This window comes from Coenobita brevimanus, chromosome 111, assembly GCF_032717465.1.
Source record: "Coenobita brevimanus isolate Jiangsu-jjx chromosome 111, ASM3271746v2, whole genome shotgun sequence".
Taxonomy (NCBI): Eukaryota; Metazoa; Arthropoda; class Malacostraca; order Decapoda; family Coenobitidae; genus Coenobita; species Coenobita brevimanus.
The window spans coordinates 11,395,429-11,462,794 of NC_137064.1; the positions used below are offsets into that span (position 1 = coordinate 11,395,429).

Sequence of the window (67,366 nt, forward strand, 5' to 3'; positions counted from 1 at the left end):
TCATGTGCGCTCTCAGCTAGTATATTGCTCACCCTTGTGGAATGGATGTGGGGAGGTTGCACTAAAGCAACTAGACAAAATTCAGAACAAAACTGTTGGAATTATTAATAACCCTGCCATTTCAAATAAACTATCTCCCCTGCTGGTAAGAAGGAATGCTCCCTCCCTTGCATTATTTTACAGATACTTTTATGGCACATGTTCAGATGAAGTTGCAGCCATTGTGCCACCTCACCATGCCTTCCCCTGTGCTACACGGGCATCTGGTAGCGCTCATGAATGGAATGTCACACTGCCATATTGCAGAACTTCCGCCTATCAGAAATCCTTTATTTCCCAAACTGCATCTCTTGGGAACTCGCTTCCCCAGGATTGTTTCCCCCAAAACTTCAACCTACAGCTGTTCAAATCCAACAGTTACAGATTTTTTTCGAATGTAAGACACCAGTAAACTGGTGTATGGATTTTTTTTTTCATTTGTTTTTTCTCCCTCTTCTGTTGTTTAACCCTTTAACCACGGGTGTCATTCCAGAATGACATTGACAAAACTGGACCAAACCGCGGGTGTCATTCTGGAATGATCGTGAATATTTTGAACACCGCGCGTTTTTCCTGTGCGCAAATTGTCTCACGCAAGAGTAGCTGTCAAGTTCTTTTATGCCAGCCATCCCACACCTCCCTCCTCCCACCCCGAGGGGGCCCCCCCCACCCCTGCCGTGACCCGCATCAGTCAGTATCTGTCCAGCTCTGTGCGTGATAATGGCGCTCCGTCCCGACTCATTGTCACTCGCTTCCTCCTCACAAGTGATCAGTGCTAGTGTGCCTTCGACCTCTACACCGGTGAAGGAACTGCCGATGGCAAGGCAGAAGGGGTTGAGCACTCCAGAAATTAGAACAGAGCTGGACAAAACTGTAAATACTACTCTGGATTGTGGCAGTGAGAGTGATACTCCTACAGCAAGTAGTGACAATTTTGCAGTGATTGGTGGTGAACCCTTTACCATTGACAGTGACAGTGATGAAAGTGAGCATGTAGTTTCCCCACCACCACCCCCAACTTACTCTGGAAAAGGGAAGGCGCCTATGGGGAAAATTGGTGTTGCACGTGGGAAGGGAGTGAAGCGCAGACTTACGTCTCCTACACCAGGCCCTAGTAAGCATTTCCCATCACTTTCCCGTTCCCCTAGCCCTGTTGCCCTCACATCATCTTCATCTTCTGCCGTGCCCTCTCCTCAGTCTACATCATCTGAGGAATATGAATTCCCAGAGCCTGCACAGCGAGGGAAGGCAGGCCGTGCAGGCAGGGTAGGCAGGGCAGGCCGGCCTAGAACAAAGGGGATGCGTGGCAGTTGGAGGGCAAAGCTGGGCGATAAGCGAGGTGATAAGCGAGGTGATAAGCGGGGAAGAAAGGGTCAAGTTTCACCACGCACCAGGTCAGTAACCCCCCCGCCTGCCCCCTGCTCAGCTCCCTCACCCTCGCCACCCCCCCACTCACCGCCCCCGCACTCACCCCCCTCCCGCTCGCCTCCTGCCTCACCTCCTGCCTCACCCATTGCCTCACCCATTGCCTCCACCTCAGCTCCTTCTCACGGGGAAACGAGTGCAATGCGACCTGCCACTTCCACTGAACCACGCACAGGGAAAGTTGATGCATTTGTTTGGTCTGACGGTGCAGATTTTCAGCCACACAATCCGCCGTTTGATATGACAAATGCTGGAATACAGCCTGCCTTTCCATGCAACGCAGGAGATGATTTTGTTGACTACTTCCTGGCCTTCATGGATGACGAAATCGTGCAGCATGTCAGCGATGAGACCAATAGGTGTGCAGCTCAGTGTGCAGCAGAAGGGCTGGGACCTATTGGCTCACCAAAGCAAGTGTCGTGGTTGCCTGTCGGGATCAGAGGGATGTATGTGTTCTTTGCACTGATGTTCTTGATGCCCCATATCAAGAGACATGAGTTGGAGGAGTACTGGCTCGTGGATGACATTACTTCTCTCCCAATATTCGGGAAGTATATGTCACGGGATCAGTTCTGACAGCTGCTAGGATACCTGCACTTCGCTGACAATGGAAACCCGTCCCAAACTGACCCTTTGTGGAAAGTGAGGGATTTTCTCAACAGGATTAGGGATCGATTTATGCGATTTTTCTGTCCTATGCAGAAAGTCGTCATAGACGAATCCCTGGTATTGTTCAGAGGACGTCTCAAATTCATGCAGTACATCCCCAGCAAACGCCACCGCTTTGGGATAAAGTTCTTTGTGCTGTGTGACTGTGAGACGGGGTATATCCTTGATTTCATCATCTACTCTGCAAGCACAATGGACGTGAACAGGAAAGACCCCCTTGGCTTCTCTGGCTCCGTTGTAAAAGTGCTGATGGAGAGGTATTTTGGTGGGAATCATGTGCTGTACACAGACATTTATTACACAGCACCGAAACTCTCCAAATACCTGGCTGAACATGGCATTGGCACTGTTGGCACTGTACGGAGCTATAGGAAAGAGTGGCCAAGTTTCCCAGAAGCATCATCCTCATCCAAGGGAGATGTGCACCTGAAGAAGTCAGACAAGCTTCTAGCGATCAGGTGGCATGACAAGAAGGTCGTGAATATGATCAGCACCATCCACAAGGGGGAATTGCAGAGAACTGGGAAGGTCAGCTACAGGACGGGAGAGCCAATCATGAAGCCTGATGCCGTCATTGATTACAATGTGAACATGAGACTTGTTGATAAGTCTGATATGATGATTGGCGAAATAGACTGTCTCAGGAGAAACACCCGATGGTACAGGAAGGCTTGCCTGCACATGCTCGATATGTGCATGCTCAACGCCTTCATCCTCTACAAGACACAAGTCGGGGGCATAAGGCAACCATCCCTGAGACAGTTCTTCAAAACTGTCGTGCAGCAGCTGCTTGCACGATTTGGTCAGGTGACGGCATTGATCCCGAGGCGACACTCTGACACACAACCTGACTGTCTTGAGTGCCGCAATTACATGAGCCGGCACCAGCTTGTGAAATTGCCTCTTACAACAGGCGGCAGGTTGTCACAGGGCCGCTGCAGAGTATGTCATAACACCACACGGAGGCCTCGGACGAGAAAAATGAGCACACATCAGTGCCTGGAATGCCAAGTCGCTCTCTGTGTGACTCCGTGCTTTGCCGAGTACCACTCTCTGTGTAAATACTGAAAGTGACAGTGATATACAGTGATGCGACAGTGACGTGCTTTACCAATAATTGTATAATGGATTATGTAGTAATAAGAGATATTTTGCCTAGAAAAAAATGTAAATATTGGCCAGTATAATAAGTGATATTGTAATAAGAGAATCTGCGGCACTTGTGTAATTCTGCGGCACTTGCGTAATTCTGTGATGCGACAGTGATGCAATATAGTAATAAGTGCAGTGTAAATATAATGTATATTGCCCAGATTATATGTAAAATAATATTAAAAGTTAGAAATAATGAAAAGATCGCCCCAAACGTCAGTGAGCGGGTGAAGCCGCAGTGAAGTGAGGCGCAGCCGCAGTGAAGTGCGGGCGCAGCTGCAGTGAAGAGACTTTTACGTATCTCAGTGAACACAGAGTGGATATTTATCGTATGTGCAGTGTTCATATATGTTTATATTACTATTATCAGAGAGTGGTTGGCATTTGGTACTGGTGTGTGGGGCGTAAAATAGTGATTTTACACCCCTCATTTTTAACGGCTCTGCCCGTCCTGTGAAAGTCAACAAAGTCATGAAACCTACATCAATGGAAAGCTGAAGTTAGTACTTTCTAATAATGGTACCTTATTTTTTTCTCTAGCTTTATTCTGTGCAGAGTTATTAAGGTTTAAAGGTTTGTTTACATTTGGCTGAAACCCCCGCGGGAGAGGACAGTCAGGCCAAAACAATGCCCGCGGTTAAAGGGTTAATATATATATATATATATATATATATATATATATATATATATATATATACTCATAAATATTCGGCAGATTATATCGTCTCAACTGCGTCCTTGCATATCCCAGTCCAAATCCTTTTGTAGAGGAAGTATTGTCCCATCTGTGGAAAGACAAATCGTGCACTGTCAGCTGTATTCATTTCCATACAGAATTACCAATTCCACTACATCGAGTCTGGAGGTTTTCACTTGACGAAGGCACTGATAACGGAGGTGTGTAATATTCCCCAGAACAGCTAATTTTTCAGTCAATCAAGTTTGCATTTATAGAATTTTAGCACTTGACATATAGGTTCTATCTATCTATCTATCTATCTATTGCCAGACGCCTTAATCCCGTCAGGGGTGGCCACAAACAAATCGCCTCCATGTCGCCCTGTCTCCCGCCATTTCGTTGCCCTGCTCCCAGCTCACAACCCCCTCTCTCATATACCTCTCCAATCCATCCCTCCATCTCATCCTTGTCCTCCCCCTCCCTCCCCCCCTCCACCTCACTCACATACACTCTCCTCGTCAGTCTTTCGCTCTCCATCCACTCCACATGGCCAAACCACCTCAGTGTGTTTCTCCTAACGTTTCCTATCACATCCACATCCACACCACAACGCTCCTTCACTTCCTCATTTGTCAGCTTGTCTCTCCATGTGACTCCACATGCTCTTCTCAAATAACTCATTTCCTCTGCTCTCAGTCTTGACTTCTGTCCCTCCATCAAGGTCCAAGCTTCACTTCCATACTGTCACGTAGTAGCTTTTTCACTTCTATGCTCACTTCCCTGTTTCTTATCACTGCTTTCAAGGAACCAGCAATCATCCTTCCCTGTTTCACCCTTTCAAACACGTCACCCTCTAAACTTCCATCCTTACTCATCACACTACCCACGTACTTAAACGCACTCACATTTTCCATTTCCTTCTCATCCAGCCTCACTGTACATTCACTGACTTCACCTCTCTCGAAGACCATAATTTTACTGTTCCCTACATTCACCTTTAGATTCCGTTTCTTACACACTCTCCCAAACTCATTCACCAAGCCTTGCAGCTCCCCTTCGTCTTCACATAACAACACAGTATCATCTGCAAACAACAGTACACGTAGTTTACAAACACTGCCCTCCCTCACTAGGGCCGCTCCAACATCCACTGCCCTACCTTGTATCTCTTTTATAACCCCATCCATATGCAGATAGAACAACCATGGAGACATGACACACCCTTGTTTCAATCTAACCTTCAAATGGAAATATTCACACAGTTCACTATCCACACACACTGCAGCCTTAGCACTCTCACACATACTCTTCACGACCTTCAGCAACGTCCCATCTACTCCATATATTCTTAGTACTTTCCACAGTTCTTGTCTATCCACCCTGTCATATGCTTTCTCCAAAATCATCATGGCCAAATTCAACTTTTTTCCTTTCTCTAGAAACTTTTCCACTAAAGATCTAAGAATGAATATCTGATTTACACAACCTCTTTCCTTCCTAAAATCTCCCTGTTCTTCTCCAACTAATTCCTCTGTTACTTCCCTAACTCTGTCAATAAGTATCCTACCATATACTTTTCCTGTTACACTAAGAAGACAAATGCCCCTATGATTACCACACACTTCTTTTTCCCCTTTTCCTTTGTGCAGGGGAATAATTATGCATGACTTCCAACCCTCCGGGACTCTACTTTCCTCACAGGCCACTCTGCACATCTTCCACATCTCTTCTACTGCCATCTCTCCCGCATGCTTCAGCATTCCACCACACAGTCCAATTCCTGGGGCTTTCCCCATTTTAACTTTCTTCATTGCTTCCACAACTTCCATCCTACTGATTTCTTCCTATCTTCTCACCTCCCTCCTTCTTCCAGCCATTCCCCAGCCACTTATACTTGCAGTACTTTCAGTTCTCTATGTTCAACAATTCCTTAAAGTGTTCTCTCCATCTACTCACTTTTTCTCCCTTCTCCACCAGTAATATACCCATTTTATCTTTCTGTGGTAGATGGTGGCGACCATCATCCACTCACTTGATGTAGTGCTGCCTACTTCTTCCTTAGCCTTTATCATTCTTTTTCTATGTCTGCCCTCCTCTCTTCCTATTTCTCCCATCTTTCCTGTCACTTCTTATTGCTTTTCTTTCCTTTACGGGTGGCTTTACGTTGAGTGACAATCCAAATGGTTTCCTGTAAGCCAAGAAACCATTTACAACGCTGGGTGGTAACCATATAACCAAACCATACGTGCTTCCTACATGTCAACAGATGGGTTGGTGGAGGGTTAGTGCCCCTCCCCGTAAAACAAATAACTCAAAGTCAAATGGCCACCCCTTACAGGATTATGGCATCTGGCAATAGATAGATAGATAGACAGATCTTTCACTCCCCAGCTAATTTCTTTGGCACCCTGTCTAACTTTCTTTACCTCTTTCCAGAACATTTTCTTACATTACCTCCACTTTACATTCAAATTTCTTCCAAATTCCTCATCCACTCTCTTCTTACTCTCTCTCACTAATCTTTTCACCTCTCTCTTCCTCTCTACATATAGCTCTCTCTTCTGTCTCTCAACTTCTTCCACACCTCTGTTTCTCATCCACTCACCATATGCTTTCTTCTTTTGTGCCACAGCGTCTCTCACCTATGTCCACCATGCTGTTTCCTGCACCCCCTTTCGTCTTCTCTTCACCCTACATACCACCTCATGATGCACAGATTTCTTCTGTGAATATTTTGCACACACCTTCCACGTCCCCCATCTGCTCCAGTCTATATTTACCCAATCGCTCCTCCACTTCCCTCTTATATTCTGCCCTTTTTTTTTTTCACTTCCTCCTGTAACTTTTCCACTCTCCTTGTATGTACTACTTCCTCCTGTAACTTTTCCACTCTCCTTGTATGTACTACTTCCTCCTGTCTTTCCCTTCTTCTATTTCTCCATTTTATTTGGACTTTAATTCTGACCTACCTCTTAGTAGTGGTCAGAAAGTCCACTCCCCCAACCTCTTTATACTCTTGCATCCATTACACACCTTCTTATCCTTTCATCCACACACACGTTTTCAGTCATTGCCATCCGTCCATTCAGTTCACCACCCACCCTTCTGATCACTCGCCATGTATACCTGGGGATCATTTTGTGCCTGAAGAGGGTATTAGCTATCACCAACCCCCTCCCGGCACAAATGTCCACTAAAGCACTGTCATTCTCATCCATCTCTGCAGGCACACCCCCCTCACCAACTACTCCTTCCACCTTCACATTCCCTACTTTTCCATTCATATCTCCAGTCAAAAACACTCTCTCATTCCTTTCAAACTTTTCCATGCATGCTTCCACATTTGTCCAGAACTTTTCTTTCACTCTGCTTGTGCACGAACTTGCATTGGCGCATACGCTCACACAATCGCCCACATTTGTAGTCCAACTTTCAATCTTACCCACACAACCCTCGAGGCATCTGATCCATACTCTCTTATACTCTCCTTCCATCTGTTACTCACAACAATACACACTCCTTCTTTTGCTCTCTCATTCTCACCTACTCATGCGCATATACCCCATCCATACTGCCATTCTCTCACACTCTCACCTCTCCAATTAGTTTCCGTTAACCCACATACCTAGGTTCCACAAGCGCTTTTTCGTTTCAGGGCATTACTTTACGGTTTTGTAAGTGTTTTTGGCATTTAGAATTAAAGTTTCCTCACCAGTGAGCATGAAAATGTACAGTGCATCGTCACCAAGTCGGTCAACACAGGCTATAGGAATAACTGACTTATGACTGACTGATCTGAATGAGATGACAGTAGTTTTGTGGGATCTGTATTGTCACCCTGGAATGCTTTAACTTCAGTAACAGTCTCTGAGGTCCTTGCTGTATAGGTCTTAAGAACAATAAGACAGTTCTTCAGCTGGGTCTTAGTAAATTTCGGGAAACAGTTATCCAGTATAGAATTTTTATTGCTTTTCTCGCGGGTTCATTGTATGACCTTAATTTTGAACCAATTCAGATTCGCTTGATTGCTGTTGCAACCGATAACCAATGAATGTCATAGACTTTTGTAATTTGCTTGGTGCTATTCCATCATTCACTGTTTCGTATAGCAACATGGTCATATGGATCACCAAATCTCGAACAGTTTAATGTTTTTTGGAACAGATCTTTGCTGCATGTAGCAGATTGCTGGAGTGACTGGGTAATATAATGAACCATGCCTGTATCAGATAGATCAAGTTCCTTTGCAGTAGTAAACATTCCCCATTATGAGCATCAGTTCTGACAGTAGCATTATCGATCAATATAACCATATGTTTTCGGGAAAATTTTTTCATAATTTAATAATTTCACAATATCACGAAGTGAGACAGGTGTGTGAAAAATATTTAGCGAAAAGTTAAGAATGTGTATTGGGCGTTCATGGATTTAGAGAAAGCGTGTGATAGAATTAATAGGGAGGCTTTGTGGACCGTTTTAAGATTGTATGGACTTGATTGTAGTTTACTAAAAGGAGTGAAAAGTTTTTGTGTAACTAGTACAGCATGCGTAAGAGTGGGAAATATTGTGAGTGATTGGTTTCCTGTGAGAGTGGGGCTCCGGCAGGGATGTGTGATGTCGACATGGTTGTTTAATGTTTATATTGATGGTGTTGTTAGGGAGGTGAATGCAAAAGTGTTAGGTGGAGGTCTGAGTCTGGTGAACGTTGATGGTGAACGTTGATGGTAGAGAGTGGAATCTGAAGCAGTTGCTGTTTGTGGATGATACTGCACTGGTGGCTGATTCAGAGAAGACACTGAGGCAGTTGGTAAAGGAGTTTGGAAGGGTGTGTGAAAGGAGGAAACTGAAAGTAAATGAAAATAAGAGTAAAGTGATGAAGTGTACGAGGTTGGAAGATGGTAGGAGGATGAATAAAGTTTTGAATGGTGAGTTACTTGAGGAGGTAGAGTGTTTTAAGTATTTAGAGTCACATGTTGCTGTGGGTGGAAGAATAAATACAGAAGTGAAGTTTAGAATGAATGAAGTAGGAGAGGTGCTGGGAGAAATGAAAAAAGTGTTTAAATGTCGTTCGCTTAGAGTGGATGTAAAGAGAAGGCTGTATGAGGGTGTTGTGGCACCGACTGCTTTATATGGGGCTGAAACATGGAATATGGGTGCAGCAGAGAGGAAAAGTTTGAATGTAATGGAGATGAGGTGTCTGAGGAGTATGTGTGGAGTGATGCATATGGATCTAACGAGAAACCATGAAGTGCGACGGAGAACTGGAGTTGTTCGGCAGATGACTGATCGAGTTGAGCAGAGGGTGTTGCGATGGTTTGGGCATATGGAGAGAATGGATAATAAGCGATTGGTGAAAAAGATAACTAGATCTGATGTGAAAGGTGTAAGGCTGAGAGGAAGACCACTAATAGCATGGATGGACAGTGTGAAGAGAGCGTTGGATGCGAAAGGGATATTTGTTGTGCAAGGTAGAGTGGCTGTGCGTGGTAGAAATGAATGGAGTGAAATTGTGAGTGAATAAACGATGACGCAGCCGTGAGGGGATACTCTCCCGCATTTTGTCTGGTCAGCTGATCAGGTCAGTTGCAGGTAAGGGGATGGGTCCATTATGATGTGGCAGGGGTAAACCAGCTCTGCTGTCAGGCCCCGCTGCAGATGTCACTGATTACACTGCGCAGTTGACTCTCGTGCAGTGTGGTGCAGTGAGGATCTGTCCCTTCTCCCCTTTGCGGCTAAGATGCGAGTGAATGTGTTTTGAGTGACTGAGTAAATTGGGAGTGTGTCGTCCTGTCTCGGCTGCCTCTCTTTCCTTGGGGGAAGCAGCCTAGGTATTGAGATAGACGAAGTGTGCTGTCAAAACATTATCTTCTTTCCACTTGAATCGATGTAATTCCAGGTTCTGAAACAACTTTACTGTAGGTTAATGAAGTCCTTTATGGTTCCATTGCACTCTCTCTTCACGCTAATGAGCTACGTCCATCAATTTACCGATTAGCTACAGCAGCATTTATGTTGTCATTTTCTTTGGACCTAAAATGTATTTCCTCTTGATGAACCACAACATTTTACACCTTCCTGGTGGAGATGAGAAGTAGCATGCTTGCATACTTGACAAAGCATGGTGTTGGGTTTGCTTCTGCATCAGGTTCAGTAAGCTTTAGTTTCATCATCCTCAGCAGCATTCATCAAGCTTATAACTTCGTCCAGTGAATGCTATGAAAGAATTCACTGTGTTCTGGAGGAATTCACAAAAACACTTAACTTGAACACCGTGTCGCAACAACATTCGCGAAGTACACACTCGTGTCTTATTCACGTGAACCAGTCACTGTCGCCGCCCTCCTACCGCCACACAGCGATCTGTGTATGTCCACTTTCCGCCATTTCCCGTTCAAAATACTCTTGTTGAAAGAAAGCTCTGAGACAATGCGAAAGTTAGATATTGTTCCATTTAGTGATGTTAATACAAAATGCATATTGTCATTTGGTATAAACATAAGCAACACGACACTGTTGCAACTCTCCATCTGACCAAGCACATACCCTCCACCTCCCTGCACATTTAACCAAGCGCATAACAGGCCTCACCCTCCCCTCCCAAACTATTCTTTTGAAAGTGGGCTCAAGGAGAATTTCTTGAGGACACATAACCTGGGCCTTTCAGATTTTTTGCGCAGGTCACATCGAAATCTCTGGATTTTTTTACTTTTCATTATTTAAAAAAAAAAAAACTTAAGACAGCATTCTACCTTTCAAAATGCACCAGTTCACTATAGGAAACATAACTGCAGTATGTGAAATTTCATGACTCTGTAGTGAATATAAGTTCTGGTCCAGAAACAAAACTTCTTTGCCCGGCCAGCAACCCTGCCACCCAACCCTACGGACGGACACCTACTAATCCCAATGATAAAAGCAGCCTCCTCTGACTTTGTCAGGTAGAGGGTAAAAATAATGATCACCACATCTAAATACCCAGATTTATCCATTCTTATACTGAATAAACGAGTGGATGAAAATTCATTCCTCCACAATAATCCTCTAGCAGCGAGGTGGAAAATTTTGTAGTAGTTTGATTGCTATAAATATATACTATGGCTTTTGGCTTTTGTGGTGATTTAAAGACAGTGTGGAAGGCGGAAAAAAGGAAGTGAAAGGGTGATATTTTGGTTGCTCTGTGGCTTCATGAGCTCCAAGTCTAGGATTTGAGCCTACGCCATGGTGAAGAGTGAAAGTAGGTGATGGTAGTATGACCTTTCACTTACCAGTGTATATTTGTAGCTAGTGGATTTACCGATAATACGCACAGAACTTGACACACATAGACACTGACAGTACAACGTTTCGGTTTTAACGTGCATCACGCTTTCAGAGGCACCCTTTCCCCATTCGTACTTCACTATCTTGTAGAAAAGTAAATTCCGACTATTACTTTCCCTCTGAAGAGAAGGTCCAGTCTGCAGTGGACCTTATATGAGCTGATACAGACACAGATACAACCAACGCAGTGCATTTCTTTCCTCGTTGTACAGAGGTGACATGGAGTAAACAAATCGCAGCTTAACCCCTTCGCTACTGAACACCACATAATTTTTAGTGTTAGGCACGCCGCGTTTTCATGGATTTTTCAAAGCCTTTCAACTTTTATTGTAACCATAATCCAGTCATCATTTCTAAAAGGAAATTCTGAAGGAAGGTAGACAAGTAACCAGACAGTGGTAACAATAATACCTCCATCCACCGTTGGCATCAGAAGTAAAAGTGCCAGTCATTAAGACACTGGATACAAAAATATATAATACTTGTATTTGAACACTTTGGGTTTTAATTAGTCAACATCCCTATACCATTATATTATGGTATGGATCAATATTTGTTGCAAACATTGTACTTGTGTAATGTTCTGTGTTGCAGTGAAGCACTTTTCTGCAACTAGAATTCACAAATTATGCTGTGGCTTATGAAAAACTGCATTCCTATAAGTATAGTGGGTAAAACCCGTACTCACACTGAATGCACCCTTGCCTTACCGACTCTGGATCCCAGTAGGAATGAGGGGACGGGGATCTAATGAAACCCTTGTTCAGCTTAGTGTAGAATGTTTATTAACATCAATCTTCTGCCAAAACATATGATCAATTTCTAAAAGCCAGGAAAAGATGGACGTTCCAAAGAGGTTCAGACATAAGAAAACTAAGATGTAGTTCTATTCGAGATGGTTGATCACACTGTGACTGAAGGAGGGGAAGTCATAGGCAGGGGAAAAACTGCAGACTGTTTCAGTGTTGTGTTGTGTACGTAAAGGAATGAGAGTTCCAGTTAACTCGAGCATTAAGGTTAGGGCTGGATTAAAAAAAAAAAAAAAAAAAAAGCTGATGTAAGTGTGTGGATGGACAAGTGATTATTATGTTTGCATTTCAACTCCTGTGAAAACCTGGTGTCAAGAGTCAGTCCGACAGTGTATGACAGATTCGTCTGAAAACACTGGTGCCGAGAGACACAGCGACCACAGGAGTATTTAGGGCAGGACTGCGGGTGAAATGAAGAGAGAAATGCAGACGAGGTGTCCGTGTGGCCAGCTGACCGATTTAGCAACACCGCAAACGACTACAAAGGGTGAGTATGGCAGGACGGTCAGGCGGGGGAGAGAGGGGCAGAAGAAGTGGAGAGGGAGAGGAAAGAGAGAGGGAAGAAGTACAAAGGGAAGAAGAAAATGGAACTAGAAAGGAGACAGGATAGCAGTAAGAGCACGAGGGGAGGGAAGGAAGGTTAAGAGAATAAAAAGTAGAAAAGAAAGAAGAAATAAGGAAAGAGAGAGAAAAGGACAGGTATTAAGGATATAGAGGGGGAGAGAAGAGAAGGAGAAAGAAATTGAAAAGAAAGGAAAGAATGGTAGGAAGTAGAGAGGGTCAGGACAGATACACTGTACGGAAGGAGAGAAGAGTAGGAGGAAGTAATGAGGAAGATGAGAGAGGGAAGAAGAAAATACAGAGGGGCAAGAAAATGGGAGGTACTGTATTTAGGAGCAAGAAGTGAGGGAAGAGAAGTCAAAATGGGGAGGAGAGACGGCAGAAGAAAGTACAAAGTGGGTAGGAGATAGAGAGGAAGGATGTACGGAGGGAAAGAGAGAGGGTGAAGAAGAAAGTAAGAGAAGAGAGTAGTGAAATAAAAAAGGAGAGAGAGAGAGAGAGAAAGAGAGAGAGAGAGAGAGAGAGAGAGAGGTTAAGACTTAAGTAAAGAGCAGCAACACGGCCAGTGATCTGGTTGTCTTTGAAGGGAGAGCCGGATGAGGGAGGGGGGGGGGAGGAGAGGACAGTGTAACGGCGGACAGGGGTTTGCATTGGAATTTTCCCCCGTAAAAATAGGGTTGAATAAAAGGCGTGTGAAGAGTCCGATGGTGTCACTGGTAGAGAAGACTCCAGTCGTGCCACACCGTCCCCCACCTCAACACCCATCGCTATGGTCAGTCTCCTTCACGCTTTATGTCAAACCACACTGTTCGACTTCCGTCAGTTACCTTGGTATCAATGTCACTCTGGTTACAAATCATGTCTCCCATTTCATTATCACTGCCACTCATTTCATCACTTCCCACATCTGCCTCACGCAACATGTTTGACATGACTTAGTACTCGTAACATCAGTCTCATTTCAAGCTGTTGAATGGAAGGCAGCAAGCAGCCTTACACCTTATGTCATCAACGTCTCCAGTGCTATTACCCGCCTTAGTCCTCATAATCATAATCCTCTTGCCATTGTTTTTTCATATTATTCCAGGGGTCTAGTACTGTAAAAAGCGTAGTTCCCACCCTTTCTTTCCTTTTATTACACGTGATTCATGTTTACTAGCGTTACGAGACAGCAGGTATATGTGAGCAACTCAAGATTATCTCCGGTACATTGTTGGTGAAAACAGTTAAATCTACAATGCTCATTTTTACATGCTAATTATATACACTCATGTCTACTCACATCCCGACATAATCCAGCTCATCTCACCCTGGTTTTTGTCCCCCATGCCCATTTCCGTACACCTCCCTCTCTTGACACTTTCCTCCTTAGGGGATATATTGAAATAAACAATTGCTACACTCAAACTACTAATCCCACAACACCGATTTTTATAAGGCATACTTATCTGCTCCAACCAACCCCATTGCTCATCAAAATTCCAGCCCACCCCACTCTTTTTTTTTTTTTTTTTTTTTTTTTTTTTCAGCATGTCCATTCTTTACCTTCCCCTCCCACCGACTGCTTCATTGCACAACACAGGTCACATGGTCAACGAAAGCCCTTGTTGATTTTATCGTGTTGTCACACACGCTGCACTCCTATGTGCTTGCGTATTGACTAGGCAAAGAATACCAACAGTATCGCCCGGAAGACACTCTCCGAAAGCAAGACTTTTATTGAGAGATTGTCTTGCTTTAGCAATCTTTATCAAATTACTTGGAGCTCACAATAGTGAACCTTTTTATTATTTATTTATTTATCTTAATGCCGGATTGTTCTACAGCAAACATTATCGTAAAAGGATATCGGCGAACTTTTGCCCATGACAGTTCAATCCCTGACTAATCTGTCCCACTAGCGTCATTTCGCGGTCATTTAATTTCTTGTTCTTTAAAATTCAGGAGTAACTGGTGGTGCATGGGTTGGCACGTCCAGCTCGCAGGTGAAAGAACTTGAGTACGATTGTAGGGCCGATCAGATTCATGGACATGATTTTTCAACCTCGTTCCTGTTCATCCAGAGGTAAAACCTGGGATGTGGATCGAATATTGCCGGTCGTATTTTGAGGGAAGGTGGGGATTTTCTAGAATTTGATGTCTACTTTAATAACCCTCGTGCAATCGTCTGGCATTTATTCTAATCCTTCTTCTTTAAATTATCCCTTATATGTGTAATATACAGTTTAATATTAGAAACTTTATTGAGGTGGCTTCTGTTTTTTTGTCAATTTAAATTCAGACTTTTACTTAGCTTGAACGAAACATCCATGAGGTAATCTGAATATCAGAATTCATTAATATGTAAAATTATGTCATCTGAACATTCTTTTGTCCGAGTTCATCATCAACATCATCATCATCATCACCATAAACTTGTTTCCTGTTAATACATAAGGTAGGAGGGGTCCGGAATCAGGAACTGGAAACTTTAAAACATGAGAATTATCAACAGAGTGTAAAGTGAAGGTGATCATCATCACTCGTCCTTCAACTTTCCGAAATCCTCAGCTGCACCTCACGGACCTAACGATCCACGCCGACATGTGCTGGAGAACAAACGAAATACAGAGACTGCGAAGTGAAAGAAATGGAGGTGCTTCATTTTTTTTTATGTGCGGCTTCGCAAGTTCTTAATCCATTCATCTCTGTCCTATGTCCCTTCCATTAATTTGGTAACACTAATACTTCGCTGCTTAGCTTTTCTGTTATCTCCTTCCACTTTCTTGTTTTGCTTCCAACACCTCTTCTTAACTTCAAATTCTCTCTTTCTTATATCCTACTGGGGCCTAGGTCCGTAAGAATAAACAAAGCTAACAAAGAGGCCTTTTCAAGTTAATGAAGGGTGAGGTGGGGAGGCTAGTTAGGATCTATGAGTTTTGCGACTTTGAGCAGCCAGACGGAAGGAAGCACGCTAAGAATCCTTCCAGTAACACTCCACACACAGCTTTCTTGAAATATGATGTTATAATTTTATACAGAGATGGGCAAGCGACACTTCAAGTACCGGCGTTAGCGATAGCGGTAATGGTCTAATTCAGTGCCTCCAGTAGCGATAGCGTTACAACTTTTGACAGTGCCGGCGGTAGCGATATCGGTACCTCCCAGTGGTCCTTTTTTTTTTTTTTTTAACCATTTAAATCTTCACTTAACCAAACCTATACAAAAATCTAAGTACGAGAATATTATGGGCTTAAAGGTTTAAATAAAAACTTTGAAAAAATATCACATCTTAATATTATGTACTCGTAACTTGTCACTCACCAGAGTACCACGTTTCACATACTGTTTACAACCTTTGTAATTCTGTATTATTATTTAATTCCCATAAGAAATACAAGCAGTTTCAAGTGATCATCACTCAGTCCTGCTCGTTTTGGTTTAAGATACGTTTTTTCCCATTGAGAACACTCGTTCTACAGTAGCACTGAAGGGGATCGGGGTGTTGATCCTGGTGAATAAATCCAACAATGTTTTGCATGGGAACACAGTAGCTGTTTGTCTTTCTCTGGCCTCTCTTCCAGGAAACTTCTCACCAAATTTCCAGTCTCCTTGCTTTTCATTCCGCTGTCATACAATGCATTGAAATAGTCTTCCACCTTGACCTTGTCCTCATTATAGACTGTTCTGCTTTGAGCTCCGTGCCACTGGCACTCTCCGCGTCTTCTTCTTTGTTACTAACTTTCTCCGACAAACTGACTAATTGATGTTACTTTCCTATTCATTTCTTCCACACTGTGTCGTCGATAAGCCATTTCAGCCAAACTGCCAGTTTGAGCTTAGGGTTGATGGCAGTGGACAACAGTAGTCCATATCATCGAATAGGTGGCCGAACATACTCACGCATTAAATGGAGATAAAATTTAAGCTAATGTGATATTTGCTTACTTATTCATTATTCGGAATTGCATCAGAAACGATGGTCTGAACCTGTTTCAGCTGGTTTGGCCGTACGATGCTGTTCAGCAGTTCGTCGATCATTGGTGGCATCCATCAGAGTTCACTGTCGCTGCCGGACACTTTTTCTATATGTTGCATAATCTCACCAAAAAGTACCGATTATCGCAACCGATGAGGAAATGGCTAAAAAAGTTTCGGCGGTACCAGTAGCGATACTACCCCAAAAAAGTGATGCCGTCACCGATCGAGGTGCTAAAAAAAGCACCGCTGGTAGTACCGCCGTTATTTATATCAGCGGTACTGCCCACGTCTGTATATATATATATACTGTATATATATATATATATATATATATATATATATATAGAGAGAGAGAGAGAGAGAGAGAGAGAGAGAGAGAGAGAGAGGTACATACCTAACGCTAGAAGCCAGCAAAGTTTTCTCCTCCAAGATAAACAAAGAAAACGGGCCAGATTCAAGATCGTTCACTTCGAAATGCCTGGACACGTCGCATTTAAAAGACTGGAAGTCAAAGGCAGAGAGAAATACATCCTGAGGAAAACAGTTCTACAGATGACCTGTTGTACACATGAAGGACTGAGATTATCGGTCAACTCTTCAACACAACATCTCTAAGGGTGACATCTCAGACGGGTGCTTCGCGCCTGCTGTAATGGAGGAGGGATCCAAGCAGATAGTTCAGAAAAACAGTCACCATAGAGACAGTGATGTAAAGCCATAAAGATGCAACAGTGCGATGAAGAGAGAGGAGTTGGGAGTAAGAGGAGGGAGGGTCATGAAAAAAAAAAAAAAATGATTCCAACCCGTTGGAGCTGTGTGTGATGAGCACTCCCACATATGAAAGTTGTACTTCACACAGGGGCGAATAAAATGGAAGCAAATTTGCAGACGTTGAAATATGATCTTTTCATGAGAAGCCATGAAAGACCGAATATACTATATATATATATATATATATATATATATATCATCATCAACCGTTTGAGTATCCACTGCACGACCGGCCTATCCCTACCGAAGTGGGGACGATACAGCTAATGTATCTCTACCAAGTGACTTGGGCTGTGTGGTAGAGATGGTATGTAGGGTAAGAAGTGCTTTTAAGTGTAATTGTAGTGTTGGAGTGGCTTTGGATATGTGTGTAGTCTGTGAACCAAGTGTAATCGGCCTGCGCAAGCCGACTGGATGCAAGCATACTTCATAGTAAGCGACACTGGTTCAACCACAGCACCCCTTGTGTTCGCCAACGTAGTACATGGCCGGGTGAACACTCCCAAAGAGTATTACCCTGGCGTGGCGTGAACCCTGGTTCACCTATGTACGAGACGCACACTGTACCACTGTACCACAGACGCTCCATATATATACAGGGTGTAACGCGACGTATGACAAAGTCTTACACCAATGATCTATCATGCAATTTTGAGTATATTTTGTTCCATAACATATACTCTCTGCGACCCCAGTTCAATACCCAGCATTCGGCTTTTAAGTGTTAAAGTTTGGTGGGTAGCATGCGCCATTGGGTGGGAGCTTCGCAGGGCGACGGGAAACGAGTATTATTAGCTCATACTGTACTGTACACAAAAATACCATTTCCTATCAGTACAAACTTGTTTTAAGAAGAAACATTACGTAGTCTATTGATTCTTTAACATCGTCATGCATTTCTGCAATTCTTTTGCACATATCGACTGTAAATTAAGGATTAAATTCAAATTTTATGGCTTGTGAGGGAGAAAGGCGGGAGGAGAGGGGCTGGTGTGTGTGCCAGTTACGTAATGTGTGGTTTGTAGGATATTGCTAACAGCATTATCATAACACCCACAGCTCATTCAGTGGAAAGACATTGGTTTAGGTAGTGACCAGCATCACACTAAGTCAGGAGTAATATTATTATTCATTACAGTTTTTCTTCTGCAAGTAAACGTGGCACCAATGCTTTCATATGATGTTGACGTGAGAAAAGTGACACAGGATTGCCAATGTAACGACTATGCAGCTAGACCTATTTTTTGCTTCTACCTAGCGTCGCTACTTAACATCTGACAACATGGTATCTAGCTACATTTAGGATATTTTTTGCCATTTTTAGGTGATATTCTAGAGATTTAATCGTATTTTCTAGCGATGTTTTGCAGCGTTTACTATCTAGCGACATTCTACCAAGTTTCCATGACTAAACTAGCGAGACTGATGGTCAGGACTTGGCAGCCCTGCGTCCAGTGTCATTTGAACGAGAAAATTTGCAGGCGAGGCACGCACTTCAAATACTGTTCTCCGCTTTCAGCTGTTCACTGGGCTCATGAAACAGCATGCCACGTACGTACAGCAGTCAGGAACATGCAGATATCGTTTATTTTTACGGATTCTGCGATGGTAATGCCAGTGTTGCAGAAAGGAATACAGGTGGAGATACCCAATGGCGCCACGTTTACTTGCAGCAGAAAAATTTCAATAAATAGTAGTCTTCCTGACTTAAAGTGAGGCTAATCTTCCATTACAATAACGTTTTTCCACTGAATGAGCTGTGGGTGTTACGAAAATGCTGCTAGCAATATCCTAAAATCCACACATTACGTCAACTGGCAACAACACACCAGCCCCTCTTCTCCCTCCCTACTTCCTCACAAGCTATAAAATTTGAATTTAATCCTTAATTTACAGTCGATTTGTGCAAAAGAATTGAAGAAATGCATGACGATGTTAAAGAATCAATAGACTACGTAATGTTTCTTCTTAAAACAAGTTTGTACTGATAGGAAATGGTATTTTTATGTACAGTACAGTACGAGCACATAATACTCGTCTCCCGTCGCCCTGCGAAGCTCCCACCCAATGGCGCATGCTACCCACCAAACTTTAACACTTAAAAGCCGAATGCTGGGTACTGAACTGGGGTCGCAGAGAGTGTATGTTGTAGAACAAAATATACTCAAAATTTCATGATAGATCATTGGTGTAAGTTTTTGTCATACGTCGCGTTACACCATATATATATATATATATATATATATATATATATATATATATATATATATATATATATATCAGCAGCAGCAGCAGCCATTACAAGTCCACTGCTGAACAAAGGCCTCCCCCAACCTTCACCACGAATTCCTTGACTGAGTCAATCTTTGCCACGTTTTCCCTGCAAATTTCTCTATCTCATGTCCCTTCCTCCTGTATGACCTTTTTCTGCTATGCTTACAATCTCTTGGTGTCCAGTCAGTCAGCCTCTTGCTCCATCGGTTATCCCTTATTCTTGTTACATGGCCTGCCTATCTCCATTTTTGTTCTTTTATGACTTCTATAATGTCTTTGACTTTAGTCTGCTCTCTCACCCAAGATGATCTTTTCCTGTCTCTTAAAGATATTCCCAACATTGACCTTTCCATTGCTGTCTGAGAACGGATTTGTTTATTTTCCATCGATTTTGTCAGTTTCCAGGTCTCACAACCATACGTCATAGCTGGAAAAATGTATTTGTTATATACTTTTCGCTTCATACAAATTGGCAATCTGCTTTTCATAATGTCTCTATGTTTACCGAAAGCATTCCATCCAATTGTAATATGTCTTTTTATTTCACTATCATGGTCTTTCTTTAATTTTAATACTTGCCCCAAGTAATTGTACTCATAGACTTCCTCGAGAATTTCTTCGCATATTCTGACGACCCTCTTTGGTGAATGTGGGTTAAACATTAATTTCACTCCAGCCCTACTTTAAGACGTTCTCTGTTCAGGCCATTTAACATTTCTTGCAATGTCTCTACTGTTTCTGAGATTAAGACAATGTCTTCTGTAAACCTTAAATGATTTAGCTTTTCTCCATCTATGTTTAATCCATTGTTTTCCGAGTTTAGTTTTTTTTAAATACTTTCTAGGCATGCTATAAATAATTTTAGTGAAACTGTATCTCCTTTACGTACGCCCTTCTCAATTTTATTTTTTTCTGAGTCCTTATATAATCAAACTATAGCAGTTCCCTCATCATACCTGTTTTCGAGCAGTTATGCAATTGTCTTATTCACTCCTTGTTCTCTCAATGAATTTGTAATTGCTATGTGCTCCATTGAGTCGAAAGACTTTTCGTAAGCAACAAAACCTAAGCACAGTGGCTTATTATTATTATTATTTTTTTAGTTTTCTCAGTTACCTGATTCATTGCATGTAGATGATCAGTAGTCGAACACCCACTTCGGAATCCTGCCTGTTTACGATGTTGGTTTTCCTCCAAATTTCTTGTTATTTTGTTCGTACGGTCTTTGGTGAAGAGTTCGTAAATGACTGATAATAAGCTAATGTGTCGTTAGTTTCTAAGATCTTTTGAGTCACCTGTTTTGTAAAGTAAAATAATACTGTTATTTCACCATGTTTTGGGAATTTTCTTCTCTTTTATACATTGAGTAAATAAGTGGGCAAGCCTGTTTTGTAGTAAAACTGCTGCATCCAAGGGTAAATCTGCTACTATTCCATCTTCACCCGGAGGCTTCCCTCATTTCATATTTTTAAGAGAAATATTTATTTCGTCTGGTGTTATCTCAGGTATTTCACTTGTGTCAACTGAAAAGTTAGCTATTGGTACTACTGTCTTTGATGCATACAGTCCTTTGTAATATTCTTCAACTTTCTTCACCGTCTTATCTCTGCATTTAATGATTTCACCGCTTTTGTCTTCCAGTGATGTAATTTGATACCTTCATAGTGCCATTTTATTTCGGACCTGTTTCAGATTTATTTATTTATTTTTTTTTTTTTATGGTTCCTTTGATCTGATCCATGTTTCTCTTTCTTTTTTCTTCTCTTTGAACCTTGTTGATAAGCTTATTTAATTCAGCTCATTCTGTTTCATCATTCTTTGTTTTTACTTTCATTTTATTTCTTTTTTTCTTAAGCTCGAGTGTTTTTTCTGAATACTTCTTGGCTTTGGTTGTATTAGGTGTTCCTTTCTCCCTCCGCTGATTCTCATAGCACTTTTGTAAGTCTGTCATTCAGCTAGTCAGTTTCACATTCAGCATTACTTAGAACCTGAAATCTGTTCCTTACAGTATTTCCAACTGGAATTCTACTTTGTTTACGTTTACTTTTATTGGGCATATCTTTTGATTTTTAATCATTTTCTTTCTTTCCCTTCTAAAATTGAATCTGGCTGTGCAACCCACCATTCTATGGACACTTCCTGTATTTGCTTTGTTGATAACCGTGACATTTGTGATGGTAGTATTCTTATCTGCTCTCTTTTTCCATGTGGGCTTCTCCAGGTCCATTCTCTCCCTGTTCTTTTGTGAAAGAATGTGTTTATCATTCTCATGTTGTACATTTCAGCAAAATTTGCCATCATTTCTCCTCTTTCATTCTTTTCTCAAACTCCAAAGTTTCCCACACATGCTTCTTCATTTTTTTGATTTGCCAACTTTTGCATTGAAGTCTCCCATATGTATAGTATATGTGATCTTTTCTTTTTCCATAATCTGGGAGATGTCATCATAGAATGTTTCTGTTTCTTCATCTGAGCTTTGAGAAGTTGGTGCATATACGAGTATGTGTATTACTTTCGGGGTATAGTTTTTTTGCACAGTCTGATTACAACCCACACTGCTCTGTCAGATAAGCTGCTGAATTTAACAATATTATGTGCAAGATTTATTATTTTTTTATGTGAGGAAGAAGTAACCAACGGCTAGGAACCCACATAACAGTTCCTTCCAGGAAAAAATAAAAAACAATTCAAAAGAGAGCCAAATTCAAGATCCGTTCATTTCGAGATGCCTGAACACACTGCCTTTGAAAGACTGGAGGACAGTCAAAGGAAGTAGGAAATACAGACAGAGGAAAACAGTTCCAGAGGTGACCTGTTGCATTTATGAAGGACTTGGAGTAATGGTTTACTCTTGCATTAGAGAGTTTTACAGAAAAGGGATGAGAGTTTATTGCTAGACGGGTGCTATGCACCATTGTTGAGGTGGAGGAATGCAATCAGACAGTTCAGAGGAGCAGTGACCATGGAAGTAACAAGAGAAATCCTACACCACTAACTCTTTCATTCTGCATTCCTCTGTAGTAAAATGGGTGGTTGCTGTCTTCGAGCTGAATTACTTCTTTTCTGTGGATGTCAAACCTACTACAGTATCTCAACTAATGTTTCCAATTCAATCATTAAGCTGTTAAGTTTGTAATCTTCTGTCAGGCTTCTTACTTTGTATGCATAGATTTTCATGGATTTCAGTTTGTTTAATGTCCAGTCTCTAACTTACCAACACAGTGCCAACTCAGTTTTTGGTGGCACACTGCTCGTAAGCACAGGAAGCAGTGTGGTTAGACCTTTAGTAGACCATGCTCCAACAGGAACGCCCATCAAATCAGTTGCAATGGAACTCATATTTGTTTGAGAGGATTCTGGTAGATAATCTCATCTCCTTGCCATATACTTTGGTGAGATGTAATTTCTGTGCCACCTTAATGAGTATACTGTATTTGGTGGAGCCCTATATGTCTTTAGGGGGTTCCATGATTTTCGCCGTTTAAGACGGTACTTCGCATATACACAAGGCCTTCCCCTATCTGCCACCTGGAGACATGCCAGGTAGCAGTGGGATCCTGCCTCAGGATATATATATACATATATATATATATATATATATATATATATATATATACTGTATATATATATATAACGTTCTCCCTACGTGTCAGGTGGGGTTGGTGGAGGATTAGTGCCCCTCCCTGTAAAACAATTAACTCTAAGCCCTTGGCCACCCTGTTTGGGATACATGGCGTCTGGCAATGAATGAAAAAATATATATATATATATATATATATATATATATATATATATATATATATATACAGTGGGCTCACACAGTGCGCGAGAGATTGGGCGGTCCACGACCTTGCGCTCTGGGAATTCGCGTACTGAGAATACATAATCTTATGGGAAAAATTACATATGGGCGGTACCCCCTCATACCTGGACATTTTTTGGCCCTTAGAGACATAAAAAAGGTAAAATTTTTCAGACATTGTACTACAGATATAGCTGCAATAACAAAAATATGGGCAGTCACCTTAACAACAGTAGACAACAGGCCTGATGGACTTAAACAACAGGGGTTCTGAGGAGCGGCAACACACTCTTAGTGCCCCCGCCACCACCCCGGCCGCACCATGCTTGTTTAACGGTTGCCAATGTTGTATTATTCCAGGCTTTGACGAAGAAATTTACGGCCTGTTGAATATTACATTTCTTCCAGAATGCAGCAACATTCATTATGGTGGGGGTTGCAGGTATGCCAGGTGAAGCAGGTGAGTCACGTGGGGCTGTGAAGGTGGAGAGGGAGGCGGATAGTGAGTCAGGTTGGGCAGTGGAGGACGGCGGTGGGCGAGTCATGGGAGGTTGTGAGGGGAGGATCCTCCCTCTCGTCCTCGCTACTGCTCACATTTTCGGCAATTTCCTTCATCTCTTCTTGCTTGTTTGTTTCATTCCTCATCTTGTTATGGACGTATTGGCAGTATAACAACTTGGTATTCACGAAATAAACATCATTATTATAGAAACTGGGTATCTATTCTAACTTACTGTTATTGCCGAAAACGTTATTATTGAAGCTGTTATTGGCGATATCTTATTGTAGACTCCTCTTGAGCACCTGCCCCATGAGCCTCTAAGTCACTATTGGCGCATTGTGTGGGGGGGGTTTCGTACTGATGGAAAATGGCGTTTCTAAACCACTTCTTGCCTCTACCTCGTGTTTTGTGGGGTAAACTCGCGCATTCAAGGTTTTTCGTTATGATTTTTGGTCACTCGCACACAATGCGAATCGCGCGCTGTGATGACGCGCACTGGGCGAGCCTACTGTATATATATATATATATCCTGAGGCAGGATCCCACTGCTACATATATGCCGGTATTTATATATATATATATATATATATATATATATATATATATATATATGAGCCTCTGTGGTACAGTGATAGAGTGTGCGTTTCGTACACGGGTGAGCCAGGGTTCGCGCCCCGCCAGGGTAATAAACTTTGGGAGTGTTCACCCGGCCACGTATTGCATTGGTGGACACCAGGGGTGCTGTGGTTGAACCAGTGTCACTTACTATAAAGTATGCTTGCACCCAGTCGGCTTGCGCGGGCCGATTACACTTAGTTGACAGACTACACACACATCCAAAGCCACTACAACACTACAATTACACTAACAAGCACTTCTCACCCTACATACAATCTCTACTAGACAGCCTAAGCCACTTGGTAGAGATACATTGGCTGTATCGTCCCGACTTCATGTCGAGATAGGCCGGTCTTGCAGTGGATACTCAAACGGCTGCTGCTGATGATATATATATATATATATATATATATATATATACTGTATATACATTTTACGCCGTGTCCCCTTTTTTCGATAATGGCTAAGGCGTTGCCCCTGGGTAGAGGACTCTGGTTTTTGGAGTGTGTAGCACTGAATGACTGGATGCCCTTCCTGATGTCTACCAGTGACCCTTGGGTGGAGTCAAACTTCTGACCCTTTGGTCAGAGCGCTCTAACCCACTGAGCCACGGCTACTACAACCGGCTAGGTGACAGGAGAGCTACCTCTCCCGGCAAGGTAGCTTACCCATGCCCAGCACAAACTCTCAACTCTTCGGTCTTAAGTCAGACACTCTACCACTGAGCCACCAAGCCCCCCTCCCTTACTGTGTGTGTGTGTGTGTGTGTGTGTGTGTGTGTATTACATATCCACCACTGTATTACATCCATTCCCTCTGCATCATCATACCATATAAGAACACCGTATTTCACGCCACTTACAAAGAAATAAAATGTAAATAACTTTCCAGTACTACACAGAATGATTTAGGAATATCACTTCACCCAGCACTACACTTCACAGAAATATTCACAAACACTTAGCCATCACAACCACCCAAAGCCTCCAAACAATTAACATCCACTATGAACGAGCACTAGACATTCATTCCTAAAAAACTACTCTTCCAAAGAGAAAAGGGATGCACACCCCCAGACTGTGATGTGAGCATCGCCTTTCCTTGACACAGTACCAACACAGAAAACAACTCACTATGCTTTCACTTCAATGTAGCCCTCTCAACACGACGCATTTACCCCATGAACCTCGCTTTCACAGCACATGCAGCCCCTTCAACATAACATCTCTGAGAAAGCATGGTTGAATTATTTGGTTTCCTACAATCCACTTTTTCACACTGAGATGAGCCTGAAAAAAATAAAATCCACCCTTCAGCCACAGTCCATAGTTTAAATGACTATCTGTATTTCTTACGGTATGCAGCCTACATAGCCAAAACTCTTTAACTTAACAGTCCCATCTCCAATGTTGTTACTCATGATTTTCATCGCTCATGTCATTCTGACACCTCACACCCATTCACATCAGCCATTTTACTTCTTTGAGTTGCTCACTGCTCCCAGGTACTTAAACTCTTCAACCAGTTCCGATTTCTTTCAGCCAGGCTGCTAATTACTCACTATACAATAACAGAGACATAATACAGTCTTGTTTTATCGTAGTGTAGATACCAAATTATTCTCCCAGACGTTCTACATGCTACAACACATCTTTCCAACCAATCGATCGATCAAGAAGGGGCAAAAACCGCGGGGTGCATAGCCTCACTCACCCTCCGACTCCACCCACGCGGGTCCCCTTGTGCAACCCTTCAGGCAGAGACTCTTCCTCCTCTAAGTATCTCCCGACAGGAGTGATCGACCTGCTCCAGCTATGAGTTAAGTGGGCTTCCCCTTGGCATCCTCCACCCTGGGTTAACTCGTTCAGAGATCACCCTGTGAGCAGGATCAGCCTCAGGAATGCAGGCCACGTACCCATATAGCTGGAGGTGGCGCTGACATATTATGTGGGCATTAGGCCTCGATTCAGTCTCACAGACTAGTGCCTCGTTATGCATCCTATTCTACCAGCGATATCCCATGATCCTGCAAAGAAACTTAGTACCAAAGGAGTCAATTCGCTGCTTCAAGTCATTGTTTAGTGTCCATGTCTCACAGCCATAAAGTAAGACAGAGAGCACCAGCGCCTTAAAGATGCGAACTTTTGTCCTACATAAATAATGACAGCTCCAAATACCCGAATTGAGTTAATCCATAACCTCGTAGGCCAGACCATTGTGAAGAGAGATCTCACTGTCTGATCTACCGTTGTTGTGGACCACACTACCAAGAAATGTGAATCTTTCCAAGACTTCTATATCCATACCAAATGCATGGATAGACTGAAGTTCTTCCAAGAAGTTACCAAATGCCTGGACCTTAGTCCTGGCCCAAGTCTCCTTTAATCCTAATGGCTTCACATTCTCATGAAATTCGTCGAGGGCACTCTGCAGTACGTTATCTCCAGTGGCTTTGCTGGGATAGCTGCATCATCAGCAAAATCAAGGTTGGTAACCCTGAAATTGCCAATTGATACCCACATTGACTTTGACTCACAGCCCGGTCCAGTACCTAATCTATACTTGTGTTGAAAAGTGTGAGGGCAAAGACACATCCCTGTCTTACAACAGACTTTACTGGGGAGAAATAGGATGTCCCCACCCACATTTGAAAGCACTCTCAGTGTTAGAGTACATGCCAGCAATCAGTCGGATTATCCCTGTGGGGAGCCCACGTAGTTGTAGGAGTTTCCATCATACCTCCCGATTTACTGAGTCAAACACCTTCTTGAGATCCACATAGGCTGCTAGCAGACTTTGTGGAAACTCAAGACAGTGTTCCACAAGAACTCGAAGAGCTAGGATACGGTCAACAGTAGACTTCTTTGGCGTGAATCCGGATTGCTCAGGCCTCTGAATCTTTAGCAAATGGTCCCGAATACGCATAATGTGGGTGAGAACATCGCCTTCTGCACTGAACACTGAAAAACCATGGTAGTTGCTACAGTCACACTGGTCTGCTTTTCCTTTACAGATAGGAGTGACCAAACCCTTTGTCCAGTCAGGAGGATGATACCAATACGAATTCTGTGACTGCTTGTAACCTGCTGATCATGGCTTCACCCCCAGTTTGATCAGTTCTCCTGGGATGTCACAAATACAAGCTGCTCTACCACTTTTCAACCTAGCCACTGCCTTCTTGATTTCATCTGTAGAAGGCATGACTTCGTTGCTTGGTGGGACAGCATCAATGGCTGTACACCAGCCGACAGAAACTCCCCACTGGGAGGTTCAGCCATATGAAGCTGCTCAAAGTACTCAGCCCAGTGAGCTCTATTCTCACTTGCGCCCAACATGAGTTGTCCATCTGCTGTCCGATCAGAGTTAACCTGAGAGGTGGGTCTGGAGTGGAGCTTCTTCAGGGCTCAATAGCTGAGTCAAAGGTCATTTTTGCATGAAAACCGCTTTCCACCTCCTCAGCAATTTCATTGACATACCTCTCCTTGTCCCTTCTCAGTGAAACTCGTGCCCATCGAGACAGAAATCAAGACAGAAGTCTATGCTGTTCCTGATCCTCAGCCAGTCTGGCAGCATGACTCTCCTCAATTGTAGTCAGCATTCTCCACAAGATGAATCCCCACCTTGATCTCGGGTGGCTTCCAGTTCACTCATCAGCTTCTGTCAGGATAGCATGCTTAAAGGTATCTCATCATTTAGCAGGATCCTCAATAGTACTATGCACTTCAAACCGATTTGAGACTGCCACTGCATACTTATATGTGCACTCCTCATCCCGGAATTTTTGAAGATGGAACCTTTTTTTGGTGGCATCTTGAGAATCTCTCAGTTTTTATTTGTAACCTTAGAGTAGCAACAACAAGTTTGTGATCAGTAGCAAAGAATTTTGCACTCCTGAAAACCCTACAGTTCTGGAGGATCCTCCAGTGAGTACTAACAAAAATGTGATCAATCTCCTTAGCAATCCCTCTGGTATCGAGATACCACGTCCAGCTGTGAAGATTTGGCTGCTGGAACCAGGATTTCTAACTTACGAGATTCTTAACTTATGGGATTTTCCGAAATCCAGAAGGTAAAAACTACTGCAATTCCCCATTCCAGAGCCATGGGGACCTTGACAATCCCTGCAGCCCTCGCTGTCAGTGCCAGCAACCGCCTTAAAGTCACCCAAGACCAGGAGTGTATCCAACAAGGGGCACTGTTTCACAACAGAGTCAAGTTTGGTGCAGAATAGCTCTTTCTCTTAAAGATCACTCATCTCAGTTGGAGTAAACACTTCATTAGGGGAGATGAAGTCCTAGGAGTGCTTCAGTCTCACCAGCATTATATGCTCATCAACTGGAGTAACCCTGTTGACACAAGAGACAAAATGAGCAGCAACTGCCACAGCGACACCCCTAAAATGGGCACCATTGCCACAGCACGATGAGTAGTGTGTGTAACCATTGCTACTGCTCTCGCCATGCCTGGGTCGCATCAGTTCGGAGCGTGCAACTATGCCGGGCCCCAGTCACCCCAATTCTTGTGACAGCGAAGGCAGTCAATCATCCTTTGAAAGGCTTAGAACATTCTAATCCCCCACCTGCTATGCCTTCCTAAAGTTAAACTTGTGCTTGGAGCCTGAGGCTCGTGCGTCCTTTCCACCACCACGACACGAATCCAAAGGAGGATCTGGGCTAGGGGGTCCACCCCCCCCCCCATCATCTACTTGCTGGGGTCTCATAGGCTTTACCCAGCGACCATCATGGTGGACGCCAACATTGCAGGGCCCAAAAAGTCCCGCCAGGCCGACACCCGAGGGAGGACCCCCCAGCAAAACTGGGTCAGGGTCAGGCAATAGCACTGACCCCTATCCCTCTTCCTTCTCTTGATATGAGCGAGGATGTTTTTTACACGGAGAGGATGCAAACCCCTCCCCAACCTCCCAAGTCAGGAGAGGACTCACCACTAGCCTGTGGACAGGGGCGTGGAAGCCCTGACTATGGCTATCCATGTTTTACATCAGAGGTGGATTGCCAATCAAGGCTAACGAGCTCCACCTACCATATTAGATGGCCGTTGGCATAAATTGATCATCAACCCTATGACAGGTCTTGTTTTTCATCCTGCAGGGTGTCTAGTCATCCTCCTCACTGGCCTACATCAATGAGGGTGCCGGTTTAGTTGCCGACGATCCGACCATGAAACATGTAGTACCGGATTACATGGTACCAGTAGCAGAACATTGTCTGACCTGACTTCATTACATAGTTTCTTAAAACATAACCTGCCTAGCAGTCTACCATGCACACCATACTTACATAATACCAACCGAAAACACACCATACTTACATAATACCTACCAAAAGCACACCATACTTACATAATACCTACCAAAAGCACACCATACTTACATAATACCTACCAAAAGCACACCATACTTACATAATACCTACCAAAAGCACACCATACTTACATAATACCTACCAAAAGCACGCCATACTTACATAATACCTTAAAAATCACTGTCTGGTCACTCCCACATATGCTTTTTCCAGATACATTTTTTTTTTCAGCTATCTTCCATACATAAAAAAAAAAAGATCCTCACATCCCTTATCAATCCAAAAATGATCCTCCGCACCCACCAGATTATTCTGACATCTGTCATAACTCTTTCATCACCATTCTTTTATATACAGTATGTACACCTCTGAGTAGACTTATTTTACCATAGTGTCTGCCGTCATCTCAGTAATCTGTTCTTTCCAAGGACGGCAACAATGCAGTCTTTTCCAATCCAAGCTACTAGGTATAGTCCTCCTTCATTCATTAGACTTTTAAGCATACTCACAAACAGTTCATTACTTTGCCTTCATCTTATCATTGCAGCATACATCTCATCAACACTTATTGCCTTCCGATTCATCATTTTTTTACAGCTTTCACTTCTGTCAATGATACATTCTCGGCCACTAAATTTCTTCTTGTACACCAAACGACCCAATCATGTTCACCATCGTTTGAATTAACTATTCCCATTTTACACTATATCTATCTATCTATCAGTCTATTTTGTCTCTGTCAATCTATCTATCTATCTATATATCAGTCTATGTATCCATCAATCTGTCTATCTACCGTATCTGTTTGTCTATCTAATATCAATCTATCTATCTATCTATCTATCTACCTATCTATCTATATATATATATATATATATATATATATATATATAAGGAATATTAATACCAGGTCTTGTAGGAACATCTTTAATGGTGACGTTTCGCAATATCTCATTGCATCATCAGACCTAAAAGTACTATTTTATTTTAGCCTACAGGCAAGTTGATGGGGTTGCAATGGGAAACCCTCTTGCCCCACCACTAAGTAACATTTTCTTAAGCTTCCATGAGAAGAATTGGATTAAATATTTCCCAGTTGATTTTAAGCCATTGTTTTATAGGAGGTATGTAGATGACATCTTTTTACTTTTTAAATCTCCAGATCATATACCACGATTTTTAAGCCACCTTAATTCGAGACATCCAAACATAGAATTCACAGCTGAGACAGAAAAGGATAAGAAGCTTCCATTTTTAGATATAAATATCACCAGACCAGGCATCACTTTTACTACCAATGTCTACCGGAAACCAACATTCACGGGATTATGTACGAAATTCAGCTCATTGATACCAGTAAATTATAAACGTAATTTGATAACAACTCTGACTAACCGAGCCTACCATATTTGTTCAGATTATTTTCAGCTTCATATGGAATTAGAGTTCATAAGAAATATGCTTTATAACAACGGGTTCCCTAAATTTTTTTCTGACCTTTACATTGGCAAAGCTATTAACAAGTTATTAACCCCTGTGGCTCAAAAAGTTCAAACTGTCCCGAAACACACTATTTACTTTAAGCTCGATTACAGAGGTAAACATAGTTTTCACCTGAGAAACAAGCTACGCAAACTACTCAGCTACACATTTCCACAAATAGAGTTCAGAGTCATTTTCAGTACAAGAAAAATAGGTACTATCTTCAGAATCAAAGATAAAGTACCCATACACCTAGAGTCCTCTGTTGTTTACAGATATACGTGTGATAGCTGCCAGGCGTCATATATCGGAAAAACAGAGAGACATCTAAAAACACGCATACACGAACACTTAGGTACATCAGCTCAAACAGGCAAACCAGTCACTAAACCACCCTTTAGTGCCATCAGACAACACACACACACAAACGATCACCCTGTCAAGCGAACCTCCTTCACAGTCCTTGCTAGAAGCCAGTACAGCTCTGACCTCCCCATCATGGAGACACTTTATACACACCTCTACAAACCCACTATCGGTGACAATAGTTCATCTGTTCAACTGCTGTGTTTTTAAAGATTTGAATGTATTCTTATCTTGAAATTTTACCTGAATGTTCTTGCTTTTACTGCACTGGTTTGTGCATTTTAGTGTATGAATGTTTTTATTTTTTGATGACTTAAGTAGGATATCCATTTACCTTAGAATATTTCTTAGTTATTTTCAGTGCAAAGTTTGATCAAAGACATAAATATTTTTACCATTGCTAAAACAAATTATTACTTTTAGGTCTGATGATGCAATGAGATATTGCGAAACGTTACCATTAAAGATGTTCCTACAAGACCTGGTATTAATATTCCTTATTCGCCTGCGCTTTCCAAGCAACCAGTCAGTCGCCAGTATATATATATATATATATATATATATATATATATATATATATATATATATATATATATATATATATATATATATATATATATATATATATATATATATATATATATGCCCCTGCTTTCATTTGCTGTCGTTTTGCAGACATGTGGTAGCACTGCTTTAGCTTTCATCTTGCCTGGCTCAAGAATGACGATCTCTTTAACAATGAGTAGTTTTATGGCACATGCTGTGTTTTAAAACTTTCAAGAACTCTTATTTTCACTGTTTCAATACTTACATTCTAATAATGTTTGACTATCAACATAATAGCCATCCTGCTGAATTCTTGCTATACTAATGTAACATGAGGACAAGCAGTTAAAGATACCTTACTCACTTAATTAAGCTTAATAAACTTTTAGTAACTTTTAATTCTATCGGCAGTCAGTATCAGTTCGTGTTAGTGTCATTTTAGAAATATGTAAATGGTTTTTGCTTTAACATTCGATCCGCTGGTCAGTTAGTGATGCTTGTAACAATATTGCTCAACGAATGTTACAGGACTCGCTGGATGAGGAGCAGCTGGGAGGTACGTGAGGTGGAGAGGTGCATGTTGTGGCAGAGATAACATAATACAACACACATTTTCTGCCATATATCATACACACCACAACACACATATAGGAATATGCCATACACAGCAAAACAATGCACACATTCAGAACACATCACACACACCTCAGCACACTCATAATAAGAAGCATCATATACATAACAACACACATACTTCTCAGGACACATCATACCTGCACATACACAGCCACATACTAGTGCACATCATACACCCTGCAACATACAGACAAATTAGTGCCTATCATACACAACAGTCTCATAACAGAGCTCGTATCTTTCGCACCACATGCGCACACCACTAGTAAAACTCCCACACAGTAGTCTTTCTTACTGGTACAGTGTGCTGCATCATTGACATCAGTAACTCCTTTCCCACCAGCACACAGACTCAAGAAATCCATCCCGTGCTAGTTTGCCATATTTTCATATTGATGTAGTGGCAAAAAAGTTTAACATGAAGATCTCACAGTTTGTTGTATCGGTTGGAATTTATAAACATCAGTTCAGAGCAATAGCTCTTATTCCAACCCATCCTCCATTTTCCGTTTATTGCTCACCAGTTCAAGATACTATCTAAACCTTCAAAATCAACTTGTCATGAATAATTAAAATGGCCACATACACCAGGCAAATAAGAGGTATATATACTGCATGAATTACCGTATATGATCTCATAAATGCATGGAAACCCTGACAGCACAAAGTGCAAATTTACCACAAAAGTAATTTCCCAAAGAATGGTCTTTTTCCGGACATGTGTAAGCAAGGGAAACAAGACTCACAGTTAGGTTTTGCTCCTAACGAAACATCAGGATAAAATCCAAATGTTGAATTTTGTTTTATTTGCTAAAAGACATCCACCTGTCCAAAATGAATAATATTCCTTTATATTTTCTACCCCGTCTTCCTCATGTCATTGACCTTATTGCATGAATTCCAGTGCAAGAATTGTTACATTAAAATATAAATGTAGGTACTGAACTTTTGACTCTATGGAGGTATTCAGTCTAGTTTATGCATCAATTTCGATAAAGAAGAATATGACTGAGAGTATATTTTAGCGTCTTGATATATTTTGCTATACTTTTCTTTAAAACTGACCAGGCTTAGCAGTGCTTATTCATTACACTAACGAGCCTGCCTTACAGCCTTACAGAAGGCCTTCGACTCCTTCGACACAGACGGGAAGGGTTATATCACCCCTGAGACTGTGGGTGTCATCCTTAGGATGATGGGTGTCAAGATCTCTGAGAAGAACCTTCAGGAGGTCATTGCAGAGACTGACGAGGACGGTAGGTTTCACGTAACTCATTCATTAACGAATTAACATGCAAAAATCCAGAGACCACGGCAGTTTCAGCCACTTAGTGTAAAAGTATGAGGATTCTACTAATAATTTTTATCATTCCATGCACTGTTTAGCATGAAATTCCTTTCTCAAATTATGACATGATCTTCTATTCGTGCCTCTCTCATCGCTAGGCTCCGGTGAGCTGGAGTTCGAAGAGTTTGTCGAGTTAGCTGCTAAGTTCCTAATTGAGGAGGACGAGGAGGCGCTCAAGGAGGAGTTGAGGGAGGCCTTTAGGATCTACGATAGGGAAGGTGAGCCTGTCAGATTGGTCCTTAGTCTCAACTGGACCAGTATGTTCACTCAAGAAATATTTCAGTACGGTTATGGGTTTCGAATATTTAACAGCTGGATGGATCAGGAGACTGATCAGCTTGATCATGAAAAAAAAAAAAAAAAAAAAAATAGGACAAAAAAAAATTAATACTAACACTTTTCCGTTTTTTAATTTATTCTGAGCCTCTGTACAAAAGTTGATAAGCTACATCTTTTTCGCAGGCAACGGGTACATCACTACAGACACCCTGAAGGAGATCCTGCGGGAGCTGGACAACAGGCTTTCTGAGGAGGACCTAGAAGGCATCATTGAGGAGGTGGACGAGGACGGATCCGGCACCCTCGACTTTGACGGTCAGTGCAGGATCAGATGGAATAGGCGTATGTACAGTAAACTCTCGAAATAACGAACTAATTGGGGGGGGGGGTCGTTGTATCTGAAAGTTCGCTATATCAGATGGTCGTTATTAACCGAGGGATTACCAACCCATGGTCGCTATATGTGTGGAGTCATTCAGTCCAACGTGTGCAACCACAACTTACAGTACTCTAAGAAGTTTCACATGGAGAATTCAATGGTTTATGTAGCTACACAATATATGTACAGTAAATACAATCCTGTATGAAGTTGTACTATTGCGGCCAGGAGTTCTTAGCTACCCTCGTCCAGCCAACCCGTGTATGTGGCAGGGTCGCATTCACGATCACAGAAGTTGCCTTCGATGCATTTCTGTCGAAAAATATCCCTTGAGCTTTGGGCTTGTACTAATGCATAAAGCAATAGTAATATTTACTTTGAAGGTTTGACTCTGATAACACGAATATATCATACTGATTATTTAATAACTTGTTTCTCATATAGAGCCAAGCAAGTGACAAATATGTATATTTGGTTCCACTCTACGCCTTCCTGTAAGTTTGAACCAGCGAACACACAGTGAATAAGTTCGAAGCATTCATTTGTTACCAGGGGAGAGAGAGAGAGAGAGAGAGAGAGAGAGAGAGAGAGAGTGGGTGCCAGTGAATTTTAGAGGAATGAGGTGGAGAAATGAAGTGCTCAACACAGTTACACGGATTTTTCCTTTCGTTTCGGTTGGCTTTCTATGCCCAAATGACGCCTACTTTTCTGCGTAAACCTATTTTCCCAAGAACTAATTTTCCCCATTGATGTATTTTCTCCCCATGGACCAATTTTTCCGTCGATCTTGAATCTCTCCATGGATGCAGGTTACCTACATGGATTTATACCCATCGACATATTTTTCACAATGAACCTATTTTCCCCATAAACCTATTTTCCGACGTGGTGCAGTTGAAAAACAGACCTCTGCACGATGGACAGACGTATTGCACGATGGACCTATTGTAACCCACTGGATATATATACCTACTTCAGCATGATTCAAGAATAATATCCTTTTGGACCAATTTTCCGCACACTGATCTATTCCCAACTCGGACGTATTCACTCAAGTGACCTAATCCCAGAGGCCTGTTTTCCCACAAATCGTCCATCCACCTACACACCCACCCATCAACGCACATACCCACAACCTAACTCAGTACAATATGTCTCAAAAGTAGGACGACATAAACCTGTCTTTTGCCTTATCCTACGGGTGGCCCTACCACCCACCCCACTTAGTGCACGAACCCAACTCCACCCCACTTAACCAGCCCAACAACCCTTTCCCTCCCTCTCGCCCACCCACTCCACCTAATACTCCTGTGAAACCACCAGCCTACAATAACCAAAGCACCCACCAAGTCACCAACCTACCAACCGGCATACCACGCTCCACAAGGCGGATGACTCGCAATTCTACACACACATACACACACACACACACACACACACACACACACACACACAGAGGCGGGGTGGATTTCCTTACACGATAGATGAGTCTCATCGCTTAACTCTCTCGGTAGAAAATAGTACACTTTACAGGGAGGTTGCCAGGCCTTAGATAATGGGCTTCATTCCGGCTACATACACATGATTATATGCGATATGAGTAAATAACGTGCTCGAGCTAAACAGGGAATTTTTCATTTGGTTGATGACGAAGGAGTTTATTTATCCAAGGATAACGTCTCGTCGGACAAAATGAAAGATGAGTTTTATTCTGGGTAACGCCAGTTGACTTTGTCAAATTATTAGGCAGGCTTCGTAACTTCTGTTAAATGCCTTATATTAGCATTTGTTTTCTCTCTAGTGGTTGGCACCTGGAGATTTCTGGAAAACTCATGACTAATTTTTCTCATTAGCTGGATATCCCTCTCTGGACAGAGAGGCAAATTAAGCACAGTTTTTTTTTTTTGTTAAATCAACAGCATTTATCTCCTAATTCATTATTCCACCGATAGCAATCCTTAAAAAAAATAAAAAATAAAAAGGACCCTTTATCACAAAGCAAGGCAAGTTCTAGTGACTGATGGAAGAAATATTCACACTGTGGCCTGTTTTCAATGGAGCACGGGAATCCAGGGTTTCTCATCCCTTGCGTTTCCCTGCGCCAGTCTGCCTCCACCTCATTTCCCCAAAATTCACAGGCGCCCACCACACACTCTCTCTCTCTCTCTCTCTCTCTCTCTCTGTCTGTCTGTCTCTCTCTCTCTCTCTAACAAATGAATGCTTCGAACTTGTTCACTCTTTGTGTTCGCTGATTCAAATCTACAGTACAGGAAGTCGTGGAGTGAAATCAAAGAAACATATTTAAGTCACTTGCTTGGTATTGTATGAGAAAATATAGTTACCAAAAAATAAACATGATATATTCGTGTTATCAGAGTCATACGTTCAGAGTAAATATTGCTAATATTTTATGCATTAGTACAAGCCCAAAGGTGAAGAGATATTTTTTGACAGAAATGCATCAAAGGCAACTTCTGTGCTCGTGAATGCGACGCTGCCACATACACGGGTTGGTTGGACGAGGGTGGCTAACAACTCCTGGCCGCAATAGTACATATAAGTACAATGCCTATAATGTAATGTAGTACTGTTACAGTACACTTACCATGCCAGGGAGCGAACTTCTGCCAGATATAGTGACCATACCAAAGGTCGCTATATCCGGCAGAATTTTGCTGTGGAAATGGTGGGTTGTTATATCCGAAGTTCGCTATAAAAGGGTTCGTTATATCGATGTTTTACTGTGTTAGACCGACACTCTGATACCATACTCTTTTTTTAGTATGCTCTAACTATCTCCAGTCGCTTATATTCAGTTTATGGGTGACTTTTCACACTAGATGGGTTAGATGTAGACCCTTCAGTTTGACAAGTCTTTCCTAGACTGCATAATGTCATGTGGATATAGCAAAAATACACTAAAGAGTCATGATCGGACTGACGAGTGCGAAAGTGTAGGCAAGCCCCATTTTCTGACAGTAAGTTGTGAAAACCATGATGAAATTATCAGGGCTGAATTAACTTCGTTGGGGGCCCTAGGCTAAACTAGGTATGAGGCCACTACCCAGGTTAGGGGGTCATTATTGAAGATTTTAATGATCATCATTGGACCTTGTCTGATATTAGCAGCTGCTGTTTTCGTCATTTAACCATTTAATTATTTAAGCATTTATCTTTATATTCTAATGAATGGGGGCCCCTTCAAGGGCGGGGACCTTGGGCTGCAACGTGGTCAGATGGTGGTTTAACTGACTCAGACCATCATTATATGCTGAATACTGCCAACTGGTGTAATTTTCATCGTTTATCCATGTATTTATTTAAGTTTTGTGTTTTTGTCAAAAAATGGGGGCCTCTTCAAGGGTGTGGGCCCTAGGCACATGCCTACAGTGCCTACTGGGTAATCCGACATTGGAGATTATAGTGTCTTTGCATCTCTGCTTTGGTGCTGAAGAGGTGCGCCTTCAAACAGTGCCATTGATACAATCGGCTGCCAAATTTGCTTGATTATAGAAACACCCCTCAGCTCCCTCCCTACCCCCTGAAAGGAGGATGGTAGGCTGCAACAGATGCAACTTCAGCCTGAATTTCATTTGGCTCAAGTCCAGATGAATCTACAAAAACAATAACAACAAATACAACAACAGCCCTGCAGATAATGCGTCATGTACTGTAGGTGTTTTGTAAGCTAACGAAATCTTATCGTCATAATCAATCACAAACTGGATGCTTGTTTATAAGTATTATCTTGATCCTTAGCCTTAAGAATCTAGCTTGGTGCCTGTGAGAGTAAGCCGAGTAAGGGTGGCTGAAATACTGTCAAGGAAAGAGATAAGAAGACAAACATAATACCAGGAGAGAGAGAGAGAGGAAAAAAAAAAAGGGGGATGTAAGAGGATTGGTGTCAAGATGGCAGGAGTTGTGTATATGACAATGTTCAAAGGGTCACTGTGAGTAAGAATGGCATTGGTGCGAGGTATGTAAAGGGAGGATCTGTGTGCCATACAATACTGTGTATAGAATATGTTTCAGTGGATTTCATTTGATTCCACGTTCCCGTTCGTGATATAAGTCTACGTAGCAGTCAGTACATACATCACACCAATCATTATTTAATCGAGACATTAACGTAAACCAGTTGTGAATATTTGTGAACGAATTGTATGTCCACAGTACAAGTTACATTCTTTCGTGAACTACTAGGAAATGTGTTCAAGAAACTGCAAAACGAGAGTTTTCATGCGAAACAACCAATCGTCTATACATGCACATAGAGAGCATTCTAGACCCGAAAATGAAGAGAAAAGGTTTTTATGAAGAATAATTTTATTCAGGTTTTATGCGGTTTATTCCTTTAAGCAAAACTATATACACTATTGCCTGACCCCGGATGGCAATCATAACGGACGACCACAAGGTGAAGCAAGTCTTATTTAATTATAAAGCGTACCCACTCACACAGTTCCAGTGTTTCAGATAATAAGCCAGCTCCTGCTGCTAAGTTCTGATGGCACAGTACTGAGGCGGGGCTTTAACTCACCTGGTTAATCATTTTTATTTCAGAGTTCATGGAGATGATGAGCGGCTAGGCTTGGTCCTTCCCGGCCTCTTTATTTTTCCTGTACGCCATAGTCCGTTCAACTCTTAATGTTCCTGTGTTTCACTTGTATGTATTTTGCTGAGTACAACAAAAGTGTTGTGTGATAGTATTGTCACTCGTAGTACAGTCAAAAGTATCTTACTGTATAATGCCAAATAAACGTGTTACATAGTTGAATTTCCGTGGTTTTCATTAACACTTACCTTGCTTTTCAATTTTCCATGAATCCATATAAACGTTGACTGTCAATAGAGCATTTATTGATATATACTGTATACTGTATATATATATATATATATATATATATATATATATATATATATATATATATATATATATATATATACTGTATATATATATATATATATATATATATATATATATATATATATATATATATATATATATATATATATTCAATCAGTCATTTCCTGTGGCACCCCATGGGATGCATAGGGCCTCGATGAACTCTCTCCATCAATATTTGTCTCTTGCCATCTCCTTCAGGTCCCACCAACTCTCCTCTCCTGCTTCTTTTTTCATTGTCCTCAACCAGGTTTCCCTCGGCCTACCTCTTCCTCTTCTTCCTCTAGCAGTCCACTCTGGCACATCCTGTATTAAACTGCCTTCTTTACTCTATATGTGCCCCAGCTATTTCCAGCGAGACAGTCTCACATATTCATCAACTGGTTCCATTCTCGTAATATCTCTTACTCTTTCATTTATAACTCTGTCTTGCCACTTTACCCCAAGAATCCTTCTCAGTATTTTATTCTCATATACATACAGTATAGATAGATAGATAGATAGAGAGATAGATGGATAGATAGATAGATACACACACACACACACACACACACACACAAATATATATATATATATAAATATATTTATATATATATATATATATATATATATATATATATATATATATATATATATATATATAAGTGGCAGATTATTAACCAGTTGGGATGAAGTAAGGACCAGATGGAAAGAATATTTTGAAAACCTGATGAATGGGAATAGAGAGAGCAGAGCGGATAAAGGTGAATGTAGGGAAGAGTAAAGTGATGGTCTTTGAGAGAGGTGAAGCCAGTGAATGTACAGCGAGGTTGGATGGTGAGGAATTGGAAAATGTGAGTACGTTTAAGTACTTGGGTAGTGTGATGAGTAAGGATGGAGGTTTAGAGGGTGAAGTGCTTGAAAGGGTACAGCAGGGAGGAAAGGTTGCTGGTTCTTTGAAAGCAGTGATAAGAAACAGGGAAGTGAGCATGGAAGTGAAAAGTTACTACATGACAGTATTGTGATACCAACTCTAACGTACGGAAGTGAAGCTTGGACATTGTTGGAAGGACACAAGTCAAGAGTGAGAGCAGTGGAAATGAGTTATTTAAGAGGAGCCTGTGGAGTCACGTGGAGAGACAGGCTGACGAATGAGGATATAAAGGAGCGTTGTGGTGTTGATGTGGATGTGATAGGAAGCGTTATGAGAAGCACACTGAGGTGGTTTGGCCATGTGGAGAGGATGGAGGGTGAAAGACTGACGAAGAGAGTGTATGTGAGTGAGGTGGAGGGGGGAAGAGGGAGGGGGAGGCCGAGGATGAGATGAAGGGATGGGGTGGAGAGGTATATGAGAGAGGGGTGTGTGAGTTGGGAGCAGGGCAGTGAAATGGCGGGGGACAGGGCGACTTGGAGGCGATTTGTTTGTGGCCACCCCAAACGGGATTGAGGCGTCTGGCAATAGATAGATAGATAGATAGATAGAGCGGCTGTAAAGATGATTGGTTTTGGGGGTGTGCAGAGAAGGAATGCAGTGCCTGGAGACGTGACACTAGCACAGAAGAGTGCTGTGAAGCGGCTGAAAAATGGGAAAGCAGCTGGGGTTGATGTGGTGTATGCAGAGATGATTAAGTGTAGTGGAAAGAGTGGATTGAAGTGCTTGTTGGAGATATGAAAGAAAGCATGGATGAGTGAAACTCTGCCAGCAGAGTGGAAAAAGGCTGTGATTGTACCCCTACACAAAAATGAAGGTGAGCCAAGTGAGTGCAAGAACTACCGTGACATAAGTTTATTGAGTATGGTAGGGAAGTAATACGGACGAATTGTTATAAAGTAAGACAGATATCAGATGTCCTAGTGAGTGATGAACAGCGTGGTTATAGGAGTGGCAGTGGATGTGTGGATCAAATATTTGCAGAGTAACAGATAGCAGAGATGGCTTGTGAGAAGGACCCTGAGGTGTTCAAGGAATTCATGGATCTGGAAAAAAAGTATTTGACAAAGTGGACAGAGAAGGATTGTGGAAAGTTCTGCACATGTACGGTATAAATGGTAAGCTGCTAGGTATCATCAAGAATTTTTTTGATGGTAATGAAGCATGTGTAAGGGTTAATGGGCATCTAAGTGAATGAGTCACTATTGGTGTGGGCATCCGACAAGGTTGTGTGATGTCCCCATGGTTGTTCAATATATATATATATATATATATATATATATATATATATATATATATATATATATGGGTGGGATGATGAAAGAAGCAAAAACACGAGTAATGGAGAGGGGAATGGCGTTAGTAATGAATGGTGATGGATGGAATATCTCAAATTTGTTGTATGCTGATGATGCAGTACTAATTGCAAATCCCGGACAAGAACTTGGTAGGCTAGGGCAGAGTTTTGCTGATGTCTGCGAGCGTCGTGCCTTGAGTGTATATGTAGAAAAAAGTAAAGTGATGTTTATTGAGAGGCAAGGTGACTCCCAGTGCGATGTTACGGTGAATGGAGAGAGACTGGATTTAGTGAGAGTTCAATTACCTGGGAACACTAATAGAAAGGAGAGGAAAATGTGCAAAAGAAATGGGATGTACAGTAGAGGGACACAAAGAAGAAAAGTACCTGGTGTAATGAAGGCCTTGATAAGAAGCAGAGGCTTGAGTGTTGCACCTGAACAAGTATTACGTGAAGAAGTGTTAGTGCTAACTTTAACATATGGATGTGAGACTATGGTGTGGCATTAAAATGAAAAGTCAGGAGTCAAAGCAGTGGAGATGGGACTGCTGAGGAATGTATGTAGAGTACAGGGAGTGGATAGGATACGAAATAATGTGATTCGTGAAAGATGTTGAGTGAGGAAGCCGGTGGACACCAGAATCGAAGAGAGTGTACTGAGATGGTATGGTCATGTGGAGAGAAAGGATAACATTAGAGTGATGAAAGAGGTATATCTGAACCAATTTGAAGGACGGAGGAGGCGAATTAGGCCAATGAGAAGGTGGGGAGATATGGTGGATGAGTGTGTAAGGAAGAGAAGTTTCGAAGTCAGTGAGGCTAGAGAAATGACCAGAGATCGAGCTGGCTGGATGAATGTTGCGAGAAGTGCGTGATCAAGGATCTGGCACCCCTTTTTGACGTGGCAGCGTCCGGATTGACTCTATCGGACACTTTTATATGAATCTACAGGACGTGTATCCGACAGAGCCAGGATTCCAGAGGCTTCAGTGATAAGTGAATGGAAGCGTGGAAAAATTAGATTGGGCAAATTTAGGCTGTGTGGACATTGCTACTCCTCACCCTGACCTAGGGTGGAAAAGAAGGTCGAGATGATCGGATGATGATGATGGTGATGATTATGATGATGATGAATATATATATATATATATATATATATATATATATATATATATATATATATATATATATATATATATATATATCAATCAATTGCCAGACGCCATAATCCGGTTAGGGGTGGCCATTGACTTTGAGTTATTTGTTTTACAGGGAGGGGCACTAACCCTCCACCAACCCAGTTGTTGACACGTAGGGAGCACGTATGGTTTGGTTATATGGTTACCACCCAGCGTTGTAAATGGTTTCTTGGTTTACAAGAAACCATTTGGCTTGTCACTCAATGTAAAGCCGCCTGTAAAGGAAAGAAAAGCAATAAGAAGAGACAGGAAAGATGGGAGAAATAGGAAGAGAGGAGGGCAGCCACAGAAAAAATAAATAAAGAAATGAAGGCTGAGGAAGAAGTAGGCAGCACTATATCAAGTGAGTGGATGATGGTCGCCACCATCTACCACTATATACATACAGTGGGCTCGCACAGTGCACGTCACTGCAGTGGCGATTCGCCTTGTGCACGAGTGACCAAAAATCATAACCAAAAACCCTTTAATGCGCGAGTTTACCACACAGAACGCGAGGCAGAGGCAAGGAGTGGCTCAAAAATGCCATTTTCTACTAGTGCGCGACCACCCCTCACAGAGCGCGTCACGTGTCATCATGTTGATGCGCCAGACAGAGTCAAGTTGAGCAGCCTAGTGTGATGCAAGGCAGGACTCAGCTGTGTATGTCAAACATTAGCAAGATCCTTGCTGCCATGGATAAGCTCAAGGAAGAGGTGAAGGAACAGGAAGTGAGCAACCTAAGAACAGAGGAACTTCTGGTTGGTATCGACAAACTCTTCCGTTTCTACACAGACAGGCACAGGGAAGAAATAAACAGGAGAAGACAGACGCTCATAACAAGCTACACACAGCGGGCTCAAGTTGGTGAAATAGCGGAACTATCGACATCATCTGCTCCTGTTCCTGATGAGGATGAAGAGGATGCAATGTCAGAAGTGTCAGCATTGGACTTTGAAGGGTTTATGGCCGAAGTGAGTGACTTTGATGCTCCTGGGGAAGGTGATCAAGAGGAGTCTGCGGAGGGAAGTGTTGGTGCGGTGGGGAGTGCGGCGCTGTAAGTGTTGCCGCGCCTTGGAACCCATGTTATTTAAGGTCATCAGGCCTGCTGTCTACTGTTGTTAAGGTGACTACCCATATTTTCGTTATTTGTAGCTATAGCTTTAGTACAATGTCTGAAACATATGACCTTTATTATGTCTCTAAGGCCCAAAAAATGTCCAGGTATGAGGGGGTACTGCCCATATGTGGCTCAATCGGTAGAGAGTTGGCCTGCAGTCCTGACGGACCCAGGTTCAAATCCCACTGAGGCAGGGAACAGTTTAAGGATTAGAATTTCATAAAATCAGACTTTACTGATCTACCAGAAGGTCCGCCTACATGTCGTAAAAATACCCCTGCTAATACCAATACACCAGTCCTGTATGAGACAGCCCTAGCATGTATTCAATATGGATGGTGGGTGTTAGCGCCGAAGTGGTGACATGTAGAGCTGTGCGGTACGTAGGAGGACTACTGGGCCTTGAAAGCAGGCTATGAAGCCTATGCCCAGAGTCGGTCACATAAAAAAAAAAAAAAATGTAATTATTCCCATAAGATTATGTGTTCCTAGTACGCGAATTCCCAGTGCGCGAGCTCGTGCACCACGCAATCTCTCGCGCACTGTGCGAGCCCACTGTATATATATATATATATATATATATACCTTAAACCCATAAGGGGTCACCACAAACAAATCGCCTCCATGTCGCCCTGTTCCCGGCCATTTCACTGCCCTATCCCAGCTCACACAGCCCTCACTCATATACATCTCAGCTCCATCCCTTCATCTCATCCTTGGCCTCCTCCTCCCTCTCTTCCCCTCCACCTCACTCACATATACTCTCCTCATCAGTCTCTCATTCTCCATCCTCTCCACATGGCCAAACCACCTCAGTGCGTTTCCCCCAACGCTTCCTATCACATCCTCATCCTCACCACAACTCTCCTTCACATCCTCATTTCTTAGTCTGTCTCTCCATGTGACTCGACATGCTCCTCTGAAATAACTCATTTCCACTGCTCTCTCCAACAAGGTCCAAACTTCACTTCCATACGTTAGAGTTGGTATCAAAATACTTTCATGTAGTAACTTTTTCATTTCCATGCTCACTTCCCTGCTTCGTATCACTGCTTTCAAGGAACCAGCAACCTTTCTTTCTTGTTCTACCCTTTTAAGCTCTTCACCCTCCAAACTTCCATCCTTACTCATCACATTACCCAAGTACTTAAACGTACTCACATTATCCACTTCCTCCTCATCCACCCTCACTGTATATTCACTGACTTCACTTCTCTAGAAGACCATATCTTTACTCTTCCCTACATTCACCTCTAGATTCCGTTTCTTACACACTCTCCCAAACTCATCCACCAAGCCCTGCAGCTCCCCTTCGTCTTCACTTAACAACACAGTATCATCTGCAAACAATAGTACAGGGAGTTTCCACAAACTGACCTCTCTCATTAGGGCCACTCCAACATCCACTGCCCTACCTTGTATTGCTTTTATAACCCCATCCATTTATAGATTGAATAACCATGGAGTCCTGACACTCTCCTGTTTCAATCCAACCTTCAAATGGAAAAATTCACTCAGTTCACTATTCACACGCCCTGCATCCTTAGCAACCTCATACATACTCTTCACAGCATCCAACAACTTCCCATCTACTCCATATATTCTTAATAATTTCCACAATGCTTGTCTGTCATATGCTTTCTCCAAATCCATTGAGGCTCAATACAACTTCTTTCTCTTTTCTAGAAACTTTCCCACTAAGGATCTAAGAATGAATATCTAATCTACACAACCTCTTCCCTTCCTAAAACCTCCCTGTTCTTCTCCGACTAATTCCTCTGTTATTTCCCTGACTCTGTCAATAAATATCCTGCCATATACTTTCCTATTACACTAAGAAGACAAATGACCCTATGATTACCAGACACTTCTTTTTTCCCATTTCCTTTGTACAGGGGAATAATTATACCTGACTTTCAATGCTCATGGACTCTACCTTCCTCCCAGGCCAACCTGCACATCTTCCACATTCTTCTACTATCTCTCCCCCATGCTTCAGCATTTCACCACACACTCCAACAATTCCTAGGGCTTTCCTCATTTTGACTTTCTTCATTGTTTCTACAACTTCCATGCTACTGATTTCTTCCACTCTTCTCACATCCCTCCTTCTCCCAGCCATTCCCCAGCCACTTATATCCGCATTACTTTCATTTTCTATGTTCAACAAATTCATGAAAGTGTTCTCTCCATCTGCTCACTTTTTCTCCCTTCTCCAGTAGAAATCTACCATTTTTACCTTCACTCCCCGATTAACTTCATTACCACCCTGTCTAACTCTCTTTACCTCTTTCCAGAACATTTTCTTACAGTCCCTCCACTTTTCACTCTAATTCCTTCCAAATTCCTCATCCACTCTCTTCTTACTCTCTTTTACTAATCTTTTCACCTCTCTCTTCCTCTCTACATATAACTTTCTCTTCCGTATCTCAACTTCTTCCACACCCCTATTTCTCATCCACTTACTATATGCTTTCTTCTTTTGTGCCACAGCCTGTCTCACATCTTCATTCCACCATGCTGTTCCCTGCACCCCCTTTCGTCTTCTCTTCACCCTACACACCACCTCACATGCTGCATATATTTCTTCTGTAAATATCATGCACACACCTTCCACGTCCTCCATCTGCTCCGGTCCATTTTTTTTTTTTTTTTTTTTAATGCGAGGAAGAAGGACTCAAAGGCCGTGAGCCCACAGTAACAGTTCCTTCCAAGAGAAAAACAAAATACAATAGAGAGCCAAATCAAGATCCGATCAGTTTGAGATGCCTGGACACATTGCGTTTGAAAGATTGGAGATCATAGGCAGCAGGAAATACAGACAGAGGGAGACAGTCCCAGAGCTGACCTGTTGCATAAATGAAAGACTGGGAGTAACGGTTAACTCTTGCATTAGAGAGTTGGACAGAAAAGGGATGAGAGTTTGCTGCCAGATGGGTGCTACGTGCCCGTCGTAGAGGTGGAGGAATGCAAGCAGACAGTTCAAAGGAGCAGTGACCATTAAAGTAGCGATAGAAAAGAGATAAAGATGCAACAGTGTGACGAAGAGACAGAGGTTGAAGGGAATCAGTAAGAGGAGGAGAGTTAATGAGACGAAAAGCCTTTGACTCCTCCCTATTGAGAAGAGCTGTATGTGGGGAGCCTCCCCACACATGAGAGTTGTACTCCACACAGGGGCGGATAAAACCCCTGTATAGAGTCAACGATTGTGCAGGGGTAAAGAAAGAGCAGAGTCGGCTTAGCACACCCAATCTCTTGGAAGCAGATTTTACAAAGGATGTAATATGATCTTTCCAAGATAAGTCCCGAGTAAATGAAACCCCAGGCATGTTCAAAGATGATGCAAGATTAAGCTGAATATTATTAAACATTAGTGGGTATACTGTGGAAGATTTTGTCTGGTTGATAGGTGTAAGAACTGAGTCTTAGATGCATTAAAAACAACCATATTATTTTTACCCCAGTCAGAGATACGAGCCAAGTCAGACATTAGGTGTGCCATAGCCTCATCCCTTGTTTGTTGAAGTAACTGTTGAGATGGGGTTTGCAGGAACCGAATGGAAAGGTGAAGGGTGGAGTCATCAGCGTATGAGTGGATAGGGTTAGATGTACAGCTTAGAAGATCATTGATGAATAAAAGGAAGAGAGTTGGTGATAGGACAGAGCCCTGAGGAACACCACAGTTGATAGATCTAGAAGAACGATGGCCATCTACAACAGCGGCTATAGAACGACCAGAAAGGAAGCTAGCGATGAAGGCACAGATAGAAGGATAGAAAGAGTAAGAGGGCAGTTTGGAAATTAAAGATTTATGCCAGACTCGATCGAAAGCCTTTGAGATGTCAAGTGCAATGGCAAAGCTTTCATCAAAGTCCCGACAGGAGGATGACCAGGAGTCTGAAGGGTAGGTGAGAAGATCGCCAGTGGAGCGTCCCTGACGGAACCCGTACTGACGATTGGAAAGAAGGTTGTGATAGGAAAGATGCCTTAAAATTTTTCTATTGAGAATTGACTCAAAAACTTTTGAAATACAGGACGTTAAAGCAATTGGACGATAGTTGGAAGGTTGGGAGTGGTCACCCTTCTTTGGGACTGGCTGAATGAGAGCAAACTTCCAGCAAGAAGGAAAGGTACAAGTTGACAGACAAAGGCAAAAGAGTTTGCCTAGGCAGGGTGTAAGCACAGAAGCACAGTTCTTGAGAACAACAGGAGGGACCCCATCAGGCCCATATGCCTTGTTAGTACTGAGGCCAGTGATGGCAGAAAATACATCAACTGAAGAAATTTTAATGTCAGCCATGAGGAAGTCAGAGGGGGGAAGTGATGTAGGAACAGCACCGGAATCGTCTCAGGTGGAATTGGAGGAGAAAGTCTGTGCGAAGAGATCTGCTTTATCAGTAGAAGAAATAGCTACAGAATCATCAGAGTAGAAAAGAGGAGGGAAGGATGATGAGGTAAAGTTGTTAGAAAGATTTTTGGCAAGGTGCCAGAAGGAGCGGGAAGAATTCGAGTTGGAGAGTTGAGAGCATTTAGTATGGATGAAATTATTTTTAGTACAGCGAAGAACAGACTTAGCACGATTCCGGGCAGAAACGTAAAGATGATGTGATTCAGGGGTGGGTTGGCTCCGGTACCTTTTGTAGGCCCTCTCCTTGTTGCGGACAACGTTATAACAAGCGTGATTAAACCAAGGCTTTCTTGCGTTAGTCAAAGGATATGAGAATGGAATGTATGCTTCCATGCCCGAGAGAATAACCTCCGTAATGCGCAAGGCACACTCAGATGGCTCCCGGCCATGGAAGCAATAATCATTCCAGGGAAAATCAAAGAAGTACTGCCTGAGGGCCTCCCAGTCCGCGGCTCCAAAATGCCACAGACGACGTTTCCCTGGAGGGTCCACAGGCCGTACCGGAGTGATAGGACAGGTTAAGGTAATAAGGTTGTGATCGGAGGAGCCCAACGGAGAGAAAAGATTAACAGAGTAAGCCTAAGGATTAGTTGTGAGGAAGAGGTCAAGTATGTTGGAGCTCTCTCCAAGGCGGTCAGGGATACGGGTAGGGTGCTGTACAAGCTGCTCTAGGTCATTAAGGATAGAAAAGATGTAGGCTTGTTCACCGGGTGGATCCGTGAAAGGAGAGGAGAGCCAAAGGTGGTGGTGAACATTGAAATCTCCTAGAATGGAGATTTCAGAGAAAGGAGAAAAGGATAGAATGTGTTCCATCGTAGAAGTAAGATAGTCGAAGAATTTTTGATAGTCAGTAGAATTAGGAGATAAGTAAACAGCACAGATATATTTAGTCAGAGGATATAGAAAAGGGTTTGCTGTCAGTTGCCTCAGACAGTTGAGTCTCCGTTAGAAAAAGAAGGTGAGGTTTAGAGGAGGAGAGGTGGTGCTCAACAGAGCGAAAGTTAGAGGAAAGGCCGCGAATGTTGCAGAAATGAAGAAGAAGAAGAGAATCAGACAGTGGTTCCAGGCACGTCGAGTCGTCACCGGGAGAGGGGCGGATGGTGGGGGCATTTATGGTCCCCCCCCTGGGGACTCCGAGGCTTGGTGAATAGACGCCATTTTTGTTGAATTTTGAATAGGAAGTGTAGTGTGTACTGTGCATGTAGTTTGGTGTAGATAGAGAAATTTGTACTGGAGAGCATGCTGGCCTACTCTCTGTGTAACTGAGACACCGAAAAAGTTCAGCAAAGGGGGATGGTCAGGAACTAGTCCTGAGGGCTGATGAAACGGGAGCTCCAGCACTCCCTGTCATCAGCTTTCCATCCACCTCGGGAGTACTGCCCTGATCGACTGGTGTTACAGTCTACTCCTGGCCCAAGTTTGCCCAATCCAATGGAAGAAGTAATCAACAACATCCATCCATCTATCTATTGCCAGACGCCTCAATCCCGTTTGGGGTGGCCACAAAATAATCGCCTCCATGTCGCCCTGTCCCCCAAACATACCCAATGAAATGGGCCACACACACATTCATTCACCATTCAAGCCACCAGAATCCTGGTTCCATCTGATAGGTACAGGTACAGTAATTTTACATTTACCAATCCACCAGTCAGATAACAAAATAATTTGGCATAAAAGAATATTCAAATTACATAACAATGGAATTTGTCTGAGCAGGTCATGCAGTTACTATCTGCAGTAATTACTTAATACAGTATCCTACTACAATATACAGTGCTGCTCCTCCACTTCTCTCTTATATTCTGCCTGTTTTTAATCCCCTTGTAACCTTTCCACTCTCCTTGCATCTGTTCGTTGCTCCCGTCCTTCCCTACTTCTATTTTTCATTTTACTTGGACCTTGACTCTGACTACCACCAAATGGTGACCACAGAAAGTCCGCTCCCGCAACCTCTATAATTATGCTCCTGCATCCATTACACACCCTCGCATCGTTTCGTCCACACACACATAATCAATCATTCCTTCCTTTCATTCAGTTCACCACACACCCTTCTCATCACTCGCCATGTATACCTGTGGATAATTTTGTGCCTGAAGAGTGTATTGGCTATCACCAACCCCCTCCCGGCACAGATGTCACTAAAGCACTGCCATTCTCATCTGTCTCAGCAGGCACACCCCACTCATCAACCACTCTATCCACCTTCACATTCCCTACTTTACCATTCATATCACCAATCAAAAACACTGTCTCATTCCTTTCAAACTTTTCCATGCACACTTCCATATTTGTCGAGAACTCTTCTCTCACTCTGCTTGCACGACCTTGTGTTGGCGTATACATGCACACAATTGCCCACATTTGTATTCCAACTTTCAATCTTACCCACAGAATCCTTGAGCTAACTGATCCATACTCTCTTGTATTCTCCTTCAATCTGTTACTCTCAACAATACACACTCCTTCTTTTGCCCTCTGATTCTCACCTTCTGCCGCACATATACCCCATTCATACTCCCATTCTCTCACAGTCTCACCTTTCATTTAGTTTCAGTTACTCCACATACATCCACTTTCGCACCCTCAAGCACCTGGACAATCTCTCGCTCTTTCACCTCATCATTTGCACCCCTTACATTCCACGTCGCCATGCGTATCATGTCCTTTGTTCGGTCCTTAGTCGTCACCTGTTGGTCAGTCCTGATCCGAGGCTTCTTGTTCGTATTTTTAATTATGAATAGTTGTTTTCCGGGGAGGGGTACTAACCCTCCACCAACCCACTTGCTCTCACGTAAGGAACACGTATTGGTTGGTTATAAGTTTACGACCGAGCACTGTAAATGGTTTCCTTGTTTACAGGAAATCATTAGGCTTGCCACTGAATGTAGAGATACCTTAAAAAACAGAGTACCACTACACTAAATGGGTGTGTGTGTGTGTGTGTGTGTGTGTGTGTGTGTGTGTGTGTGTGTGTGTGTGGTCAAATTGGTTCATGAATTTTGCACTTATACCATTCAGATCGTTCAGTGACATCCTGACTTACTCCCTTCCCGCACTCTTCGTCAAGCCTTCATTTGAACTCCTTCAGGATGCAGGGTTTTTCCGAAGGCAAATAAATAATCTTGCTGTGACAAGAGGAAACTGATAAAGATACAGCCCCTGAGAATCCCATGACTACAATATGTTCTTCCAGTAAAATAAGTAATAGCATTAATGAAGTTATCCATCACTGTCAGTATGTTATTTTGTGTGTGTGTGTGTGTGTGTGTGTGTGTGTGTGTGTGTGTGTGTGTGTGTGTGTGTGTGTGTGTCTTGTCTTTGTCAGCACATATCAAACACCTGTCTTGAGCTTCGCTGTCTGATGTTTCTTCACATTGTCGGACTTCAGGTGCCAGATGCATCGAACATCAGCCAGCAAATAATAAATGTGATATACGGAAATATGTGATTCCGTTTTGAGGTCCTGGCGGCAAATGCATATTGGTAAAAACATTGAACCTACAGAAAGCATGTATATAGATGTAACTATGCTTCTTGCTAGAGGCCGAATAGAGCTTCAGTAGATCGGTACTATGATACGTAAATGTACGTGACCGGTGGTGTCTGAGAGTGACTGTAAAAAGTTTAAGTGATGATCAGGATGAGAATATGAGTGGAGGCGAGAAGGTGACTCATTATGTCATTACAGGAGGGGCACTTACATTCGATTTCTGAAGTTGATTCCTGTTTACCTGACGGAACTGGGCCATACTCACAACTTGCGCAGTAAGTCTTCGTTGCATGAAATTCGATGAGCTTTAGTTTTATGGTAGAAATGAATCTCGTTAGTTAGTAGTCAAGGCAACATTCAAGTCTGCCTAAACTTGGCTATCAACTGAACCAATAGGAGTTAAGGACCTTGGTCAGGTTAGAAAGAAATCGCTATGCTATCTATTGCGGTGTTTGACAATAGAAGCGTATGTATAAGGAAGTTATACAAAAGCTAAAGGAAACTAGGTGGCTGGTGTTAATAGCGTTAATATACTGTTACATGCTGAGCAGAGAGGAGACAAGAAGACTGAATGAGGGTGTGTTATTATAGCATCTGCATTATGAACCACTGGTATTTATATGAATATAAAATGTCATGACCACTTGGAGAATTAATGTATCTTTTAGCATATACTGTATGTGGGATGATAATGTAAGAGTAGGAAAGAAAAATAGCAGACAGAACTGGCTAATGATAACTGAGAAGTTAATGGTTGCCAGACAGTAAATGTGAGAGTTTAGACAGTGTGGTCGCTTGAAACGAACAGATATGATTAAACAAGTGGTCAAGTGTTAGAGAATTAATCTGTTGTCCGCAAGAACTCAAGCTTGATCTCAGGCTGGGGCAGATAACAGTTTTTGACAGAACTGGATAAAACACGATTAAATTATCTCTACAAGGACGCCTTGCCATTTACACATACCCGCTGCCAGCACAACACCATTTCTGAATTAATCGGTCCTAACTTGTACAAAGTATAGATTGCAAGTATTACCGCCGAAAAGGTGACACGTGAAAGTTTATGGCACGTACTGTAGAATTGTTTGGATTCAGGAAGCGGATTGTCTAGTCAGTACAGAGTCGGCTAGAATAAAAGTATGTGAAGGTATTGGTAATATTGCTCGGCTTGGCCGGCTGATTTTTTATTTTCACTCGATTTCCCTTATTCCACCTTTCAAATAGACATTTCTCCCTCGCAATCTGAATACCAGAAGCAGAGAAACAGAGAAAACAGCTAGCATATTTTTAGGAATATCTTTGCACGACTGCGGCTAGAGACGGTCTCACACCTCACGGACACTGGCAGTGCTACAGTGTCTCGTAAGCTTAGAACAGCGTTACATGCTCAGAAGTGTTACAAGCTGTTGTTCGAAATGTTATGATGTTAACTCAACTCAGGTAAGATGGCATTTTCTCCCCATTCTCAGGAAATACGAGTATACTTCTCACTTCTCATTTGCAGTTAAACTGCATTAAATATACCCGTAAGAATGCCGTAAATTTCCCCATGGATATCTTCTCCCGGTTTTAAGAACTCCTTCGCTGGGTAGGACTGTCATGAACTGTGAGTTCTAGGATACGATCACGAAATTTAGTATTCACGTAAGCCATATCGCTATCTTGTGGTGAAGGAAAACAAAATTCTACGTCTTTTCGTTCCCAGTATTAGTTTTTAGTTAATGATTCACAAATACATGAGACTAGTAAGTGATGAAATTTAGTTATATGAAAGAAAACTGCATAGATTACATTAATATATCTTAGTTCTTTTATTGATAAAAGTGTAACACACACATTAAGCACACCAAAGCAAAGAAAAAAACGGCATGGTATGAATCAACCTAATAATGCGCACTGTATTTTCCACTTTGCATGTCTTTGTAAATTTAATTTTGTGGGGAATAGTATAGAAATTCCCACAAGCTCTCTGGTGCACTACAACAGTAGTTTTATTTTCTAAAACAATAAGTAACTTTGTTTCCAGTATATCCTCTGGCCATGTCTGGGGCACTTTGGAGTACCTAAAGTTACAATGTGAACAGACAGACTGGTTAATAGCCACAGTTATATACAAGGTATCCAGTAATATGAAAGGGTATAAGCTAACGGCGATAAATATATGGATCTGTTCTCAAGGAATCTCATCTTCATGAGGAATAAAAGTACCAAGGTCGTTATGAACAGTATCTTTAAAATCTGTCCGACTTTTCGACTTACATGTAAGTAATCTTCAGTGGTTAAGTCTCAGAGAAAAATATTCCATATATATCAGTATATTACCTAATTGTACAAAAAAAAAAAAAAAGGAAAGGCTCCATACGCTCCCTATACAAAGTACAAAGAGGTCGCCGACTCAGTTATGAGTATGCCTGAAAGTCTAGATGTAAAAAGATTCTAATATTCTTAAGTTTTTCTTACAACATGTACAGTATCTACTGCTTAAAAATGGACTTTTCTTAAGTTAATATTACATACCTCTGCTTGGTCTCGTACGACTGAGCGAAGGGGGAAACAGACTATGACCAGTTACACTCGAGTGACGCAGGTTCTCGTCTGTCCTTGTTTTATAGGCGCGTAAAGTGCCAATCAGTTCTTAAAAATCTTTTAGGGCCATTTGTGAAAGACAACCTTATTTTTTTTTTTTTTTAAGAACAGTTGTATAACCAGCAGACAGAGAAGCAATGGGATCCCACCTGGTTCCAGATTTGCTAATGAATTTCTGTTATCACAAGTCTTGTCTAAAGAAATGCCACATTGATTCTCAGTCTTATCAGTACCGCAGGGATGTAGATTGCACTTTTGTTATTTCTAAAGAGAAGAACCACGTCACAAAATTTTTAGAGCACATTAACAGACAACACAGGAATATTTTATTGAATATGGAAACAGAAATGACGACTGTTGGAACATTCCTGGATAACAAGACAATAAACAATCAGTACTACTGTAGGAGTAAACAAGTACGTAATGTATTTTAAAATTCGATTCCTAATCTGGGTGATGTATCACAGAAAATTCAAAAAGAATCTCAAGCATCATGTAAATTTTGCCTTCATTTACACTTCAGATTTGTATCTCAAAATTCTTTTATTTATTTATTTATTTTTTTTTTTACCTTTTGTCTGCCTTAGGCCGCGTCCACACGTGAGCTCAAACATGTGCTGGCAACACAGCTGGCAACATGTTCGAGAACATGCTTACATCAGTATTTGGAAAGATATATGCAAACATGTTTCAGTGCAGCTTCAAACACTGGCAGCAGAGGTGATGGCATAAGGGTGTTCATACGAGGCAGCTGAGACTTCATCATGATGTTGCCAACATGATCTGGAAGTTGCTGTTCCCAACATGTTTGCAGCTTGTTCGTTACTGTGTTGCATACTTGTTGCCAGCACTTATTCGAGCACACGTGTGGACGCGACTGTACGCTCGTCTGCTATTTATGGTTCTACCTACCACAGTTGCCATGCTGGATACACAGACAGCACTTTATCTGCCTATAAAACCAGGACAGACGAGTACCTGTGTAGAGTGGACTTCTATACATGGTCGCAGAGTGTTGACGTATGCACGTGTGCTTTCTCCTCTAGCGTTGTAGGACTTCCCCACCGCCATTAGCTTTTTTTTTTTTTTTTTTTTCTGTCACCTTTCTGGTGGTGTTTAGGCTAGGTAGTTCTCATTTCCCTCCCGTCCCTGTAAGTTTGGTAAAGTTGTTTTCAGCACTCTGCAGTGAGACTCTTTGCCTCCTGCCCACGGATGGTCCCCGACAATTGATCACTGTGGGTGCATCGACCTACATGGAGTGGGTTGAGAGGGTAATCTCAGCCAATGACTTTTTTTTTCCCCTTGGTATGTTGTCTCTCGCTCGTCTTTTCTTTCTTCCCACTTCCCCAAAGAGGGGGAGGGGTTTACTTTTTTTAACCCCCCTCTACCCCCCATCCTCCCTTTAGGAGGGAAGCGGCTCTGGCTTCCCCTCTGACCGAAAGATGGACCTGCTCCCTGACTGACCACTCCCAGATATGAGCCCCACTTGACTTTAATGTAGATAATGCTACAAGTGCACTTCTACTTGTTGTTGGATGTACTTCCCTGTCCTGCCTCAATTCTTTTCTCATTAGGGTGACTGACGGCTGTGCTGGCAAGACTAAGTAAAAGATCTCGCAATTGGAGATCTCTTGAAAAGACTGGCACTTCCTCCCAGGTTAAGAATTGTTGTAGCTGCACAAGTTCCACTGTTATGATGTCGAGCCGAGGATCCCACATTCTGTGATTCATTGCAAAGGTGTTATCTCCTGTAGCTACACCTCATGGTTGTGGAAGAGAACGAGATTGTACATGAACTTGCTGAGCAAGATGTCATAGATCCAAAATTTATCACTGGGTTCTCGGAAGGCATAAGGACGATAACCACAACTATTTTCTTCATCTCTGGCAGTTTTTCTTCCGACACATGTCAAAATTGGTTATGAAATTATTAATATCAGGCCTTATATCCCCAACCCACTTCGCTGTTCCAAGTGACAGCTTTATGGGCATAATGAAAAGTCTTGTCGGGCTACCAACTCAATGTGAAGCAAATGCACGGCTGTGGGGCTTGACGCGGACAACTGTACATCAAGAACAGTATATGTGGGCGGATGTCTGTTTTTTAGTTGTCAAGATTCAGATGCTGCTAGAATGCAATGATTTGGCACTGGTTGCCGCTTCTGGCCAAATCTGCAGCCTCAGGATGGGAACGCTGAGATGACTTATGTGTACACAGCTGACAATTCTTTAGCTCAGTGTAATGTGATGGCATGGTAAACGGAAGTTCACTTACCTCTCTCCAATTGATTTTAGGAGAGACAAAAAACTACAAGACTTCGAGTGTGTAACAACTCTTTCCTAATAAAGTATCCAGTAGTAGTATGGAGTCTTTAAGAAAAACCTGAATTCCTGATGGTATATATCTATAGACCTACATCTCACATTTTGGTGGCAGTGAGGTCAAGAACACACCTTCTCTCAAGCCTGTCTACCATCAAATCCAGTAGCTGTCTATCACCTACTACAAGCCTTGTCTACCATCAAATCCAGTGGCTCCCCTCCACCTACTACGAAGCCTGTCTACTGTCAAATCCAGCAGCTATCTACCACCTACTACAAAGCCTGTATACTGTCAAATACAGTAGCTGTCAGCCATCTGTAACCAAGCTGCCTGCCTGTCACCAGGCCTATCTCTTCATTCCGACTACAGTTCTGCAGATTATCGAGCCCTCGGTGACCTGGTGACCTGCAACTTGCCCTCTTCACCTGCTGACTCAAGCTAGCCGTCAATGAGACTGCAACGTCATGCCATCCAGGCAGTATATTCACCTGTAATTACCGCTTCACGCCTCAGCCAGTGTATCACATCTATATTTGTCACATGTTGCATAAATAGTGGTGAGTTTTAACCATTCAGTAAAAAGTTTCTTCCATAATCTCCGAATCAATGATTTTATATATTCTGGTTTTCTTCTCTTGCACGATTTAACCATTGTACTTAAAACAGCATTCCTAAATCATGATTAGGGTAATGATAGTGATGATGAACATTTTAGTTATATCGACCGGTTCAACGTGTTACCTATAATCTATCTATATACCTAGGCTGCTTCTCCCAAGGAAAGGGAGGTAGCCGAGACAGGACGACACACTCCCCATTTACTCATCCATTCAAACACATTCATTCGCATCTTTGCCCCAAAGGGGAGAACGGACAGATCCTCACTGCACCACACCGCACAAGGGTCAACTGCGCAATGCAATCAGTGACATCCGCGGCAGGGCCCGACAGCAGAACTGGTTTACCCCTGCCACAGACCCATCCCCTTACCCACACCTGACCTGACTAGCTGATCAGACCAAATGCGGGAAAATATCCCCTCAGGGCTGCGTCATCATTTATTCATTCACAATTTCTCTCCATTTATTTCTATCACGCACAGCCACTCTTCCTTGCTCAACAGACATCCCTCTCGCATCCAACGCTCTCTTCACACTGTCCATCCATCCTATTCGTGGTCTTCCTCTCAGCCTTACACCTCTCACATCAGATCTAGTTATCTTTTTCACCAATCGCTCATTATTCATTCTCTCCATATGCCCAAACCATCGCAACACCCTCTGCTCAACTCTACCAGCCATCTCCCGAACAACTCCAGTTCTCCTTCGCACTTCATCATTTCGCACCCGATCCATACGTGTCACTCCACACATACTCTTCAGACACCTCATCTCCATTACATTCAAACTTTTCCTCTCTGCTGCACCCATATTCCATGTTTCAGCCCCATATAACGCAGTCGGTACCACAACACCCTCAAACAGCCTACTCTTTACATCCATTATAAGCAAACGACATTTAAACACTTTTTTCATTCCTCCCAGCACCTTTCCTACTTCATTTATTCTAAACTTCACTTCTGCATCTATTCTTCCATCCACAGCAACATGTGACCCTAGATATTTAAAACAATCTACCTCCTCAAGCAACTCACCATTCAAAACTATATTCATCCCCCTACCATCTATCAACCTCGTACACTTCATCACTTCACTCTTATTCTCATTTACTTTCAATTTCCTCCTTTCACACACCCTTCCAAACTCCTCTACCAACTGTCTCAATCTCTCCTCTAAATCAGTCACCAGTGCAGTATCATCTGCAAACAGCAGCTGCTTCAGATTCCACTCTCCACCATCAACATTCACCAGACTCAGACCTCCACCTAAAACTCTTGCATTCACCTCCCTTACAACACCATCCATGTAAATATTAAACAACCATGGCGACATCACACATCCCTGTCGCAGCCCCACTCTCACGGGAAACCAATCACTCACAGCATTTCCCACTCTTACACACGCTCTACTATTTACATAAAAACTTTTCACCCCTTTTAGTAACCTACCATCAAGTCCATACAATCTTAAAACAGTCCACAAAGCTTCTCTATCAATTCTATCTTACGCTTTCTCTAAATCCATAAATGCCCAAAACACATCCTTGCCTTTCGCTAAATACTTTTCACACACTTGTCTCACAGCAAACACCTGATCAACGCATCCCCTCCCTCTTCTAAAGCCACACTGCTCATCACCAATCACTCCCTCTGTACCCTCTCTAACTCTCATAATTAACACTCTACCATACACCTTACCTACAACACTCAACAGACTTATACCCCTAAAGCTAGTACATTCATACTTATCACCCTTGCCTTTATACAACGGGACCACACAAGCACTTGCCCAGTCAATTGGCACCATACCTTTCTCAAAGCACACATTCAATAATCTTACTAACCAGTCAACAATAGTCACTCCACCACCCTTCAGGCATTCCACAGCACACCCATCCATACCTGCAGCTTTCCCTGTTTTCATCTCCTTTACTGCCTTCTCCACTTCCTCCTTCGTGATCAAAGAATCATTTAACTCTCCCAACACATTTATTCCTTGCACCCTTCCAACCGCCACAATCTCAGCCACCCTTTCCTCCACTGCATTTAACAATCTTTCAAAATACTCTGCCCATCTCTTCCTTACTGCATCCATTTCAATTAACATCCTTCCATCCTCTGATTTTACTCGTTCTTCCTTTCCAGACTCTCCCTTTCGCACCCTTTTCACCTCCTTCCAAAACATTTTCTTATTCTGTTGAAAATTCTCTGTCAGCCGCCTACCCCACCTCTCATCTGCTGCCACTTTAGCATCACGCACAGCCCTTCTCGCTCTATTCCTCTTTTCCTTATACCTTTCATATGACATCTCATCCTTCTTCTGCAGCCACACTTCATATGCACGTCTCTTCTCAGCCACAGCCATACTTACTTCCTCGCACCACCATTCACTTCCTTTTCTTACACCACCACCCACACGTCTCACACCACACACCTCTTCTGCATGCCCCACCACAGCACTCTTAAACAACTGCCATTCCTCCTCCACGCTGCCATTTTCCCGATCTTTCACTGCGTTCCACTCATCTTTCAATTTCTCCTGATACTCTATCTTTTTCTCTCTTTTATCCAACTCACTAACTTTCAAAACCTCCCTGCCACACCTAACCCTCCTAGCTCTCACCCATCTCTTACCTACTCTTAACTTTCCCTCCACCAAGTAGTGGTCAGACATACCTCCACCATCCCCTGTCAGAAGGGGAGTCTAAATCGACTCCATGTTCATCTAATTGCCTTGTTTTGGTAAATGCTGCTTTATTTGCACTTGAGTTTGTCTGTTTGGTATGCGATAATAATTTATTCCAGTATGTGCTAATTTCATCCAGTTTATTTCCATCTTATGTTCTAAGCTCTTTGGTTATATCAAATGTTTTGCAGTTGCAAGCTAAATATCTTGAGACCCTTTTTAAATGATCAATATGAATTTGTTTCTCTTCGTCGATCGACAGTGACTTAATAACTACCTATATATATATATATATATATATATATATATATATATATATATATATATATATATATATATATATATATATATATATATATATATATATATCATCTTATCAGCCGTTTGAGTGTCCACTGCAGGACCGGCCTATCCTGACAGAATTGGGGACGATACAGCCAATGTATCTCTACCAAGTGGCTTAGTCTGTCTAGTAGAGATTGTACGTACTGTACGGTGAGAAGTGCTTGTATATGTAATTGTAGTGTTGGAGTGGCTTTGGGATGTGTGAGTAGTCTGTGAATCAAGCGAAATCGGCCCGCGCAAGTCGATATATATATATATATATATATATATATATATATATATATATATATATATATATATATATATATATATATATATATAGTATCTATCTATACATCCATCCATCCATCCATATGCCTAGGCTGCTTCCCCCAAAGAAAGAGAGGTAGCCGAGACAGGGTGACACACTCCCAAGTTACTCATCCACACACAAACATTAATTCGCATCTTATCCCCAAGGGGAGAAGGGACAGATCCTCACCGCACCACACCGCACGAGGGTCAGCTGTGCCGTGCAATCAGTGACACCAACTGCAGGACCCGACAGCAGAGCTGGTTTACCCCTGCCACATCATAATAGACCCATCCCCTTACACGCACCTGACCTGATCAGCTGTTCAGTCCAAATGCGGGAGAATATCCCCTCAGGGCTGCGTCATCATCTGTTCATTCACAGTTTCTCTCCAATCATTCCTATCACGCACAGCCATTTTTCCTTGCTTATCAGATATCTGTCTCGCATCCAACGCTCTCTTCACACTGTCCATCCATCCTATTCATGGTCTTACTGCACACTACTCGTCAGACACCTCAACTCCATTACATTCAAACTTTTTTTCTCTGCTACACCTATATTCAGCCCCATATAATGCAGTCGGTACCACAACACCCTCATACAACCTTCTGTTTACATTCTTTCTTAGCAAATGACATCTAAAAACTTTCTTCATTCCTCCCAGCACCTTTCCTACTACATTCATTCTAAACTTCACTTCTGCATCTATTCTTCCGTCCGCTGCAACATGTGATCCTAAATACTTAAAACGTTCTACCTCCTCAAGCAACTCACCATTCAAAACTATATTATTCCTCCTACCATCTGCCAACCTAGTCTGCTCCCTCACTTTACTCTTATTCTCATTTCCTCTCAAGTTCCTCCTTTCACACACCCTTCAACTGGCTCGTCTCTCCTCTGAATCAGCCACCAGTGCAGCATCGTCCACAAACAGCAGCTGATTCAGATTCCACTCTCTACCATCAGCATTCGACAAACTCAAACCTCCACCCAACACTTTTGCATTCAGCTCCCTTACAACAACATCCATATAAATATTAAACAACCAAGGGGACATCACACATCACTACTGCTGCCCCACCCTGACAGGAAACCACTCACAGTATTTCCCACTCTTACACACGCTCCAACTTTTCACTCCTTTTAGCAATCTACCATCAAGTCTATACATTCTTAAAACAGGCCACAATGCCCCCCTATCAATTCTATCATATGCTAAATCCAGGAAGGCCCAGAACACATCCTTACCTTTTGCTAAATACTTTTCACATACCTGTCTCACAGCAAACATATGATCCACGCTTCCCCTCCCTCTCCTATAGCCACACTGCTCATCACCAAACACTCCCTCTGTACCCTTTCTAACTCTCTTAATTAACACTGTACCATACACCTTACCTACAACACTCAACAGACTTATACCCCTAAAGCTAGTACATTCATACTTATCACCCTTACTTTTATACAATGGAACCACACAAGCACCATACCTTTCATAAAACACACAGTCCACAATCTTACTAACCACTCAACAATAGTTGCTCCACCACCTTTCAGGTATTCCACGGCACACCCATCCATACCTGCAGCTTTCCCTGTTTTCATATTCTTTACTGCCTCCTGCACTTCCCCCATCGTGATCAAAGACTCATTCAACTCCCCCCACACATTTATTCCCTGCACCCTTCCATCTGCCAAAATCTCAACCTCCCTTTCTTCCTCTACATTTAACAATCTTTCAAAATACTCCGCCCATCAATTCCTTACTGCATCCATCTCAGTTAACATCCTTCCATCCTATGCTTTGACTCGCTCTTCCTTCCAAGACTCTCCCTTTCGCACCCTATTCACCTCCTTCCAAAACATATTCTCATTCTGTTGAAAATTCTCTGTCAACCGTCTATACCACCTCTCATTTGCTGCCAGTTTAGCATCAAGCACAACCCTTCTCGCCCCACTCCTCTTGTCCTTATACCTCTCATATGACACCTCATCCTTCCTCTGCAGCCACACTTCATATGCACGTATCTTCTCAGCCACAGCCATACATACTTCCTCGCACCTCCATTCACTTCTCTCTCTTACACCACCACCCACTCGTCTCACACCACAACCGCTTCCGCATACCCCACCACAGCACTCTTATATATATATATATATATATATATATATATATATATATATATATATATATATATATATATATATTTATATCCTTCTTTCCTTCCATCCACTTCTATGTTTTCATCATTCTTTCCTCTTCCTTCTGCCTGTGGGTGACAACACTGAGTGACAAGCCTAATGGTTTCCTGTACTCCAGGAAACCATTTAATACGCTAGGTGGTAACCATATAACAAAATTTTTGCGCCTGGTGGTTTAGTGGGTAATTATTGCGCCAGAATCGGATTGAACCGGTGAAGGTTTATATCCAAGGGATGGTTGGGATTGATTGCTCATGTTTTATATCTCTCTATCTATCTATCTATCTATCTATATATATATATATATATATATATATATATATATAGCCATCCATCCATCCATCATCCAATTCTACGTTGCCCCAGGAGGAGCGTAGGAGCCCAGAGCTGGGCAAATTCGTCCTGACATTTAAGATGAAAGTGGCCAGCCTCACTCATCCCTCAATGGCATAACGTGAGCAATAAACCCCAACCATCCTCTGGATAATAAACCTTCACCGGCGCAATCCGATTGGAGCGCCGTAATTATCCACTAAACCACCAGGCGACAAAATTTGGTTATTTGGTTACTACCCAGCGTAGTAAATGGTTTCCTGGTGTACAGGAAACCATTTGGCTTGGCACTCAGTATAGAGTCACCCGTGTGCAGAAGGAAGAGGAAAGTTGAAGGAATGAAAGTCAGAAGAGGGAATGTAAAGTCACCCGTAGGCAGAAGGATTAGGAGGTAACGACAATAGAGGAAGTAAATAAGGAAGGAGGGGAGGGAATCGTAGACACCCGAGAGCAGCACTATATCAAGTGAGTGGATGGTGAGCGCCCCATATATATATATATATATATATATATATATATATATATATATATATATATATATATATATATATATATATATAAATATATATATATATATATATATATATATATATATATATATATATATATATATATATATATATATATATATATATATATATATATATGATTTCCTGTAAACCAGGAATGCATCTACAACGCTGGGTGGTAAATTTATAACCAACCAACGTGTTCCTTACGTGGCAACAAGTGGGTTGACGGAGCGTTAGTGCCCCTCCCCGGAATACAACTAACTAAAAATACGAAAAAGAAGCCTTGGACCTGGACTGACCAAAAGTTGACGACTAAGGACCGAGCAAGGGACATGATAGGATGGCGACGTGGAATGTAAGGGGTGCAAATGATGAGGTGCAAGAGAGAGAGATTATTCAGGTGTTTGAGGGTGCGAAAGCGGATGTATGTAGATTAAATGAAACTAAATGGAAGGGGAGACTGTGAGAGAATGGGAGTATGAATGGGGTATATGTGTGGGAATAGGTAAGAATCAGAGGGCAAAAGAAGAAGTGTGCATTGTGGAGAGTAACAGATTGAAGGAGAATATAAGAGAGTATGGATCAGTCGGCTCAAGGTTAGTATGGGTAAGATTAAAAGTTAGCCTACAAATATGGGCGATTGAGTGCGTGTATACACCAAAGCAAGATCGTGCAAGCAAAGTGAGAGAAGAGTTCTGGACAAATATGGAAGTGTGCATGGAAAAGTTTGAAAGGAATGAGACAGTGTTTTTGATTGTCTATATGAATGTTAAGTAGGGAACGTGAAGGTGGATAGAGCAGTTGGTGAGTGGGATGTGCCTGCTAAGATAGATGAGGATGGCAGTGCTTTTCTGGACATTTGTACCGGAAGGGGGTTGATGATAGCTAATACCCTCTTCAGGCACAAAATAATCCATAGGTATATGTGGCAACTGATGAGACGGGTGGGTGGTGAAATGAATGAACAGAAGGCAATGATTGATTATGTGTATATGGATGAAAGGATGCGAAGGTGTGTAATGGATGCAATAGCATATAGAGGTCTGGGGAGTGGACTTTCTGACCACCACTTGGTGGTGGTGAGGTCCAAGCGAAATGGAGGAATAGAAGAATAGAGAAGGACAGAAGGAAGTAGTATATGCAACGAGGTTGGAAACGTTACAAGAGGATGAGAAAAAGGCAGAATATAAGAGAGATGTGGAGGAGCGATTGGGTAAATATGGACTGCAGCAGACGGGGGATGTGGAAGGTGTGTGCAAGATATTCACAGAAGAAATATGTGCAGCATGTGAGGTGGTGTGTCGGGTGAAGAGAAGACGAAAGGGGGTGCAAGGAACAGCATGGTGGAATAAAGAGGTGAGACAGGCTGTGGCATAAACGAAGAAAGCATATAGAGAGTGAATGAGAAACAGGGGCGTTGAAGAAGCTGAGAGACGGAAAAGAGAGTTATATGTAGAGAGGAAGAGAGAGGTGAAAAAAATAATAAAATTTAGTAAGAAGAGAGTGGATGAGGAATTTGGAAGCAATCTGAGTGTAAAGTGCAGGGAATGTAAGAAAATGTTCTGGAAAGAGGTAAAGAGAGTTAGACAGGATGGCAAGGAAGTTAGTACGGGAGTGAAAGATAACAATTGTAGATTACTAGTGGAGAAGGGAGAATAAGTGAGCAGATGGAGAGAACACTTTAAGGAATTATTGAACATAGAGAATGGAAAGATTGTGAGTATTAGTGGCTGGGGAATGGCTGCGAGATGGAGGGATGTGAGAAAAGAAGAAGAAATCAATAGGATGGAAGTTGTGAAAACAATGAAGAAAGTCAAAATAGGGAAAGCCCCAGGAATTGATGAAGTGTTTTGTGAAATGCTGAAGCATGGGGGAGAGATAGTAGTAGAATGGATGTGGAAGATGTGCAGATTGGCTTGGTAGGAATGTAGAGTCCCGGAGGATTGGAAGTCAGGTATAATTATTCCCTTGTACAAAGGAAAGGGGGAAAAAGAAGTGTGTGGTAATCACAGGGGCATTTGTCATCTTAGTGTAAAAGGAAAAGTATATGGTAGGGTACTTATTGACAGAGTTAGGGAAATAACAGAGGAATCAGTTGGAGAAGAACAGGGAGGTTTTAGGAAGGGAAGGGGTTGTGTAGATCACATATGCATTCTTAGATCTTTAGTGGAAAAGTTTCTAGAGAAGGGAAAGAAGATGTATGCGGCCTTCATGGATTTGGAGAAAGCATATGGCAGGGTGAATAGACTAGGATTCTGGAAAGTATTAAGAATATATCAAGTAAATGAGAAGTTGTTGAATGTTGTGAAGAGTATGTATGAGGGTGCAAAGTCTGCAGTGCGTGTGGATAGTGAACTGAGTGAATTTTTCCACTTGGAGGTTGGATTGAAACAAGGATGTGTCATGTCTCCATGGTTGTTCAATCTCTATATGGATGGGGTTATAAACAAGATACAAGGTAGGGCGGTGGATGCTGGAGTGGCCCTAATGAGAGAAGGGAGTGTTTGGAAACACCATGTACTGTTATTTGCAGATGATACTGTGTTGTTAAGTGAAGACGAAGGGGAACTGCAAGGCTTGGTGGATGAGTTTGAGAGAGTGTGTAAGAAACGGAATCTAAAGGTGAATATAGGGAACAGTAAAGTTATGGTCTTCTATAGAAGTGAAGTCAGTGAATGTGCAGTGAGGTTGAGGAGGAAGTGGAAAATGTGAGTGCGTTTAAGTACTTGGGTAGTGTGATGAGTAAGAATGGAAGTTTGGAGGGTGAAGTGCTTGAAAGGGTACATCAAGGAAGAAAGATTGCTGGTTCCTTGATAGCAGTGATAAGAAACAGAGAAGTGAGCATGGAAATGAAAATATTACTACATGACAGTATTGTGATACCAACTGTAACGTATGGAAGTGAAGCTTGGACATTGTTGAAGGGACAGAAGTCAAGGGTGAAAGCAGAGGAAATGGGTTACTTGAGAGGAGCCTGTAGAGTCACATGGAGCGACAGACTGACAAATGATGTGAAGGAGCGTTGTGGTGTGGATGTGGATGTGATAGGAAGCGTTAGGAGAAACAAACTGAGATGGTTCGGCCATGTGGAGAGGGTGGAGAGTGAGACATTGACGAGGAGAGTGTATGTGAGTGAGGCGGAGGGGGGAGAGGGAGGGGGAGGCCAAGGAAAAGATAGAGGGATGGAGAGGAGAGGTATATGAGAGAGGGGG

At 42.3% G+C, this 67,366-nt stretch overlaps 1 protein-coding gene across 1 annotated transcript; it reads left to right on the forward strand.

Annotated features, from left to right (window-relative positions):
- Positions 1–29,322: 29,322 nt before the first annotated feature.
- On the forward strand, positions 29,323–39,527 carry LOC145417816 (troponin C-like). Its single transcript, XM_080286438.1, has 6 exons — positions 29,323–29,406; positions 32,825–32,852; positions 34,045–34,188; positions 34,379–34,498; positions 34,743–34,874; positions 39,502–39,527. The coding sequence occupies exons 1-6, from the start codon at positions 29,323–29,325 to the stop codon at positions 39,525–39,527; spliced, it is 534 nt and encodes a 177-aa protein (XP_080142564.1).
- Positions 39,528–67,366: the final 27,839 nt, after the last annotated feature.

Coding starts and splice junctions, on each gene's coding strand:
- LOC145417816 (XM_080286438.1), top strand. CDS start 29,323: ATGGTGGACGCCAACATTGCAGGGCCCAAAAAGTCCCGCCAGGCCGAC. Junction 29,407..32,824: donor CCCAGCAAAACTGGGTCAGG/GTCAGGCAATAG, acceptor CGAATGTTACAG/GACTCGCTGGATGAGGAGCA. Junction 34,875..39,501: donor CGGCACCCTCGACTTTGACG/GTCAGTGCAGGA, acceptor TTTTTATTTCAG/AGTTCATGGAGATGATGAGC.